This window comes from Lynx rufus, unplaced genomic scaffold (assembly GCF_022079265.1).
Source record: "Lynx rufus isolate CCGP_SWC_20201006 ecotype Redwood Valley unplaced genomic scaffold, mLynRuf1.p SCAF_13, whole genome shotgun sequence".
Lineage (NCBI taxonomy): Eukaryota > Metazoa > Chordata > Mammalia > Carnivora > Felidae > Lynx > Lynx rufus.
The window spans coordinates 7,908,020-7,980,108 of NW_025814827.1; the positions used below are offsets into that span (position 1 = coordinate 7,908,020).

General features: G+C 37.2%; 1 protein-coding gene across 1 annotated transcript; it reads right to left on the bottom strand.

The window, feature by feature from the left end:
• Nucleotides 1–25,134: 25,134 nt before the first annotated feature.
• SPESP1 (sperm equatorial segment protein 1) lies at nucleotides 25,135–36,932 on the bottom strand. The gene is made up of 2 exons (XM_047075672.1): nucleotides 36,749–36,932; nucleotides 25,135–26,298 (listed from the first exon to the last, which is right to left on the bottom strand). The coding sequence occupies exons 1-2, from the start codon at nucleotides 36,930–36,932 to the stop codon at nucleotides 25,280–25,282; spliced, it is 1,203 nt and encodes a 400-aa protein (XP_046931628.1). The 3' UTR covers nucleotides 25,135–25,279.
• Nucleotides 36,933–72,089: the final 35,157 nt, after the last annotated feature.

Here is a 72,089-nt window from a genome sequence, read left to right on the forward strand (position 1 = left end):
GATTTAAGAATTAGAGAAATCAGTGACTCATTAAAAAGGAACAACATCAGAATCGTGGGGGTCCCAGAAGAGGAAGAGAGAGAAATAGGGGTAGAAGGGTTATGTGAGCAAATCATAGCAGAAAACTTTCCTAACCTGGGGAAAGACACAGACATCAAAATCCAGGAAGCACAGAGGACCCCCATTAGGTTCAACAAAAACCAGCCCTCATCAAGGCACATCATAGTCAAATTCACAAAATACTCAGGCAAGGAGGGAATCATGAAAGCAGCAAGGGAAAAAAAGTCCCTAATCTACAAGGGAAAACAGATCAGGTTTGCAGCAGACTTATCCACAGAAACTTGGCAGGCCAGAAAGGAGTGGCAGGATATAGTCAATGTGCTGAATCAGAAAAACATGCAGCCAAGAATTCTTTATCCAGCAAGGCTGTCATTAAAACAGGAGAGATAAAAAGTTTCCCAGACAAACAAAAAGTAAAGGAGTTTGTGACCACTAAACCAGCCCTGCAAGAAATTTTAAGGGGGACTCTCTGAGGGGAGAAAAGATGAAAATAAATAAATAAATAGGTAAATAAATACCAAAAGCAACAAAGATTAAAAAGGACCAGAGAACACCACCAGAAACTCCAACTCTACAAGCATCATAATGGCAATAAATTCATATCTTCCAGTACTCACTCTAAATATCAATGGACTCAATGCTCCAATCAAAAGACACAGGGTAACAGAATGGATAAGAAAACAAGACCCATCTATATGCTGTTTACAAGAGACCCACTTTAGACCTAAATACACCTGCAGATTGAAAGTAAGGGGATGGAGAACCATCTACCATGCTAATGGTCAACAAAAGAAAGCCGGAGTAGCCATACTTATATCAGACAATCTAGGCTTTAAAATAAAGACTGTATCAAGAGATGCAGAAGGGCATTATCATAATCAAGGGGTCTATAGACCAAGAAGACCTAACAATTGTAAACATTTATGAGCCAAATGTGAAAGCACCCAAATATATAAATCAGTTAATCACAAACATCAAGAAACTCATCGATAGTAATACCATAATAGTAGGAGACTTCAACACCCCACTCACAGCAATGGACAGATCATCTAATCAAAAAATCAACAAGGAAACAATGGCTTGAATGACACACTGGACCAGATGGACTTAACAAATATATTCAGAACATTTCATCCTAAAGCAGCAGAATATACATTCTTCTCCAGTGCACATGGAACATTCTCCAGAATAGACCATATACTGGGACACAAATCAGCCCACAAAAAGATCGAGATCATTCTGTGCATCTTTTCAGACCACAACGCTATGAAACTTGAAGTCAACCACAAGAAAAAAATTGGAAAGGTAACAAATACTTGGAGACTGAAGAACATCCTACCAAAGAATGAATGGGCTAACTAAGAAGTTAAAGGGGAAATTAAAAAGTATATGGAAGCCAATGAAAATGATAACACCACAACCCAAAACCTCTGGGATGCAGCAAAGGCAGTCATAAGAGGAAAGTATATAGCAATCCCGGCCTTCCTAAAGAAGGAAGAAAGATCTCAGATACACGACCTAACCTTACATCTTAAAGAGCTGGAAAAAGAACAGCAAATAAAACCCAAGATCAGCAGAAGACCGGAAATAATAAAGATGAGAGCAGAAATTAATGCCATCAAAACCAAAACAAACAAACAAACAAACCCACAGTAGAACAGATCAATGAAACCAGAAGCTGGTTCTTTGAAAGAATTAGCAAAATTGATAAACCACGAGCTAGTTTGATCAAAAAGAAAAAGTAAAGGACACAAATAAATAAAATCAAGAATGAAAGAGGAGAGATCACAACCAATACAGAAGAAATAAAAACAATAATAAGAGAATATTATGAGCAATTATATGCCAATAAAATGGGCAACCTGGAAGAAATGGACAAATTCCTAGAAACATATACACTACCAAAACTGAGACAGGAAGGAATAGAAAATTTGAACAGACACATAACCAGTAAGGAAATCAAATTAGTAATCAAAAATCTCCCAAAAAACAAGAGCCCAGGGCCAGATGGCTTTCCAGGGGAATTCTACCAAACATTTAAGGAAGAATTAACACCTATTCTCTTGAAACTGTTCCAAAAAATAGAAATGGAAGGAAAGCTTCCAAACTCTTTCTATGAATTCAGCATTACCCTGATTCCAAAACCAGAGACCCCACTAAAAAGGAGAACTATAGACCAATTTCCCTGATGAACATGGATGCAAAAATCCTCAACAAAATATTAGCCAACCGGATCCAACAATACATTAAAAAAATTACTCACCATGACTAAGTGGGATTTACACCTAGGATGCAGGGCTGGTTCAATATCCACAAAACAATTAACGTGATTCATCACATTAATAAAAGAAAGGACAAGAACCATATGATCCTCTCAATAGATGCAGAGAAAGCATTTGACAAAATACAGCATCCTTTCTTGATAAAAACCCTCAAGAAAGTAGGGATAGAAGGATCATACCTCAAGATGATAAAAGCCATATACGAGCAACCCAATGCTAATATCATCCTCAATGGGGAAAAACCGAGAGCTTTCCCCCTAAGGTCAGGAACAAGACAGGGATGTCCACTCTCACCATGTTATTCAACATAGTATTGGAAGTCTTAGCCTCTGCAATCAGAAAACACAAAGAAATAAAAGGCATCCAAATCGGCCAGGAGGAGGTCAAACTTTCACTCTTTGCAGATGACATGATACTCTATATGGAAAATCCAAAAGATTCCATGAAAAAACTTCTAGAACTGATTCATGAATTCAGCAAAGTGGCAGGATATAAAATCAATGCACAGAAATCGGTTGCATTCCTATACACCAATGAAGCAACAGAAAGAGAAGTCAAGGAATCGATCTCATTTACAATTGCACCAAAACCCATAAAATACCTAGGAATAAATCTAACCAAAGAGGTGAAAAATCTACACACTGAAAACTATAGAAAGGTGATGAAATTGAAGAAGACACAAAAAAATTGAAAAAGATTCCATGTTCCTGGATAGGAAGAACAAATATTGTTAAAATGTCAATATTACCCAAAGCAATCTACATATTCAATGCAATCCTTATCAAAGTAACACCAGCATTCTTCACAGAGCTAGAACAAATAATCCTAAAATTTGTATGGAACCAGAAAAGACCCCGAATAGCCAAATCAATCTTGAAAAAGAAAACCAAAGCAGGAGGCATCACAATTCCGGACTTCAAACTCTACTACAAGGCTGTGATCATCAAGACAGTATGGTAATGGCACAAGAACAGACATTCAGATCAATGGAAAAGAATAGAGAACCCAGAAGTGGACCCACAAACATATGGCCAACTAAGCTTTGACAAAGCAGGAGAGAATATCCAATGGAATAAAGACAGTCTCTTCAGCGAGTGATGCTGGGAAAACTGGACAGCGACATGCAGAAGAATGAACCTGGACCACTTTCTTACACCATACACAAAAATAAACTCAAAATGGATGAAAGACCTCAATGTAAGACAGGAAGCCATTAAAATCCTCGAGGAGAAAGCAGGCAAAAACCGCAGCAATTTCTTACTCAACATGTCTCCGGAAGCAAGGGAAACAAAAGCAAAAATGAACTACTGGGACCTCATCAAAATGAAAAGCTTCTGCACAGCAAAGGAAACAATCAGCAAAACTAAAAGGCAACCAATAGAATGGGAGAAGATATTTGCAAATGACATATCAGATAAAGGGTTAGTATCCAAAATCTACAAAGAACTTATCAAACTCAACACCCAGAAAACAAATAATCCAGTGAAGAAATGGGCAAAAGACATGAGTAGACACATCTCCAAAGAAGACATCCAGATGGCCAATCAACACATCAAAAAATGCTCAACTTCACTCATCATCAGGGAAATACCACAGTGAGATACCACCTCACACCTGTCAGAATGGCTGACATTAACAACTCAGGCAACAACAGATGTTGGAGAGGATGCAGAGAAAGAGGATCTCTTTTGCACTGTTGGTGGGAATGCAAGCTGGTGCAGCCACTCTGGAAAACAGTATGGAGGTTCCTCAAAAAACTGATAATAGAACTACCCTAAGACCCAGCAATTGCACTACTAGGTATTTATCCAAGGAATACAGGTGTGCTGTTTCAAAGGGATGCATGCACCCCCATTTTATAGCAGCACTATCCACAATAGCCAAAGTATGGTAAGAGCCCAAATGTCCATCAATGGATGAATGGATAAAGAAGATGTGGTATATATATACAATGGAGTATTACTCAGCAATCAAAAAGAATGAAATCTTGCCATTTGCAACTAGGTGGATGGAACTGGAGGGTATTATGCTAAGTGAAATTAGTCAGACAAAGACAAAAATCATATGACCTCACTCCTATGAGGACTTTAAGAGACAAAACACATGAACATAACGGAAGGGAAACAAAAATAATATAAAAACAGGGAGGGGGACAAAAGAGACTCATAAATATGGAGAACAAACTGAGGGTTACTGGAGGGGTTGTGGGAGGGGGGATGGGCTAAATGGGTAAGGGGCACTAAGGAATCTACTCCTGAAATCATTGTTGCACTATATGCTAACTAATTTGGATGTAAATTATAAAAAAAAATAAAATTAAAAAAATCAAAAAAGTAAAAAAAAGTAAACTCACAAACAATAAAAAAAGAAAAAGAAATCAATCAGTGTAATATATCACATTAATAGAATAAAGGAAAAAAAAACAATGGAATCACCTCGACACAGCAAAAGCATTTGACAAAAATTCAACACCATTTTATGATAAAAAAAGAAAACACTGAGAAAACTAGAAATAGAAGGGAACTTTCTCAACATGATAAAGGGCATTTATAAAAAACCCACAATTAGCATCACACTCAGTGGTGAAAGACTGAAAGCTTTCTCTCTAACATCAGGAACTATATAAAGATGCTCACTTTCACTGTTGCTACTCGATATTGTATTGGATGTTCTAGCCAGAGCAATTAGGCAAGAAAATAAAAATAAATGCATTCACAAGGAAAGGAAGAAGTAAACCTTCCATCTCTGTTTGCGAACACGTGTTTCTATATATAGAAATCCCAAATAATTCACAAGAAAAGCTACTAGAACTAATACACAAATTCAGGAAAGTTGGAAAGTACAAGATCAACACAGACACAAAAAATCAGTTGTGCTTCTATAGACCAGCAAAGCTGAAAATAATTCAATTTACAATAGTATCAAAAGGATAAAATACCTCGGAATAAATTTAACCAAGGAGGTGAAAGGTTCATACACAGAAAAATATAAAATATTGCTGACAGGCATTAAAGAAGAGCTAAATTTTTAAAAAGTTCCTATGTTCATGATATATTGCTATTTTAATATAGCGACACTATCCAAAGAGACCTACAGATTAAATGCAATACCTATCATCAAACAGCAGTTTCTGTTTTTCTGTTTGTGTTTTTGTTTTTGCAGGAATGGAAAAGCCAATTCTTAAATTCATATGGAATTACAAGGAGCCTTGAATAGGCACAACAATCGTGAAAAAGAAAAACAAATTTGGGGGATTCATACTTTCCAATTTCAAAACTTACTATAAAGTACAGTAACCAAACCAGTGTGGTAATAGCATAGAAATAAACATATAGACCAATGGAATAGAATTGAGAGTCCAAAAATAAACTCATTTATCTATTGTCAGTTGTTTTTGAACACTGAATTTGTGCAAGCCAATTCATTGGGGAAAAAATAGCCTCTTCAAAAATGGTGCTGGGACAACTGGATATTCACATGCAAAAGAATAAAATTGGACTCCTATTCCATACTATATACAAAAATTAACTCAAAATGGATCAATGACATAAATATAAGAGTTAATACTATAAAACACTTCATAAAATATACATGATCATACGTATCTTGAAAAGCAAGGACTAAAGAAAGAATTTTCAAATGAACAAAGAAAAAGAGGTAACACTATAAACTCTTAAAAGAAAACATAGAGTAAATCTTGATGGCTTTGGATTAGGCAAAGGATTTTTATTTTTATTTTTTATTTTTTTATGAATATATTTTTATTGTCAAACTGGCTTACATACAACACCCAGTGCTCATCCCAACAAGTTAGGCAATGGATTTTTTAAAAGGACACCAAAAGCACAAGCAACAAAAGAAAAAAAAATAGACATATTGGAGTACATCAAAATTAAAACCTTTTGTGCATTGAAGGCCACTATCAAGAAAGCAAAAAGAAGGGCACCTGGGTGGCTCAGTCGGTTAAGCATCTGACTCTGGCTCAGGTCATGATCTCACAGCTTGTGAGTTCGAGCCCCACATCAGGCTCTGTGCTGTCAGCTCAGAGCCTGGAGCCTGCTTCAGATTCTGTGTCTCCCTCTCTCTCTACCCCTCCCCAACTCATACTCTGTCTCTCTCTGTCTCTCAAAAATGAATAAATGTTAGAAATTTTTTAAAAAAAGAAAGCAAAAAGATAACTCATAGAAGAAAATACTTGCAAACCATACATCTGCTAAGGAATGGTATAGCATTCAGAATATATAAAGAACTCTTACAACTCAAAGCAAAACAAATAAACAAACAAACAAAAAACAGCTCAATCAAAAAATAGGCAAAGGACTTGAACGGTCCTATCTCCAAAGAAGATATATAAATGGCCAATATGCCCATAAAGAGATGCTCAACAGGGGTGCCTGGGTGGCTCAGTCAGTTCAGCATCTGCTTCTTGATTTTAGTTCAGGTCATGATTCCAGGGTTGTGAGATCAAGCCCCACATCAAGCTTTGCATTGAGCATGGAGACTGCTTGGGATTCTCTCTCTCTGCCCCTCCCCTGCTTGTGTGCTATCTCTCTCACTCGAAATAAGTAAACAAACTTAAAAAAAAATAAGTTTCTTTTAATACTTTGCTTAGAGAAAGTCATTTGAATAACATTTCTGTCTTTATATTAAAATATCTGATTAATAAAATTTAAATTATTTTGTCATACTGATGTGTATTTTGGAACATTTACTTTTATAAGCAGTTTTAACAGTGAAGTTCGTAACAATAAATGCCTACTTTAAGAAATAAGAATGATTCCATATAAATAATGTAACTTTATGCCTCAAGGAATGAGAAAAAGAACAAACAAATTCCAAAGATAGTAGGAAAGAAGTAACAGATATTAAAGTGGAAATCAATGAAACAAAGACTAGAAAGACAATAGAAAAGATCAACAAAGCTAACATCAGATTATTTGAAAAGCTATACCTCAACATAATAAAGGTCATATATGACAAGCCCACAAGTAACATCATACTAAATAGTGAAAAGTTTTGTCCCTAAGATCAAGAACGATACAGGGCTGCCCACTCTCACCACTTTTATTCAGTATAGTGTTAGAAGTCCTAGCCAGAGCAATCAGGCAAGAAAAACTAAACTGAACTAAACTAAACTAAACTAAGCTAAATGGCATCCAAATCAGAGAAGAAGTAAAAGTATGTCTGTTTGCAGATGATATGATCTTCTATAGAGAAAACCCTAAAGATTCTACCCTAAAAAACTGTTAGAACTAATAAATGAATTCAGTAAAGTTGCAGGATACAAAATTAATATACAAAAACCTGTTGTATTTCTATACATTAATAACCATTAGAAAGAGAAATTAAAACAATCCCATTTACCATAGCAACAAAAAGAATACAATACTAAGGATAAATGTAAACCAAGGAGGTGAGACATCTGTAATCTGAAAACTACAAAAAACTGATGGAAGAAATTAAAGAAGACACAAATAAATAAAAAATAATTCCATGCTGATAGATTAGAAAAACTAATATTGTTAAAATACCCATACCCCCAGAGCAATATACAGATTTAATGCAGTCCCTATCAAAATTCCAATGGCTTTTTTTTTCACAGAAAGAGAAGAAATAGGAAAAACAATTCTAAAATTCATATGGAACCACAAAAGACTGTCAATGACCAAAGCAATCTTGACCAAGAGGAGCAAAACTGAAGGCATCACACTTTCTGATTTCAGACTACATTGCAAAGCTATAGTCATCAAAAAACAGTATTGTACTGGCACAAAAACATACACATAGGTCAGTGGAAAAGAAGAGGGAACCCAGGAATAATCCATTCATATACAGTCAATTAATTTTCAATACAGATGCCAAAAAATGGTGTTGGGAAAACTGAGCATTCACATGCAAAAGATTGGAATTTGAGCCTTATTTTTCACCATACATAAAAATCAACTCAAAATGATTAAAGATCTGAATGTAAGACCTGAAACTGTAAAACTCCTGGGAGAAAACAAAGAAGTAAGTTCCTTAACATCTTGGCAATGATTTTTGATTTGACAAAAAAAAGTAAAGGCAACAAAAGCAAAAATAAACAATTGGGACTACTCTCTTCCCCTCCCCTGCTCATGCTCATGCTCTGTCTCTGTCTCAAAAATAGATAATAAACATTAAAAAATTTTTTTAAGTAAGGAGGTTCCTCAAGAAATTAAAAATAGAACTACCATATGATTCAACAATCCCACTCCTGGTTATATATCCAAAGGAAATGAAATCATGATCTTGAAGGGTTTTCTGTACTTCCACGTTCATTGCATTGTTCACTATAGCCAAAATATGAAACAACCTAAGTGTCTGTTAGTGGATAAATAAAGTGTGTGTGTGTTGGAATATTATTCAGCCTTAAAAAAGGAGACTGGGGCACCTGGGTGGCTCAGTCAGTGAGCATCTGACTCTTGATTTTGGCTCAGGTCATGATCCTAGGATTGTGGGATCAAGCCCTGTATTGGGCTCCACGCTGAGCCTGAAGCCTGCTTAAGATTCTCTCTTTCTCTCTCTCTCTCTCTCTCTCTTACTCCCTCCCTCCCTTTGCCCCCTCCCCGCTCATGCCCCACCCCCAAAAAAGAAGGAAAGCCTGGCATTTATGACAACATGAATGAATCTTGAGGGCATTATGCTAATTGAATAAACTCGACAGGGAATCACATAAATACCACCTGGTATTTTTCCATGTGTTAGCTAAAAGGAAAAGACAAAATCATAGAAAAAGAGAGTACAATGGTGATTGCCAGAAGATAGGGGACGGAGGAAATGGGGAGAGGTTGTCAAAAAGGTACAAACTTTCCATTGTAAGATGAATAAGGTCTGAGGATCTAATGTATAGCATGCTGACTCTATTTGGTAGTACTGTATTGTATAATTGAAATTTGTTAAGAAAGTAGATCTTAAGTGTTCTCACCAAAACACAGTAATTATGTGAGGTGATGGATGTGTTAATTAACTTGTGGGAATCCTTTCACAATGTATAATATATCAAATTATCACATTGTATACTTCAAATATATTACCATTTTATTTTTCAGTTATACCTTAATAAAGCCTTATAATAAATACCTTATAAATAAATACCTTATTTCTTAAATAAGAAATATGACAAAAAAATAAGCATAAAATAATTTATAGAAAACAAACTTCCATTTTGTAAAAGAAATGCTAGCAAATTCTTATAGGAAATATTAGCAAAGTCACTAGTGTATTTTTTTCTACAGAATACCCTTCATTGTTTTTATATCATATTTGAATCAGAAATGATCATTTTTCTTCATAGTGTCTATTACAAAGCAAAATGCAAAGTACAGCCCAATAGTTGTCTACTAAATGCTGTTCTTTAAAAAACAATACATTAAGGAGGACACCTGTTGGGATGAGCACTGGGTGTTGTATGGAAACCAATTTGACAATAAATTTCATATTAAAAAAAATAAAAAAATAAAAAACAATAAATATATGTTGTGTTAATTTAATGAAACATATATGCTAATTTGTGACCTTATTCTTTGAGAATTAAGACATAATGTAGATTTTTGTCTATCAAACCTCTCACTACGTATTAAAGCTTTCCTAATTGCACATGAAGGCAAACAGGATTGAGCAGTCTGGCAGGAACAAATACTCGACTAAATTCACAAAGATGTGGTAGGCAGTGAGGATCAGATACAACTATCTACACGGAATATGTAGTCTATCAGGCAGAACACATGGATGAGAATATAGAACATTGATGTGCTCTCAGTGGTTAACACAGTGTGACTGGGTGCCCTAGAAAGGAGCAGGTGTTTATGATATAGTGGTTTTCAAACTTTAGCATGCATCAGAATCATTTGGAGGGCTCATTACAACATAGATTTCTAAACTTCATTCCCAGAACCACAGAATTAGAAACTCTGGGTGTGTGGCCCAATAATGTGCATTTCCAACAAGTTCCTAGGCAATGTTCATGCTGCTGGTTTGAGGAGCACAGTGTGACAACCAGTGATGTAGAGGAAAAGAACACTCATGAAGGCAGGAAGCATCAGGTAAGCCTATTAGTGCCAACCCAGTGGGCTGGGATCTGGCAAAATTCTAGCCCCTGAACAGGAATTAGTCTAGAGCAGTACGAAAGGAATGATAGATTACTAAAGTTGGGATTCAGGTACAAGGTTCTGGTTATTAAACCTGGGGTGTGAGGTGGCGATGAAGTCTCAGGAATAAAGAAGAAATAGGGATCTTAGAACTGGTTCACAAGATCAAGGCCAGTGTAATAGTCAAGGTGAGTTGATGTTAAATCCAAAAGTGTTGAGTTATATTATTCCTGCTTAAAGTCAAAGCTGGTCCTAGGTTCAAGTCTCAATCTGCAGGAAACACCAAAAGAGATTTTAGTAGAGGGACTCCTGGCTGGTTCAGTCAGTAGAGCATGCGATTCTTGATCTCAGGTCATGAGTTCAAGCCCCATGTTGGATTGAGATTAATTTAAAAAAAAAAACTTAAAATGGATTTTAGTAGGAATTAATAACAGTTTGAAATCAAGTAGAAGTTGGTTTCAATTTAAAATAATATATTCCACCAAAACAAGAACATACAAAACAGATAAAGCAGTTTCTGACAATGCTTTAATCCAATTTAAATGTTTTCTCAAAGTAGAGTTTCAAGCACTTTGTCAGACTATAGGGGAGATGTTTGAATTTTCTCAAATCACATTGTACTACATTGGTCCTATATAATCATATTCTTTAAAGCTATAAGTAACACAAAACTACTATTCATTAACACCTCCTATGTACTAGACCCTTCACCTATACTATCCTTTTTAAACCTTCTAACTCACTCAATCTCAGCAGATATCCTCAATTTATGCATCATTTAAAAAAGGAAGGAAGAGAAAATAAAGAGAAGAAGGAGGAGAAGGAGGGGAAGAAAGGGAAGGAGAAGAAGAGGAATAAGGAGAAGGAGGAGAAGAAGGAGAAGGAGGAGGACAGGAGGGGTGGGGAGGAGGAGGGGGAGGAAGGGAGGGAAAAGGAGGAGGGGGAGGACAAAGGGGGGAGGACGAGGAGAACAAAAAGAAGGAGAATAAGAACAAGAAGAAGAAAAAGAAACAGCAGCAGCTATAATTTGGAATTCCCTCAATTTTTGCTACCAAATCTATAAGCCTGTCTTATCTGAATCCATTCTTTCTCCACCCCACCCCACCACTGCAATAAAGGAAATGCTCATCTTTCCATCTAAAGTAAAAATGCTGTTGGTATTTTAATAGGGATTACATTGAATGTGTAGATTGCTTTGGGTAGTATGGACATTTTAACAATATTTGTTCTTCCAATCCATGAGCATGGAATGTTCTTCCATTTCTTTGTGTCTTCTTCAGTTTCTTTCATAGGTCTTTTATAGTTTTCAGAATACAGATCTTTCACCTCTCTGGTTAGGTTTATTCCTAAGGTATCTTATCATTTTGGTGCAATTGCAAATGGGATTGATTCCTTAATTTCTTTTTCTGCTGCTTCATTATTGGTGTATAGAAATGCAACATATTTCTGAATGTTGATTTTGTATCCTGCGACTTTACTGAATTCGTTTATCAGTTCTAGCAGTTTTTTGGCGGAGTCTTTTGGGTTTTCTCTATATAGCATCATGTCTTTTGCTAATAGTGGAAGTTTGGCTTCTTCCTGGCTGATCTGGATGCCTTTTCTTTCTTTTTGTTGTCTGATTGCTGTGGCTAGGACTTCCCCCACTATGTTAAATAACAGTGGTGATAGTGCACATCCCTGTCTTGTCCCTGACTGTAGAGGAAAGGGGATATGTGCCCCCTGATGTTTATAGCAGTATTCTCTACAATAGCCAAACTATGGAAACAGCCCAAGTGTCCACTGACTGATGAATGGATAAAGAAGATGTGGTGTGTGCATGTGTGCGTGTGTGCGTGTACTATATATATTATTCAGCCATAAAAAGGAATGAAATCTTGCCATTTGCAATGACATGGATGGAGCTAAGGTGTATTATGGATGGAGCTAAGTGAAAGAAGTCTGTCAGAGAAAGACAAATACCACATGATTTCACTTCACTTGTATGTGGAATTTAAGAAACAAAACAAATGAGCAAAGGGAAAAGAGAGAGGAGGGAGAGAGAGAGAGAGAGAGAGAGAGAGAGAGAGAGAGAGAGAGAGGCAAACCAAGAAACAGACCCTTAACTACAGAGAAAAAACTGATGGTTACCAGAGGGGAGGTGTTTGGGGGATGGGTGAAATAGGTGATGGGGATTAAGGGGAGCACTTGTTGTGACGAGCACCAGGTGTTGTACAGAAGTTCTGAATCAGTATATTGTACACCTGAAACTAATATTACACTGTATGTTAATTAACTAGAATTTAAATAAAAACTTAAAAAAAATAAAAGTAAAAATAAAGTAAAAGTCCTCTACCAATGTTCTGGATCTTATTTGCTCCACTGACTATTCCACTGTCCCACCTGGTCTTCAACTTCTTTTCTATTGGCTCCTCTTATCAGCTTCTAGACATGGTCTAGTCTAGTCTATTTGAAAATAACAAAGAAACTAATATCTTCCTTGGGCTTTACTTTCCCCTCCAGCTATCATCTTTTTCTCTTATTCTAGTCAGTTACATATTTCAAGAGTTGTCTGTATTTTCTGTTTCCATGTTCTTATCTCAACTTATTCTTCCAATGTCTCTACCAAAACAATTTTTTAACTACTTCAGTGGATGATTTCCAATCTTTATCTTGTTTGACTTCTCACTTACAACAGAGTTAACTCTTCCCTCTTTCTTTAAACACTTTTCCTTCGCCTTATATTTGACTACACTTTTCCTGTATGCCCCCTACTTTTCTGACTATTCTTACCCAGTTGTTTTAGGAGCTCCTTTTCCTTTTTTGTCACTTTAAGGCAGAGTTCCTTAAGCCTTAGTTCTAGGCTTTCTTTGTTTCTCTATATACTCCATGAGGAATCTCTCTATTTCAACGGCTTAGATTCTCATTTATACACAGAGTTACCAAATCCCTATTTACTGTTACCTCTTAAGCTCTAGACCAATGTTTAAATGGGACAGTCTCATAGGCACCTTAAACTTAATATATTCAAATATAACATTTCCAAAATCATCTTCCCCACAATAATGCTCACTCTTTTAAATATACTGGAATGTATTAATATTTATTGAGCATATAATTACCGACCAAACATTGTGCTAGGTGCTGGAATTACAGCAATGAACAAAACTCTCATGGCCCCTCTTCTCTCAGGCTTAGTCTAATGAGGGGAGACAAACATTAAACAAAAACTATATACAAATAACTATAAAATTATAATTGTGACAAATGCTAGTAAAGAACAAGATACACTAACACCCACCTGGTGGTGCAAGTCAGAAACATAGAAGTTATTCCTGCCTCCCTTATTTATCTTGGATATCAAACAATCACCAAGTTCTGTTGATTCTTAGTTCCCGAATATCTCTCAGATTCAACTACTTACTTCCATTTCCTTTGTTACCATCCAAGTGCGGGACATAATTGTCTTTATGATTCCTCTAGCAGTCTCCTAACTGGCCTCTACTTCCAGTCTTGCTTCCCCTTATCCTTTATCTACACTGCAGCCAACTGGAATGACTTGTTAAAAATGCCTAAAATATTTCAAATATGTTCACTGTCTTTAGGATAAAGTACCAACTCTTAAACACAACTAAAAACCCTGGACATTATATATAAAATAAACATAAGAAGACTTATGTGGAAAAAAAGAAAAAAAAGGTGGAAAAAAGAAGGTACACTAGCAAGACACCTCTGAATCCAAAAAATAACACGGTGGTGTATTCTCCAGACTTTTTTCCCTCATATATCTCAGACCTAGAGCTAAAGAAGCTGACAACCCAGAAACACGAGCAGACACTGAAATAACAAACCCAACAAAAGCCATTCTCTCTAGCCAAAGGATTAGAAAGGGGCAACCTAGCAACACACAAAACTTTTAGACAGTAATCACCCTATTCCAGCCAAATATTACAGAAAAACTGTGACTGCCAACCCAATCCCCATTCCCACCAGCAAAAGCTAAATATGGACCCTTTCCTCACCAGGGTGTATCAGAGAAGGCTGGGTAGGAAACCAGGACTTTCATCCCCAATAGGTGTCCTTAATCTCCCACTTCATGTTAGCGAAGAGTATGTGGATAGGCTGAATTTCCACCGTTATCCAGCAGTAAATGAGTCATCCCTCCTTCTCACCACTAGAATGGTGTCAGAGGAGGCCTAGCAGAGAGTTAGGACTTTCACCACTACCAAGCAGATACAACAATCAATAGATGTCAACACCAAGATAACAGTAATATTAGCATTGTATGACAAAGATGTTAAAGCAACCACCATAAAAATGCTGCAATGAACATTACAAACACACTTGATATAAATGAAAAAGGGTATAAAATCTCCCCCGAAGATATAGAGAATTATAAGATATAGAAAGAATTAGAAGATATAAAGAAGTGCCAAGTAGAAATTTTAGAACTGAAAAATAAAATAACTGAAACAAAAAGCTCAGTGGATGGGCTCAACAAAGAACAGAGGGAACAGAGGAAATAAATAACTAAATTTGAAGACAGAATAATAGAAATAACTCAATCTGAACAATAAAGAAAAAACAGACTAAAAAAAATAAATTATCAGCGCTCCAGAGATACATGGTACTATAATAAAAGATCTAGTAGTCCCATCACTGGAGTCCCAGAAGGAAAGAAGATGTTGGGGTTGAAAAAGTACTCAAAGAAATCATAGATAAAACTTTTCCAAATTTGGCAAAAAGCATAAACCTATAAATTGAAGAAGCTGAACAAATTCCAAATAGGATAAATCCAAAGTAATCTACACCAAGACACATTATAGTTAAATATCTGAAAATTGGGGCACCTGGGTGGCTCAGTCGGTTGAGCATCCAACTCTTAATTTCATGATCCCAGGGTTGTGGGATCAAGCCCCACATCTCGCTCTGCACTGAGCAGGTAGCCTGCTTAAGATTCTCTCTCTCTCTCTCTCTCTCTCTCCCCCCTCTGCTCCTCTCCCCTGCTCATTCTCAGAAATTAATTAATTAATTGATATCTGAAAATTAATGTGAAAAGAAAAACCAGAAAAATCCTCGAAAGCAGTGAGAAAGAAATGACATTTTACCCATAAGAAAAACAATGCAAATGACAATGGGTTTCTCACCAAAACCCATGGAGGCAGGAAGGGATTAGTACAACCCTTTTAAAGTGATGAAAAGAAAGAACTATAAACCCAACAGGCTATAATCCAGAAAAAATATCCTTCAGGCATGATAGGAAAATGAAGATATTTGAGACAAGGAAAATATGAAGGTTCATTGGAGGATTCTAGAAAATGTTGAAAGAAGCATTAAAACCAATTTACATAATCGTTTCCAGAAAATTGAAGAGAGAAGAACACTTCCTAATTCCTTAAATGAAGCTAATATTACTCTGATACCAAAACTGAAAAGGAAGTACAAAATAGGAAAACTACAGACCAATATTGCTCATTAATATAGGTGCAAAAATCCTTAATAAACACTAGCCTATGGAATTAAGCAATATATATGAAAGAATTAAACACTAAGACTATTTTAGTTTCCTAGGACAGTCATAACAAAGTACCATAAACTAGATGGCTTTAAACAACAGAAATTTACTCTCTCATGGTTTTGGAGGCTAGCATTCCAGAATCAAGGTGTCAGCAAGGACATTCTCCCTCTGAGACTCTGGGCAGAATCTTGCCTTTCCTCTTCCTTGCTTTTGGTGATGGCCATTGATCCTTGTCCTTCCAATCTATGTCTCTGTCATCACACTGTGTTCTCTGTCTCAGTCTTCATATGGCTTTTTAATCTTCTTATGAGGACACCAGTCATACTGAATAAGAGAACTTGCATTTGGAAATTGTTTCTTAGACATAACATGAAAGCACAAGTAGCAAAAGGAAATGTAAATTGGACTATGTTAAAATTAAAAACTTTTGTGCTTGCTTTCTCCTCTATGATTTTGATGGCTTCCTGTCTTATGTTTAGGTCTTTCATCCATTTTGAGTTTATTTTTGTGTTTGGTGTCAGAAAGTGGTTTAGGTTAATTTTTCTGCATGTCGTTGAGCCCAAACATCCATTGACAAATGAATGGATAAAGATGAGGTATATATATACAATGGAGTATTGCTTGGCAATCAAAAAGAATGAAATCTTTCTATTTGCAACAATGTGGGTGGAACTAGATGGTATTATGCTGAGCAAAATAAGTCAGTCAGAGAAAGACAAATATCATATGACTTCACTCATATGTGGGATTTAAGATACAAAACAGATGAACATAAGGGAAGGGAAGCAAAAAGGATATAAAAACAGGGAGAGGGACAAAACATAGGAGACTCTTAAATACAGAGAACAAACTGGGGGTTGCTGGAGGGGCTGTGGGGGGCGTGGGGTAAATAGGTGATGGACATTAAGGAAGACACCTGTTGGGATTAGCACTGGGAGTTATACATAGGGGATGAATCACTGGAATCTACTCCTGAAAACATTATTGCCCTGTGTGCTAACATGGATGTAAATTAAAAACAAACAAACAAACAAACAAACAAACTTTTGTGCTGAAAACAGTACCGTTAAGAAAGTAAAAAGACAACTGACAAAATGAGAAAATATTTTCAAATTATATATCTAATAAGGGGTCAGTATCCAGAATATATATAAAGAATTACAACTCGATAATAAAAAAGACAATAAAAAAAATGGCAAAAGGAAGCATGGAAGCTTTTTTTGCATCTCGCATCCATGAAATACAGCCAGACCAACATTAAACCATCCTGCACACCTAGAAAACTGATTTGAGGATTAACACAACAATCTGCATAACCTGAACCACAGAACTCAGCAGGTACGCAGCGTGGAGAGGTGAACTGGGGTTGAGAAAAGCCATGGAGGGCAGGGAGCTATTTTTGCTTGGGGAGAGAGGAAGTAGATGGGGGGGGGGGAGAGTACAGGAAAAGCACATCCCCCCCAAAACAGCTGAGAGAAAGTGGGAAAATGGAAACAGCCACAGGGACTGAACTAAAAAGGGAGAAAGGAGAAAGAAGAGGGTTTAATATCCATTAAGACTCTATAAACGGGGAGCGCAGAGTCTGAAACTCTGTAGCTTGATACCTGGCAGTGCTCTGGTGGGAAGGGCGAATCCCCAGGAGCAGAGTGAGGTCTGGGCGGGGCGGGGGGGGGGCGGTGAGGGGGTCCTTGGGCCACATGGGGAAAAGCAGTTCCACTGTTGGAAGGACATTTGGTAGAGGCTGTGTGGCCATCCCACAGGCAAAGGTCTCAGCAGACCCCAGAGAACAACCACATTCACTGGTGCTGGAATAAGGTTGTTAAGGGTGAAGCCTGGTGCCAGATGTGTGTTGTGATTTTCCATAATCCCTGAAATGCTGCTGCTACACGATCATGTGAACTTTTGCTGGGGTGGGCTGTCACCCAGCTGTAGTCTCTGGGTATCGGCAGCAGCAAGGTCCCGTGAACATTCCTGGGTGTGGCCAGCACCTGGCCTTTGATCGGTGAGACCCTCCTCGAGAATGTCTGAGTGGGTCTGACCTTGGCCACAGCAACTTCTTACTCAACACATCTCTGGAGGCAAGGGAAACAAAAGCAAAAATAAACAATTGGGACCTCATCAAAATAAAAATCTTCTGCACAGTGAAGGAAACAATCAGCAAAACTAAAAGGCAACCAATGGAATGGGAGAAGATATTTGCAAATGATATATCAGATAAAGGTTTAGTATCCAAAATCTATAGAGAACTTATCAAACTCAACACCCAAAAAACAATCCAGTGAAGAAATGTGCAAAAGACATGAACAGACGCTTCTCCAAAGAAGACATCCAGATGGCCAATCAACACATCAAAAAATGCTCAACATCACTTATCATCAGGGAAATACAAATCAAAACCACAATGAGATACCACCTCACACCTGTCAGAATAGCTAACATTAACAACTCAGGCAACAACAGATGTTGGCGAGGATGCGGAGAAACAGGATCTCTTTTGCACTGTTGGTGGGAATGCAAGCTGGTGCAGCCACTCTGGAAAACAGTATGGAGGTTCCTCAAAAAACTAAAAATAGAACTACCCTACGACCCAGCAATTGCACTACTAGGTATTTATCCAAGGGATACAGGTATACTGTTTCGAAGGGGCACATGCACTCCAATGTTTATAGCAGCACTATCAACAATAGCCAAAGTATGGAAAGAGCCCAAATGTCCAATGGATGAATGGATAAAGAAGATGTGGTGTGTGTATACACGCACACACACACACACACACACACACACACACACACACACACAAATGGAGTATTACTCAGCAATCAAAAAGAATGAAATCTTGCCATTCGCACCTATGTAGATGGAACTAGAGGGTATTATGCTAAGAGAAATTAGTCACTCAGAGAAAGACAAATACCATGACTTTGCTCATATGAGGACTTTAAGATACAAAACAGATGAACATACGAGAAGCAAAAATAATAAACAGGGAGGGGGACAAAACATAAGAGACTCTTCAATATGGAGAACAAACAGAGGGTTACTGAAGGGGTTGTGGGAGGCGGAATGGGCTAAATGGGTGAGGGGCATTAAGGAATCTACTCCTGAAATCATTGTTGCACTAGATGCTAACTTGGATGTAAATTAAAAAAATAAATTAAAACTTAAAAAATAGCAAAGGATCCAGATAGACTTTTCTCCAAAGACGATGTACAAATAGACAACAGACACATGAAAAGGTATGTAACTGCATTGGCCATCAGAGAAGGATGGCTATAATAAAAAAAAGACATTGGTAAGTGTTGGGGAGGACGCGGAGAAACTGAAATCCTCATACATTGTGGGGGGGAATGTAAAAAGTGGTTTAGCCCCTTTCAAAAACTGTTTGGCAGTCTCCCAAAGTTACACATAAAGTTACCATATGACCCAGCAATTCTGCTCCTAGGTATACACTCAAGAGAATTTAAAACTTACGTGCACACAAAAGCATGTTCATCTGTAGCAGCACTATTCCTAATAGCCAAAAAGTGGAAACAACCTGAAGTCTATCAACTGAGACATGCATAAACAAAATGCAATATGTTTATAGAATATTCCATTATGTAAGTAATGAAGTGCTGATATAAGCTAGAATATGGGTAAACTTTGAAAACATTGTTAAGTGAAAGCAGCCAGTTACAAACACATATTGTATGATTACTTCATATGAAGTGTCTGGAATGGGCAAATCCATAGAGATAGAACACAGTTGCCAGGGACTGGGGGAGAGAGGAATGGAGAGATGACTGCTAATGGGTATGGGGGTTTCTCATGGGGGTGTTGAAATATTCTGGAATTAGACAGTTGTGATGGTTGTAAAATTTTATAAATATACTAAATCTATTGAATTGTATATCTTAAAATAAATAGATGTTAAGTAATGGTGAGGACACCAAATGCTGGTGAGGTTTCAGAGAAACTCATACATTGCTGGTGGTATTATGAAATGGCACAGCCACTCTGGAAAATGGTGGGCAGTTTCTTATAAAACTGAATATGTAACTACCACACATCACAGAAATTTCATTCCTGGGCATTTATCCCAGAGAAATGAAAACTTATCTCCACCCAAAGACCCTGTAAATGAATGTTTACACGAGTTTTGTGATAGCCCAAACCTGGAAATAACCCAGAGGCTGTTAAACAGGTAAATGGTTAAACAAAGTGTGCGGCATGACTCAAGTAAAAGGGAAGGGATTGATAAGGTGCAACAACCCTGATAAATCTCCAGAATATTAAGCCAAGTGAAAAAAGTCAATCTCAAAAGTATACAATATACTGTATGATTCTACTTATGTAATATTCTTGAAATGATAAAATTATGGAAATGGGGCAGATAATAGTGGTTACCAGTGGTTAGGGGGGTGTGAAAGCAGGAGGGGAGTTGGTGTAGCTATAAAAGGGTAACATAAGAGATCCTCATGGAATGGTTAATGTATCTTATACCAACATATTTATCTTGGTTGTGATATTTTACCATCGTGTTAAAAGATATTACCATTGGATGGAATGAGTAAAGAGCTCATTAACTAGATCTCTTCATATTATTTCTTACAACTGCATGTTTATAGTTATCAAAAAATAAAAATTTTAATTAAAAAATAATAGGTCACAACAATGAGAGCACTACACACCTATTACAATGATGAAAACCCAAAACACTGACAACGCCAAATGCTGGTGAGGATGTGGAGCATCAGGAACTCTCATTCATTGCTGGTGGGAATGATAAATGGTACAGCCTCTTTGGAAGACAGTTTCATGGTTTCTACAAACCTAAAAATGCTCTTGTCATACAACCCCACAACACAATTGTGCTCCTTGGTATTAGCTCAAAGGAATTGAAAACTTATGTCCATACAAATACCTGCTTATGGTTATTTATAGCAGCTTTATTCATAATTGCCAAAACTTGGAAGCAGCCAAAATGTCCTTTACTGGTAAGTGGATAAATAGACTATGGTACATCCAGATGATGGAATATTATTCAGAGAGCTATTAAGCCATGAAAAGACACAGAAAAATCTTGAATGTGTATTGTTAAGTGACAGAAGCCAATGTGAAAAGGCTATATACTGTATGAGTCCAACTACGTGATGTTCTAGAAAAGGCAAAACTATGGAAACAGTAAAAAGATCCGTGGTTGCCAGGGGTTGATGGGAGGGAGGGATGAATAGGCAGCGCAGAGAGGATTTTTAGGGCAGTGAAACTACTCTTTATGACACTATAATGGTGGAAAAATATCACTATACATTTGGCCAAACTTACAGAATATACCACCAAGGGTGAACCCTAATTTAAAATACAGACTTTGAGTTATAATGATACAACAATGTAGATTTAGCAATTGTAACAAATATACCACTTTAGTGGGGGATGTTGATAATGGGAGAGGCTATACATGTGTGAGTATATATGGGAAATCCCTGCACTTTCTGCTTAATTTGCCTAAAACTGCTCTAAAAAATAAAGTTCATTTTTAAAAAGTAAAACTATTAAAACACTAGAATAAAAAAGAGGAATTTTGTAAAATCTCAGAGAGGGAAAGGTGACACAAAACACAAAACATAAAGGCACCCAAAGGAAAAAAAAATTATAAATTTGAATGTATAAATATTTTCAATTTATACATGGAAATATCAAAATACAAATAGTAAACTAGTCAAAACAGCTGTAAAAATATGACACAAAATTCCAATTCCCTTGTTACACAAAAAGATTGTATGTATCACTAAGGAAAAGCAAACCAGTAGAGAAATAAACATGAGCAAGCCATTTTCAGAAATAAACATTTTTAAAAACTGCCCAACCTCACTCATAATTAAAGAAATATACATTAAAGCAACAACTAGGTATCACTTTTCATCTATCAGATTGGCCAAAATATAAAAGTTTGCTAACTTTGCATGTTCAAAGATATGAAAAAAAAACTGGCATAATTGAAATTTATGTCTACTTAAAAACCTGCACACAGATGTTTATAGCAGTTTTATTCATAGTTGCTAAAACTTGACAGTAACCAAGATGTCTTTCAATAGGTGAATGTATAAACTGTGGCACATCCATACAATGGAATATTAGCACTAAAAGAAAGCTGTTAAGCCACACAAAGACATGGAGGGATTTTAAATGCATATTGTTAAGTGAAGCCAATCTTAAAAGGCTATATTCTATAAGATTCTAACTACATGACATTCCAGAAAAGACAAACATAGAGAGAGTAAAAGTATCAGTTTTACCAGAGTTTGGAGGGATGGGGGAGGAAGAAAAAGGGATGAATAGGTGAAGCACAGGGAATTTTTAGGGCAAACTACTGTGTATGATACTGTAATGGTGGATACATGTTACTATACATTTGTCAAAACCCATAGAATGTACAACACAAAGAGTGAACCTTAATGTAAACTATGGACCTTCAGTTAATAATAATGTATCAATATTTGTTCATCACTTGTAAAAAATGTACCACACTATATAAGATGTAAATAATACAGGAAACTATGGTAGACTAGAGGGAGGTATGTAGGAACTCTGTATTTTCCCATCAATTTCTCTGTAAGACTACAATTGTTCCAAAAGAATAAAGATCTAATTAAAAAAATTTTTAATGTCTATTTATTTTTGAGAGACAGAAAGAGAGAGAGAGAGAGAAAGACAGAGTGCAAGTGGGGGAGGGGACAGAGAGAGAGGGAAACACGGAATCGGAAGCAGGCTCCAGGCTCTGAGCTGTCAGCACAGAGCCGGACATGGGGCTCAAACCCACGAACCCGTGAGACCATGACCTGAGCCAAAGTGGGACGCTTTCAAACGACTGAGCCACCCAGGAGCCCCAATAAAGTTCTAATTTTAAAAAACAGGTCACCATTAGAGGATTCTATGAACTAAATTATTTTGAAAACTGTTAAACAAAGAAAGATTTTATGTCTTTCCAATATATCCCAGACCCCTAGGTAATCAAATAATAGAGAGGAAGTTTCTCATTACAGACATATTCCAGCTAATAAGGAAGGAATGATACGTCCATTTTGCAACACTTGATCAATAATCTATCTAGATAATGATTATCAAAGGCTGCTCTATAAATACAAAAGCAAACACAACCAGATGGAAGAATACTACACTATCTTGACAGAAAAAAGAGACAAACCTGAGTCTGATAAAGTCTGACAGACTCAACTATCAATTTACAGAAAATACGGAAGACAGGAAAACATACTAAATGGCATCATGGGGATACAATCAGCAAAATCCACAGGTGTAAAACTATAGGTCAAATGACCAATTGCTTTGACAAATAAGTTTCAAGGGGGAAAGATTAAAAGACTTACGAGTCATATCAACCAATCTCAGTGTGAACTTTATTTGATCTTGATTCATACAAATTCTAAATTTAAAAATTATTAGTTGAAAATTTGAACATTGACTGGGTATTTGATGATGCTAAAGAATCATTAAATTTGTATGTGTGATGAAATTGTGGTAGTTTTTTTTTTTTTAAACATAAAGAGCTTCACACTGTCATATTTACAAATGAAATGAAAAGTATCTGGGATTTAATTCAACATAAAGTAGGAAAGAGGAGAAAGGGTGGGGGTTTGGGTGAAACAGGACTGGTCGTTAGCAGATCCATTGTCGAAACCGGATGACAGTCACATAGGTTTATTACGTTAATCTGCTGACTTTTCACATGTTTGAAATCTTCTAAAGTAAAATTATTTTTTAAAATAAGCAACACACACACACACACACACACACACGCACAAAATAAATAACAAACAAAAAAATCCAGTGAAGAGTGTTGTTGTGAAACAAAATCCATGTGGTCTTTTGGGTAGGAATTCTTTTTGATCCCTGCTGCTCTCTCAGTCTCCATATCCATGCAATCACCAAATACTGTTGATTCCTACCTCTAAACTAACACTTCTTTTGAACTAGTCCAAGCTAAATTTGGCCTTTGCATAGTGCACCTCAACTTCTGTCTACCTTCAAAACTACAGTCAGAGTGTTTTTTTTTTTTAACACAAATTTGATCATACCTCACCCTTTGCTTAAAGTCCACAAATGCTCCTCACTGATCATAGGATAAGAGCTGACATCGTCAGTACACGCTTTAAAGCCTCACAGGATCTACTCCAACCCTGTGTACCTGACCAGCTCCATCTTGAGATGTTCTGCCTACCTTTCTACACTCGTTACTTCTTGAACTTGCCATACTCATCCCCAACTCAGAGCATCACACCTGTTGTTGACTCTGCTTGGAATGCCTCCTTCTCCCTACACACACCTTAATCCTTCAGATCTCACCTTAAATGCTACTTTCTTGGGGGTAGCTTTCCCATTATTTTGGTCTAGGTGAGGTCAAATTTCTCACAGATTCTTACTGATTGGTCACAACTGAAATTTAAAAATTATTGAAGTCATTTATTTAACATCTGTCTTTCTCAAAGAGAGAAGGAACTAGGTCTTACTATATCCCCAAAGCCTAGCATTTTGTCCTGCACCTATGTGTAGGAGGTCAATAAGCCTCCAGTAAGCTAAAACTACTGGCTTGGTGAATGAATAAATGAATTTAAATATAATACCGATCAAATCATGAAAGAGAATTACTTGCCCCATGATCATGATACTACACAGTTAACCTTAATTTCATTAGTCATACTCCGAACAAAAGATCTGCAAAGCTTCAATATAAACGTATAGAAACAAACAAAAGGAGGAAGTGAGAATGACTACGTTATAAACCCAAATTACAGTCACTCACTGATATTCCAGAAGTACTTAATAACAAAGAAAAAGGGTTGTATCTTCATATACCATCCACCTTTCAAAGGAGGCAGACATATATACAAATAAAGTTCTGATTCAAGTTCCAACTTTGCTATTCAGACTGAAAACTCTCAGATTCTCTGAAAGAGTAATAAAGACCATATGTACTAAAATCTTACATTTATATTCAATTATTTAAAACAGGCTACATACAGATTGCACACAGTCTCTTGACTCTCAATAAAACAAGTGAATTTAATCTATTCAAGTAAAATCAAAGCTTAAACATTTTAAAGATTAGATCTTCATAATTTTTTAAGTTAATTAATGAGGAAAAAAAACTACGAACTCCTGAACCAAAATTTTATTTTAAATTATTAGGCTTTAGTGCATATGAGAATATTTTAGAACATATGACATGTAGAGATGTTGGCACATTGAACAGTAGAAAATATTTTTATACAACTTGTGAATCACTAATGTGCTTATTTCTTCTGTGAAGTGAATGCATAGGTCGTTTCAATCAATTTTTGTCATGGAATATCAAGTAGGTGCAACATTTTTATATTATTGTTTAATAACTTCCTAATAAGGTTTTGAGTTTCTAGTTGACTTACACATAATATTTTTTTCAATGTATTGAAGACTGTAGTAGCCTTTTCTCTCATCTCTGGTGGAACATATTTAATATCCAAATATTCAGATAATTTAGACCTAGAATTGTACAGCATGTTAATTACAGTTTCAATGTCATCAATTCCACTACTGCTTCGGCCAAGTGGTAAGAACTGGGATCTATACATTTTTTGTAATTTATGTTCTGCTGCTTCTGCTAAAGCAAGGCTTCGTTTTAGGTGCTCTCTAGAGGCTCGAATGTCCTCTCTGTATTCTGGCTTGAGGCTTTCAACAAGAGGTGCCTGTCGCACCTGTGAACTAATATCTGAAATTTTTTTCAAAATGTCTTCATTATTCAAAATCTGTGGGTGTCTTCCAAATGTTATTGTTTCAAGTGTTCCCACTGTATATTCGCCTGAGAGCTGAGGAACATCTTCTGGTTCTGTGACAGTATCCATGTCAGTGCTCCTACTTAAAGGGGTGACATCTGGACTTGTGGATGATTTAGTAACATTTGGCAATGGCTTTGGCGCCTCAGTGGATCTTACTTCTGAATCTGGCTCTGGCTCTGGCTCTTTAATAATATAAGGTTCATCGGCATGTAAAACAACCGAAACATTATTTGGTTTAATTGACCAGAATGCTGTACTTTCAGTAGATTTTTCCTTCCTTCCTGGCATTGTGAAGCCTCCAGTGGGAGATGCTGTGGTTTCTTCACTGACAGGATTCGTTAAAACGTCATTTTTAGTTGAAGTGTCTCCATGTGTAATTATCTCCTTAAATCTTGACAACTTTGGTCCTATAGAATGAGCATTATTTGGAGACTTTGATTTTTCCTCACGACCTGTCTCCCTAGTAGGAACACTTAGTATTAGGTTCTGTAAAACTTCTACATAATGATTTAAGTTTTGTTCTTCATCAGGCGTCACAGTTATACCTTAAGGGGAAAAAAATCAAATGGTAACACTTAGTATTACATATGGACATATTGACAGAATCTACTGACCTAAATTTACTTCATATATTATCACTTAAAAGTTGAGATAAAGAACCAAGAAATAAAGCACTTTTGACTCAGTCAACTCTCACTTATATAAACAAAATTATTTTTTCAGATTGTTAAAACAGATGAACAAGGTTAGTGTAAAAGTTGCGTATTAACACAATTCTCTATATTTTTTCGCTCCTACCTCCCATATAACTTATGATTCTGTAGGCAGTTTATTAAAACAAAATTCCTGATTATAATCTCTAGAAGTGGTGTGTTGGAATTGCCTCATACTGGCTCACTAGAGCCAATTATTAAATTTTTAGGAATTTTGTAAGCCAAATGTTAAACATAGACACTCTTAAAAATTATTTTAATTTGCAATTAGATAAATTGTATCAGAAATAAAGGTAATAAATATTCAAAATTCATCACTTCTTATTTTTATGTCATTTTACTATTATCTATGGTCTTGAGGTTATTTACATCTTGCATAGCTGTATGGCAGAAATGCTTGTAATAGTGTACTACTCTATATCTCTTTCTATGTCCCTGTTCAGTAATGTCAAATACATAGCTTGAAACCAACGATGGTGGGAGTATTTACATCATATAAATGGGCAAATGCTATAAATCTGGGTTTACTAGTCTCTCCAAAAAATCATTTGTTGAACATTTACCAGTATCCAACTGCCCTCAACCCAGCAAAGCTCTAACTACAGCCTGTGGGTCATATCCACCTAACTGTTTTTGTAAATAAAGTTTTCTTGTAATCCAGCCAGCTTCGTCCATTTGTTTATGTATTATCTATGGCTGCTTTGGGTTGCAACAATAGAATTGAGTAGTTGCAATAGAGACCATATGGTATACAAATACTGAAAATACTTACTATCTGGCCCTTCACAGAAAACGTTTGCCAATTCCTGCTCTAAACCATCAACATTTCACTCTCAACACAAAATGGCAGTTTTTGTTTTTTTTTTTTTAATTCAAGTTAGTTAATATACGGTGTAGTATTAGTTTCAGGAGTAGAACCCAGTGATTCATCACTTACATATAACACCCAGTGCTCATCCCAACAAGTGCCCTCCTTAATGCCCATCACCCATTTAGCCCATCCCCCCCACCCACCTCTCCTCCAGCAACCCTCAGTTTGCTCTCTGTATTTAAGAGTCTTATGGTTTGCCTCCCTCTCTGTTTTTATCTTATTTTTCCTTCCCTTCCCCTATGATCATCTGTTTTGTTTCTTAAATTCCACACATGAGTGAAATTACGGTATTTGTCTTTCTCTGACTGACTTATTTCACTTAGTATAATACACTCTAGTTCAAAAATGGCAGTTCTATTTATACTGGTATTTTGCAGCATCTGAGTGGTTGATGAAGCTTCTCATTTCCAACATGGAAAACAAAAAAGATAATTGAATAAGATATTCTGAAATTCTGCTCAACTCCCCTTTTCTTAAAACAGCTTTTAATTTTAAGTGCTGGGATTTTATACATGTCATTTTGAAATCATTTTGTCACTATCATGGATATAAATGGCTTAATTGAAGAAAGTAAGTCACTTTTTACCAAACTCTCATGCATAACTCATACCTAAACCCTCCCTCTTCAGGCAAAATGAAATAACAAACTTTCTGTTCAGAAGGCACTTCTATTCAGCACTTTGGCAAACACAAAACAGTAAAAAAAAAAAAAAAAAAAAAAAAAAAAAGCTTTACATTTACATGTTTTTCCTCTCTTCCTTAACTCTTCTGTTGCAACTTAGAGAGACCAGATGGATATTTAACCAAAATTGATAGCTTATTTCTCAATTTTAAAAATTTCTTAATAAGAACATTTTAGTGAGGCAGAGACAGTGGAAAGATACCAGACTTGTCTGGAGATCTGAGTCTAAAAGTAGATTCTGTGTTTTATGTTATGCTTAGAAAAGCCTTGCATACTTCAAGATCCATATGATGATGATGGGTGAGGAAAAAAGAGGAGGTAGATTTTGATAATGACCTTGTAATATTTATATATATATTTTAAGTAGGTCCACACCCAGTGTGGAGCCCAACGCAGGGCTTGAACTCACAACCCTGAGATCAAGACCTGAGCTGAGATCAGGAGTCTGTCCCTTAGCCAACTGAGCCATCCAGGCGCCCCAAACCTTGTAATAATTTTCTTAAAATCACTGACACAGTATCATACATTTTTGTCTGTGAATTGTGGATTTTTAAAAAGGAACTAGAAGGTTAACATACCTAACTCTTGTGAGCTATTGCCTATTTTGTGTCAGTCTCAGCCTACCTATAGTAAGACTACCAGCTAGAAATGCCTGGTGGAACTCACCTGGGCTTGGCCATTGTGGGGTGGGGGCAGCTGTTTCCACAGAAGAGTCCCCTTTCCAAACCAATGTAACCACTGGACTGACCCTTGTGGTTCTTACTATAATTGCAAAACACCCTTCAGCAACAACCATCAGGAAATTTGGGGGGAAAAAAGGTTTATTACTTACAAGATCTTGAAATTGCATAGCACACCTGGGGCCACACTGGGGGAGGAGGACGGGGTGGACGGGGTGGAGAAAGAGAAAGAAAGAGAGGGAGGGAGAGAGCACCCTAGAAAGCACCAGAGAGAGGGTGGTAGGGGTGGAGAGTGCAAATGGGCCAGGGGTTCTTTTTTTATTGGGGTCAAATGTGGGGACCCTAGGGTTCACTCTTTATTGAATTTAAAACATAGGACCATGAATTTGAAGCACAGGAAAGGAAAAAACAAGTAGCCCAAAAGGTCAGTTATCAAAATCAATTAAGATCTCTAAAATAAATGAACCAGGGTGGCCTGCTGGCAATGTGTTTATTCAAGATAGCAGTCTTTGAAATGGATGGCTCTTTGAAATAGATGCCTCTACAATCAAAGCTTAAGTCTGGCCTTTGCATTACAAAAAAGAAAAATACTACAACTGTCAGGGTTTACACTACATTGATTCTGAGGAGAGGAAATGGGACCAGAGTTGGTCATTAAAGAGGACTAGCCTTCTCCGTATATAGTATCTTACTCTCTAAAAACACACAAGCACACACACCCAATCACTTAATATAGTAAACCAGTAAAACTCACATTTTAAAAGGGAAAATAACTTACTTATGTATTCTTATGGGTATGTAAATCATTGTCCTGAATCTATAGTTTTCCTGGAGGAAAATATTAAAGTAATAGGTAGCCTACTGCAGTGAAAAATTTTTTTTTATTTTTGTCCTGTGGGTACCACTTTCTAACATCATGACCTTAGATAATTACTTAATTTCTCTGAACATTTACTTAACTATAAAATTAAGATACTGTATTGGGGCGCCTGGGTGGCGCAGTCGGTTAAGCGTCCGACTTCAGCCAGGTCACGATCTCGCACTCCGTGAGTTCGAGCCCCGCGTCAGGCTCTGGGCTGATGGCTCAGAGCCTGTTTCTGATTCTGTGTCTCCCTCTCTCTCTGCCCCTCCCCGGTTCATGCTCTGTCTCTCTCTGTCCCAAAAATAAATAAACGTTGAAAAAAAAAAAGATACTGTATCTACCTGGAACCAAACAGGTACTTGAAAACACTTTAAAAGTTCTATAAAGATAACTCCTGACATTTCTCAGCTTAAAATATAAATTTAAATCCCTAAAAAAAAAAACATTAAAAATATGTCTTGGATCCTATCTATAAAAAACCTTAGACCCTTTCCCACTAAAGACAGAAACAAGATCAGGATACTAACATTTCCGTTACCACTTAACATTGTGTTGGAGGTTATTAGTAATTAGACAACAAAAATAATTGGAAGCATGAGAATTGGGAAGAAAAAGGTTAAACTATCTTTATGTGTAACCGATATAATAATACTTCCAGACAACACAAAAGAATTCATTGAAAAGCTCCTACAAGGACTAAGAGAATTTAGTAAAGTAGCAAGTTACAAAATCAATCTATGAAAATCGATACACAAATATAAACCAGTTAAAAGATGAGAAAGAAGATGCTATTTTGATAACAAATAATGAAAGAAAATATCTAATCATAAATTTAAAAAAACATGGCCCAAAATTATAGGAGTAATTCTATTAGGCTGAATATAGGCATGCAGAGGTCAGGTCCTCATCTCTGGAACCTGTAAATGTTACCTTATAAGAAAAAAAGGTCCTTGCAGATATGATTAAGTTAAGGATCTTGACAGGGGATTATCCTAGATTATCTGGGTGAACTCTACATCCAATCACAAATGTGTTTATAAGAGAGAGACAGAGATCTGATACCCAGAAGAAGAAGAGCGTAATATAGAGGAGGAAGCAGAGAATAGAGTGAAATGGCCATAAAACACAGAATGCTGGCAGCTACCAGAAGCTACAAGAGCCAATTAAAATCTTATCTCTTGGGGCACCTGAGTGGCTCAGTCAGTTAAGCATCTGACTTCGGCTCAGGTCATGATCTCACGGTTCGTGGGTTCAAGCCCCGCATCGGGCTCTCTGCTGTCAGCTTGGGGCCTGGAGCCTGCTTTGGATTCTGCGTCTCCCTCTCTCTCTGCCCCTCCCCTGCTAACACTCACTCTCTCTCTCTCTCTCTCTCTCTCTCTCTCTCCCAAAAAGATAAATAAACATTTAAAAAAATCTCTTAGAGCTTGCAGAGGGAACACAGCTCTGCCTTACACCTTGATTTTGGCTCAGTGAAACTGATTTTAGACTTACGGCCTCTAAAACTGTGAGAGAATAAATTTCTGTTATTTTGAGACACCAAGTTCATGGTAATTTGTTATATAGCAGCCACAGAAAACTGATATAGGAATATAATAAAATCTTCTGAAAGACATAATGTAAGCTTTAGCAAATGGAAAGATATACCATGTTCTTAGAAAAAAAGATTCAACATCATAAAGATGCTCAGATGTCATGTTCTCTCTGTTAAGGTATACATTTAATATGCTTCTAACAAAATATCACTATTTCCTGGAGTTAGAAAAATGGATTATAAAGTTCATCTGGAAGGAAAACTGAGTGAGAATAGCCCAAAAAATGGGGGCTAGACCCAATAGACATGAAATTATATTATAAAGCCTCTGTTATAAATCTAGTATAGCACTGCACATGAATATACAGATAAATGGAACAGAACAGAAACGATAGAAAAAGACCCAACTGTATATGGAAAAATAGCTCAAAGTGAGGGAAGCTTTCAATTTATAAACTTATTCTAGCTAATAAATGAAGAAGCCACTTAGAATATGACATTTTGCAATGATTATTAATATCAGTGATTGTTTATACCCCCCAAAGATACAAAATCAGATATTATCTATTTCCTGATGAAAGAATGCAATACCACCGATGAAGCAGTCTTGCAAAAACAGTAAAAACCTGAATCTAACGATTTTTCTAGGTCTAACTAGCAATATACTGAAAATCCATGGGACAAGAAACAAAGGAAGATATAAACTATGCCATAGGGATATAATCAGCAAAATCTAGACTGTGGGAAACTATAGGACATATGATCCAATTTCCTAACAATTACATTGCAAGGAGAAAAACAGAGATGAAAGAAGAATATACATTAAAATGGAATTAAAAGACATATCAATGAATTACATGTATGAATCTTATTTGAATCCCAATTCATCCAAACAAAATTGAAGAGAGAAAATCAGGAAAGTTTGAACATTGGCCAGATATCTGATAATACTCAGGAATTATTATCTTTTTAGGTGTGAAACTAACATTGTTATTGTGTTTAAGTACTTATAGTTTAGTCTTCATATTGAAATATTTACTAATGAAATTATATGATGTTTGGAATTTGCTTCTAAAAAATTCAAATCTGAGAAGTTAGAGAGAGGGACCAGGAAGATGAGAGGGAAAGGAATATCAATGAAACAAGATTAATTATGGGTTAGTAGTTGAGGCTGGTTATAGATATATGGAGATTTATTATACCATTATTTCTACTTGTGTATATATTTAAATTTCTCCATAAAGAATTTTTTTTATATATGCTTTGGAAAATTTTCAATTCTGGGCCACTATTCACATACAAATCTAAAATCTGCAGCCAACAAAGGCCTAAGTGCTTTTAAAAAGACATTGCCATTAGACGGTAGGCTGCTAAACCCTCCATTTTTAATCATTTAGCTTGTCCCTTCTCAAAGTAGTAAACAGGACACCCAAGTTACTATTAGGTGAAGTAGACTGTCAAAGGACTGGAAAAGGACATCCTTACTGCTAGTGGATTCCTAAAAAAAACTGAAGTACTCATTATCCCTTTACACTATTACTTAGGCAACATTAAAAAGCCTGTTCATGGCTGCTGAACAATACAGCACCCTACTTTCTATCTTGCTTTTCTTCCCTTCTTCATGTACCTTTTGTCTCCATATTGTTCTGTTGTTAAATCCATCCACTCCCACACACTTCCCACCTCCTACTTTTGTCCCCCTAAAAAATCTACATACTTCATAGTGACTTCATAGTTGTACTAATCAGGACTGCTCTTGCAAATCAATTTGATCTTTGTACAGATATTTGCAAGCAAGGTAGTAAAAGATAGTCAAGCCTCCAATATCCCTGCAAATGGTTCTGGCCACTATGAAAACTTGCTTTTCCTCTTTCTTCAGAAGTTACGAGAAAGATGAACAAAATTCAAATTCTTACAGAGACCAGACTACTCTGCTAGAAGTTGAGTTTTTGTACTTTGGATACTTGTAGTTTACCCTGGCACGCTTTATAATATTCCCCTCTCTCTTTACCAGTTAATGTTCCAGCCAAACAGAGCAATGTCTCCAGGTAATGTTCCAGCTAAACAGAGCAATGTCTCCAAATGAGGACAAGTAAGAACCTCTTCCACCTTGAGAAATCATAATGCTGCTTTCCAGTGCCTCTAGTAAGCAGGATGGCTCCCTGCAAAGCAGGTTTACAGTTTAACATGAATCATAGATATGGATGTCACAGCTGTGCTTGAGACTATCTGCACTTCTCGTCTTGAAATAGTACAGGGAGAATGAGTCACATGACAGGAATTATAGGAAACTAAACAAAATGGTAAAACAACTGCGGGGAACAAAAGTGGCACCAAATCTGAAGGGCAAAATTGCAAGACAGTGATTGAAAAGACCATAATAGCTCTGACTGACTGAGGGATTACTACGTGCCTGGCACTACACTGAGGGCTATGAATGTGAGGAATGTTTTTATAAAGAGGAAAAGGAGGATACTGAGAAAGGACAAGTAATTTGCCTAAGATTATATTCAATTTGTAGGTGGGAAGAATGGCATTCAAACAGGCTGCCTTCTTTCAAAGCAGGTACACATAATAACTACACAATGTTGTCATAAAAACATGACATAAGGATGCTGGCAAAGTAGAAGTATGATAATAAAATTATCCTGGAGGAATACAACTTTCTTTTAAAATACATGTAAATATGAAAATACAATCAATACATAAGTAAAATATACAGAATTTTGCTCTACTGTCAACTGGACAAAAATACACCCCATTCGTATATTAAGATGTACTTGGAAACATTTGAACTGATCCCAAAATGTTTTACTTTTTTTTAATTTTTATTTTGTTCTATTTTTATTTAAATTCCAGCTAGTTAACAGGGTGCCTGGATGGCTCAGTTGGTTGGGAGTCAGACTCTTGATTTCAACTCAGGTCACGATCTCATGGTCATGGGAGCAAGCTCAGCATCAGGCCCCTGAGCTGGGCATGGAGCCTGCTTGGGACTCACTCTCTCTCTCTCTCTCTCTCTCTCTCTCTCTCTCTCTCTCCTACCTCTGCCCTCTGCCCCTCCCCTCCTTGAATATGTCCTCTCCCTCTTTCAATAAATTAATTAATTAATTAATTCCAGTTAGTTACATACAGTATAATATTAGTTTCAGGTGTACAATATAGTGATTCAACACTTCCATAGAATCAATACCTGGTGCTCATCATAACGAGTGTACTCTTTAATCCCCATCACCTATTTCACCCATCCCCTCTCCCCCACTCACCTCCCCTCTGGTAACCATCATTTTGTTTCTGTATGGTTAAGACTCTGTTTCTTGGTTTCCCATTCTCTCTTTTTTCCATTTGCTTGTTTGTTTTGTTTCCTAAATTCCACATATGAGCAAAATCATACAGTATCTGTCTTTCTCTGACTTATTTCTCTTAGCATGATACTGTTTAGCTCCATCCACATCATTGCAAATGGCAAGATTTCATTCCTTTTTATGGCTGAACAATATTCCATTGTGTGTATATATATACATATATATGTATATACGTTCTTCTTTATACATCTTCTTCTTTATACATCTTCTTTATACATTCATCAATTGATGGACAGTTGGACTATTTCCATAGTTTGGCTATTGTAGATAATGCTGCTATAAGCATTGAGGTGCATGTATCCCTTTGAATTCATATTTTTGTATTCTTTGGGTAAATACCTAATAGTGCAATTGCTGGATTATATTTTTAACTTTTTGAAGAACCTCCACAGTTTTCCACAGCGGCTGCATCAGTTTGCATTCCCACAATCGTGCAAGAGGGTTTTCCTTTCTCCACATCCTCACCAACACCTGTTGTTTCTTGTGTTGATTTTATCCATTCTGACAGGTGTGAGGTGATATCTCACTGTAGTTTTGCATTTCCCTGGTGATAAGTGATGATGAGCATCTTTTCACGTGTCTGTTGCCCATCTGTATGTCTTCTTTGGAAAAATGTCTAAAACTGATCCAAATTAGATATGTTTTGGTACTACAAAGTATACATAGGAACTGACAGTCAATGATGCAAAAAGGATCCGTTCACTTCACACAGAAGCAAAAATAAGTTACTTTTGAGTTTATTTTGAGGAAAATAATAAAATCATGATTTAAAATAAGCAATGAAATATAAAACTTCAATCAAAAAATAATATATTCAAAACATATATTCCTTCTCCTAGAATGGCCACTTAAAGAAGGAAGAAGAGAGTATAACGAATAAAAAGCCCATTAGCATGAAAAGTTGCTATAGTTCACTGTTCATAAAAGAAATGCACGTTAAAAACAATCTTTATCTTGCCAGTCAGGGAGATAAAATTTTTTAAAAACAATAAAACCTAGGATTGGCATGTGTATGTATAGTTACTTCCTTAGTAACAAAAGCAACTTCAATACCTCCTTTATGAATCCCAGATCCTTCATCAGTCTCTCTCTAGCACACTGATCTTTTCTTTATAGAATTTAAGATCATCTTAACTATCTAAATTTAATGTCTGTTAACTACTACATATCGAAAACTCTTTGAAAGCTGTGACCATGTCTACTTTGTTCTCTATATCCTGTTATACCCAGAGCCTACAGCCATAGCAGACAGTCAAAAAGCATTTGTCAAATGAATGGTTGAATAAATGAACCAAATGCTAGTTAAGTATATAAATTAATTGTACCTCCAGTGATTTATCTTAAAGAAATAATAACAGGTTAAAACAGTTCTATAGAAGAATGCTATAGAGGAAAACTAAACATCATGTTATGTTTAAAATAAATCTGCTGGTCTAAAGACTGTCTTTTGGTTTGTTTTTGTTTGTTTGGTTTTGGTTTTTAGCTAACAATCCAATTATTATTAGGGAGAAAATCTGGACATTAAAAAAAGTCCTCTTATTTTAGGCAAAGGAGGCACTTTTTTATAACAATAAAAGATACAGCTTTAATTATATTTTTCTAAATTTCTAAGTCTGAAGTTTATCAACAGTATCATAAATATTGTAGTTAAATAGCTACAATTTTCAGAAAGTCCCTGCACTTCCTTAAACTGGCCCTTACTAAATGCCCTAGTATAAATTTAGATCACATAAATTTAACTAAATTTGTTTAAGTTCTATTAATCCCCTTTTAATTCATTTTATCAATCTCTAAGGTAACACTGAATTAACATAATTTTAAGTAAATTACAATCTTAGGGATTAAAAATCCCTAAGGGTTACTAGGAATAAAATTCCTTCATAACTTATCTTTTACATATTTTGAAGTATACAATTCAGTGGTGTTTAGTCACAGTTGTGCAACCATAACCATTAAAACATTTTCATCATCCCCCAAATAAGCCCATTCCCCATTTCCCTCAGCCCTAGGCAACCACAAGTTTACTTTCTTTCTCTATGGATTTGCCTATTCTTGGTGTTTAATATAAGTGAAATTATATAATATGCATTCTTTTATGACTGGCTTCTTTCACTTAGCATAATGTTTTCTAGACTCATCCATTTGGGAACACACATCAGTATTTCATTCCTTTTTATGGCCAAATAATATTCCATTGTATGCATATACCACAATTTATGAATTCATCAGTTGCTGCTCATTTGGCTTCTTTCTACTTTTTAGTGACAATGGGTAATGCTGCTATGTTCACATACAAGCTTTTGTGTGGATGTACGTTTTCATTTCTCTTGTACATATGTCTAGGAATGGAATTACTAGGTCATATAGTGATACTATGTTTAAGCTTCGAAGAACTGCCAAAGCAGCTGCATTCCCACCAACAATATATAAGGGGTTCAATTTCTCCAGATCATCCTCTGTTCTTTTGATTACAGCCATCCTTGTGAGTGTTAAGTCATATCCCATTGAGTTTTGACTTATATTTTTCTAATGGCTAATGATACTGGACATCTTTTCACATGCCTGTTGGCCACCTATATATCTTCTTTGGATAAATCTGTATTCTGATGATATTTTACCCATTTTTTAATTGGGTTGTCTTTTTATTGAGTTGTAAGAATTCTTTATATATTCTGGAGACAAGTCCTTTAGCATATATATGAGTTGAAAATATTTTCTCCTACTCTGTTAGTTGTATTTTCATTTTCTTAAGGTTATCGTTTGCAGCACAAAAGTTTTTAATTTTGATGTAGTTCAATTTATCTATTTTGTTGTTGCTACTTGTGCTTTTGATATCACATCTTAAAAAACCATTGCCAAATCCAAGGGCACAAAGACCTACACCTACATTTTCATCTAAGAGTTCTATAGTTTTAGTTTTTACATTTAGATCTATGATCTAGCTTGAATTAACTTTTGTATATAGCCTGAGGCAAGAGTCCAACTTCATTCCTTTGGCTGTTATCCCAGCACCATTTGCTGAAAAGGCTATTCTTTTCCCCACTGAATTGTCTTGGTATCCTTGTTGAAAAGCAACTGACCATTATTAATGTAAAAGGTCCTTTCTGGACTCTGAATTAAATTTGTTACCTATATGTCTATCCTTATGCCAGTACTACACTGTCTTGATTACTGCAGTTGTAATAGTAAATTTTGAAATCAGGAAGTGTGAATCCTTGAGCTTTGTTCTTTTTCGGGATTGTTATGGCTACTCTGGGTCCCTTCCAATTCCATACGAATTTTAGTATCAGCTTGTTCATTTCTGCAAAAAAAGCAAGCCAGATTGTGAAATGGATTGTGTCAAATCTGTAGATCAATTTGGGGAGTATTGCCATCTAATAGATTTTTTTTTTATTTTTTAATGTTTATTTATTTTTGAGAGAGAGAAAGAGAGAGACAGAGCATGAACAGGGGAAGGGCAGAGAGAGATGGAAACACAAAATCTGAAACAGCTCCAGGCTCTGAGTTGTCAGCACAGAGCCTGATGTGGGGCTCGAACTCAGGAACAGTGAGATTATGACCTGAGCCAAAGTCGGATGCTTAACAACTGAGCCACCCAGGCACCCCTCCATCTGATAGATTTTTTAACAGAATTCAAGATTATACATATTTATATAAATAGGATCGTAATATATTATTATATTTATCAACATTTAAATTTTTATTGAAATGCCTTTTATACATTGTTAAGTCCTTATTTAATGAAGACACAAAGCCAAGAATCTAAAAAATTGGGTATTTTTCATCTGAAGTGTAAGCAACACAATTTACTGTTCATTTCATCTTCTATGACTAAATGGTACAAATGAAATTTTCAGAGCAAGATTATTAGGCCTAGTGTGTCAGTTTGTGGCTTCTAACATTGTCTTTGGGGATGTTTTCATCCACTCCATTCTTTTTAAGAACCATGAAGGGCAAGGAGAGAAGTTAAAGTAGCCACCAGCAACAACTACTAAACCCATCAAAAAGCAAATAAATGTAAAGAAAAAGCATAATTCTCTATTTTTTATTACTTTTTAAATATTGATTTATTTTTGAAAGAGAGAGTGTGCATGTGAGCTAGGAAGGGGTAAAGAGAGAGGGAGATAGAGAATTCCATGGAGGCTCCACGCTGTCAGCACAGAGACCAATGTGGGGCTTGAACTCACAAACTGTGAGATCAAGACCTGAGCTGAAATCCACAGTTGAATGCCTAACTGACTGAGCCACCCAGGTGCCCCATACTTCTATGTATTTTAAGCACATTTAAAAGGTCACTTGACTTTGGCATCAAGTTTTCTTTATCCTGTTGTGGTATAGCTATTAGGATCAGTTGAGAGAGCACCTTCATGTGCATGGACCATCTTAATACATTTCATTAACTTCCGAAACAATATGGTAGTATATCTTCTAATATGTGAATCCTATTGGTGGGTAGCCTATGGAGGTGGGTAGTAGCAAAAGAATCATGAGTCTGTCCACAAATATTTTATAGGAAGAAAGTAAGATCTTGTAAAGCATTGATTTGTATTAGTTTTGTGTAAGGAAACACTTTTGCCTGTCTTGGGCACATAAATAAAATTGAATGTAAACAGTATTTTTAAATATCTGAATAAACTTCACCTGAGTAAAATATTAGGTATTAAAAAGTAGTTCTCACACTTTTGAGTTTCATTATGACTGTTAGATTTTTTTTAACAGTTTTAAACTATCATTTTGTTTTTTTATGCTCAAATAGTCACAACTTAGTCAGTTGGAGCCACTGTAAGCTGTCTCTTGTATCCTTTTGAGGGAACCTCTGAATTTTTAAAGTATCCTTGTTTGTTCTCTGGTAGTTACTGCTGCCTGCCTCCCTCCCATCTTCTACCCGACTCTCATCCTTACCCCTCAAGTCTAGACTTTATTTTCCTAAAGATGAAAATCAGCTATCCTTTCAAGGAATCCTGATTTCTTTTCACGGAAAACAATATTAGAGATAAAAATCTGAGGGCTAGAGGTACATATCAAGACTAACATTAAGAAGTGATATTGTTATCAAGCCATTTTAGTCAACAGAACTAAAAAATATATATGAACAGACATTCATTTTTACTGATCTTTGCCAGCTGAGTTTTACCATTAAGGCACACCAACCTGAATTTTAAACCCCCTATCTAAATTATAATTGCATTCCTTTTCATAATATAATAAGCCATACAACTATTACTTTTAGCTGGAAATATTGATTAAAACTGACATAATTATTGGTTCTGTCAATAACAATTTATTAATATTAAAACTTACCATAAAAATACTAATGAATAACAAGGTTAAACATTACTATTGCTTTTTTTTTTTTAATTTTTTTTTTCAACGTTTATTTATTTTGGGGACAGAGAGAGACAGAGCATGAACGGGGGAGGGGCAGAGAGAGAGGGAGACACAGGATCGGAAGCAGGCTCCAGGCTCTGAGCCATCAGCCCAGAGCCCGACGCGGGGCTCGAACTCACGGACCGCGAGATCATGACCTGGCTGAAGTCGGACGCTTAACCGACTGCGCCACCCAGGCGCCCCACAATTGCTTTTGTATAATCGGACTACATTCCACTCCAACTAATGAATGGTCAAATTATCTTGTTTGGGGTTTTGTATAATTTTAAAAACCGTTTTGTTGTTAAATACACCACTGTCTGATATATTCTCTGTTCTAATTGCTTAATTTTAATGTTTTAACTGACAAGTTTTTCTTAGTGCAGCATTACAGTACTAGAGTTTTAAAAAAGCTTGTTCTTTTTTTAGCACACTTTATGAGATGGATGAAAAATATAAACAGTTTGAGCTGTCATATTCAAGAATCTTATTTGGTTAACCTAATGATTCATGTAGTTACATGAATAATCTTTCTCTCTACATAAGTTCTTTCTGGAGAAACCCAGTTTTGTAAGTGTAAGTAATTTAGAAAATTCCAGTCACTTAAATTCCTATGCAAGATTTTAAATAATTGCAAGCATTAAAATAAAATACTTGTAAACTAGTCTAGGCTGGTAATATTTTATCACTTAGTTCAGGCCTGTGATTTGTGTACCTCATTGTATGTATATTGTGTATTTAAACTGTCATTCATATAACTCTGTTTTGCATTATAGTTACTGGACATTAACACAAAGATAAAACAAAAATATCATTTTTAAAGAACTAGTTTATAAAATTTAATTTTATCAATAGATGCTATTTTCACTGTAATGTAACTAATTGAACACATTCTATAAACCAAGCTATATTTCCTAGTTTCATCATGCCATAAATTTTATTACTTTAAACTGAGACAAAATTAACATAAAATTTCTTAAATTTAAGATTATGGATATGACACTATAATTCATAAGATTTTTTTCTTCTACCAAAGAGTTAGGAATGGCTTGGTTCCCTTGTCTCACCTGAGAAACTATGGTTTTTGTGGCCAGAGATATTACAAATTTTTAGAAATTAAAAAATGTGATTTTTTACCTCTAGTCAGTCATTTTAAACCACAAATCATGGTTTTAACATGTAAATTAAGTGGCTTCTTTTCTTTTTTTAAAGAAACTGAATAACAAACCCAAGAAAACCTAGTGCCCTATTATCTATGCAAATATATTGTAAATTAATTGAGTTTTTAAAATATTTGGAAGTCTCAAGTTCTTACAAATGCACTATCAAGCATCAATTAAAATATCTAATTGTATACATAAAACTTCCAATTGTTAAGAGGTGTAAAAAAACAATTTCTCTACAATGTCTATTTAAGAGAACGAATATATATGATTATGTTCATAAAAATCCAAAAGGCTACACCTTTATTTGTTTCTGGAGAGATTTCCTAATTGGTAAAGCTAAAATGGTATTATGCATTAACTGTTTTAACTAACAATTTTTTTTCCACAAAAAACTTACACTCAAAAATGAAAAAAAAAGAAAAAAAAGACTATGCTTCTAAGAAGTGACAGTATGCCAAAAATTACAATAAAATGTAATGATAATAATAAAATGCTAATATTAAAAATCTTATACAGTAATATACCCAGTTCCTTAAGACTAAAGTTTTAAGAGAGGAAAACCATGGAAACAGCTTGATTTCAGGACGGGTTAAGATGGCAGAGAAGTAAGGGGACTGGGATATTCCTTGTCCCTCAAACACAGCTGTATTGAGGTCAGATCACTCGGAGCACCTAGGAAATGGATGTGGAGTGACATCAAGATCTCCACAGTTGGAGGGAGACAGCTTAGCAGGATGGAGCCTCTGGAGCTAAAACTTGGAGGTACAAAAGTGAGCGACTTTCTCCAAACGGAGCTGGAAGCCATTGCCATGCTCCTGGGGAAGAGGGAGCCAGCCCTGGAATGCATAGTGGAGTGTAGTCATCTCAGGGGCACACTGGGAGAGAACAGTCCTCTTCCCAGAGTACTGTAAGAAGAGGGTTTACTGCCTCCCCAAGGACAAAACACCCTGCAGGTGCCAGCCAAAGGCCTTTTATCAGCAGGGCAGAGTGGTGCTACTCCAGAACAGGGTCTGCACAGTGCAGGGTCATTTAAGACATCAGATTTTGAATCTCAGTTGAGCTCCTAGAGGCACAGAAGAACTGTGGCCCAGGGCAAGCTGACTGCCCTCCATACTCTGTGAGGGCTGCCTTAACAGCATGATTTGCAACACCTGGTCAGAGGAGGACAGATTGGGTGTCGCCATTTTCCTCCTCAACACCAACATGAAGGGACTGCAGGGAGCAGGACAGTGGGCTCCCAATGGAGGTGGTACCAATTTACACCAAACCCTGCCCCTTGGTGCCTGGCAACTGCTTATCTACTGGAGCAAGACTGACCCAACACAAAGTCAGCCTCTCCTCCAGACCAGCACAGCCAACAGACAATTGTTTTTGTTTTTTAATTTTAGTTTATCTTATTATTCTAGATTCTCTCTTTTTTTTTTTTTTCTTTTGGAATCAAGCCCATAGTTCCTGGTTTGTTTGTTTGTTTTTTTGGTCAATTCTTATTTTGTATACATTATAAATATAAATATAATTTTTTTAATCAGGCATTTTTATTCTATTCTTTTTCCACCTTTTCTCTATCTTCTTCTTCTTTATTTTCCTTTCTCTTTCTCTGGATTTAGCCTTACAGTTTTTTGATTCTGTTTGGTCTTCTTTTTTACCCTTTTTCTTTTTTTATGGGATCAGGCTTCCCCCCACCCCCACTCCACTTTTTTTCCTTTTCTTTTTCCAGGGTTACATCAACAAACAAATCAAAGCACACCGGGTTGAAGGTTCCAAACATTCCACCACTATAAGCAAGTAAAGAGCTCTGCAGAGGTGGGATAGAGGAGCCGAAACTCAACAACAGAATGCATGAAACATACACAAAAAAACACTTCCTGAAGTACCCAGGACCTGGACAGGGTATGAGCACTTTTTAATATAGTAATACTCTCAGGTGCAGGTCACATAACAAGCTTTTAAAAAACACAAAAGACAGAAAATTAGCCAAAATGACAAAATGGAGGAATTCTCCCCAAAAGAAAATTCAAGAAGAAATCACAGCCAGAGAACTGCTCAAAACATATAAACAATATATCTGAAAAAGAATTTAGAGTAACAGTCATAAGACTAACAGCTGGGCTTGAAAAAGCATAGAAGGCACCAGAGAATCCTTGCTATAGACATCAAAGACCTAAGAACTAGTCCTGATGAATTAAGAAATGTTGTAACTGAGATGCAAAATAAACTAGACACAGTGACAGCAAGGGTGGAAGAAGAAGGGGAAAGAATAGGTGAAATAGAAGATAAAATCATGGAAAATGATGAAGCTGAAAACAAGAGGGAAAGGAAATTACTAGATCATGAGAGGAGAATTGGAGAACTAAGTGAATCCATGAAACAAAACAATATCCGTATCATAGGAGTTCCAGAAGAAGAGCTAGAGGAAGGGGAAGAGGGTTTATTTGAACAAATTATAGCTGAGAACTTTCCTAATATGTGGATGGAAATAGGCATTCAAGTCCAAGAGGTACAGAGAACTCCCTTCAAAATAAAAATGAAACAAAAACAAAAACAAAAACCCCAAAACATATCATAGTGAAACTGGCAAAATACAAAGATAAAGAAAATTCTGAAAGCAGCTAGGGACAAACAGTCCTTAACGTACAAGGGTAGACACATAAGGGTAGTAGGAGACCTGTCCACTGAAACTTGGCAGGCCACAAGGAAATGGTAGGAAATAATCAATGTGCTGAATAGGAAAAACATGCATCCAAGAATCCTTTATCCAGCAAGGCTGTCATTCAGAATAGAAGGAGAGATAAAGGCTTTCCCAAACAAAAACTAAGGGAGTTCATGACCGCTAAGCCAGCCACGCAAGAGATCCAAAGGGGGACTCTGTGAGTGGAAAGCAGCAAAGACTACAAAGGACCAGAGACATCACCACAAACACAAAACTTACAGGTAACACAATGGCACTAAATCCATATCTTTCAATAATCATTCTGAATGTAAATGGACTAAATGCCCCAATCAAAAGACACAGGGTATCAGAATGGATAAAAAAAACAAGATCTGTCAATATGCTGCCTACAAGGGATTAATTTTAGACCTGAGAACAACTGCAGATTGAAAGTGAGGGGATGGGGAACCATCTCATGCTAATGGATGTCAAAGAAAGCCAGAGCAGCCATACTTACATCAGACAAACTAGATTTCAAAACAAAGACTGTAACAAGAGATGAAGAAGGGCATTATATCATAATTAAGGAGTCTATCCATCAAGAGCTAACAATTATAAGTATTTATGCCCCCAACTTAAAACACCCAAATATATAAATCAATTGATCACAAACATAAGCAAACTTAGTGATAATAATACTATAATTGTAGGTGACTTTAACACTCCACTTACGTCAATGGACAGATCACCTAGGCAGAAAATCAATAAGGAAAACAACGGCTCTGAATGACACATTGGACCAGATGGACTTAACAGATATATTCAGAACTTTTCATCCTAAAGCAGCAGAATACACATTCTCAAGTGCACATGGAACATTCTCCAAAAAAAATCACATACTGGGTCACAAAACAGCCCTCAACAAGTACAAAAAGATTGAGATCATAACTATGCATATTTTCAGATCACAACACTAGGAAACTTGAAATCAGCAACAAGAAAAAAAAATTGAAAGCCCCCAAATACTTGAAGGTTAAGAACATCTTCTTAAAGAATGAATGGGTTAATCAGGAAATTAAAGAAGAAATTTAAAAATACATGGAAGCAAATGAAAATTAAAACATGACAGTCCAAACCCTTTAGGATGCAACAAAGGCATCCTAAGAGGAAATACATTGTAATTCAGGCCTATCTCAAGAAGCAAGAAAGGTCCCAAATACACAACCCAACTGTACACCTAAAGGAGCTAGAAAAGCAGCAGCAAATAAAGCCCAAAGCCAGCAGAAGAAGGAAAATAATAAAGATTAGAGCAGAGATACACAAATAGATTTAAAAAAAAAAAAACAGATCAATGAATCTAAGAGCTCATTTTCTGAAAGAATAAACAAAACTGATAACCCCCTAACCAGACTTCTCAAAAAGAAAAGAGAAACCAAATAGATAAAACCATGAATGAGAGAGGAGAGATCACAACCAACACCACAGAAATACAAACAATTATTAGAGAATACTATGACAAATTATATGCCAACTGGACAATCTGGAAGAGATGGACAAATTCCTAGATACTCACACATTACCAAACCTCAAACGGAAAGAAATAGAAAATTTGAATGGACACATAACTAGCAAAGAAATTGAATCAGTTATCAAAAATCTCCTAATAAATAAGAGTCCTGGGCCAGATGGCTTCCCAGGGGAATCCTATCAGACATTTAAAGCAGAGTTAATACCTATTCTGCTCAAACTATTCCAAAACATTGAAATGCAAGGAAAGCTTCCAGACTCATTCTATGAAGCCAGCATTACCTTGATTCCAAAACCAGGCAAAGACCTCTCTAAAAAGAAGAATTACTGGCTAATATCCCTGATGAACATGGATGTAAAAACTTCTCAACAAGATACTAGCAAATCTAATCCAACAGTACTTTAAAAGAGTTATTCACCATGATCAAGTGGGATTCATTACCGGGCTGCAGGGCTGGTTCAATATTCACAAATCAATCATGATACATCACATTAATAGAAGAAAGGATAAGAACCATATGATCCTGTCAACAGATACAGAAAACGCGTTTGACAAAATACAGCATCCTTTCTTAAAAAAAAAAAAACCCTCAAGAAAGTTGGAATAGAAGGAAAATACTTTAACATCATAAAAGCCATTTATGAAAGACTCACCGCTAATATCATCCTCAATGGGGAAAAACTGAGAGCTTTACCCCTGAGATCAGGAACACGACAGGGATGTCCACTCTCACCACTGTTGTTTAATATAGTATTAGAAGTCCTAGCCTCAGCAATCAGACAACAAAATGAAATAAAAGGCACCCAAATTGGCAAATAAATCAAACTTTCACCTTTTGCAGAAGACATGATACTCTACATGGAAAACCCAAAAGACTCGACAAAAAAACTGCTAGAGCTAATAGGCAAATTCAGCAAAGTCACAGGATATAAAATCAATGTACAGAAATCAGTTGCATTTTTATACACCAATAATAAAGCAACAGAAAGAGATATCAAGGAATTGATCCCATTTACGATTGCACCAAAAACCTAGCATAAAACACCTAGGAATAAACCTAACCAAAGAGGTAAAAGATCTGTATGCTGAAACTTATAGAAAGCTTATGAAAGAAATTGAAGAAGACACAAAGAAATTGAGAAACATTCCAAGCTCATGGATTGGAAGAACATTGTTAATAATGTCAATATTACCCAAAGCAATCTACCTAATGCAATCCCTATCAAAATAGCACCAGCATTCTTTACAGAGCTCAAGAAAACAATCCTAACATTTGTATGCAACCACAAAAGACCCTGAATAGCCAAAGTAATGTTGAAAAAGAAAACCAAAGCTGGAGGCATCACAATCCCACACTTTAACCTATATTACAAAGGTGTAATCACCAAGACAGTATGGTATTGGCACAAAAAACAGGCACATAGCTCAACAGTATAGAACAGAGAACTCAGAAATGGACCCACAAATATATGGCCAACTAATCTTTGACAAAGCAGGAAAAAGTATCCAATGGAAAGACAGTCTCTTTAGCAAATGGTGCTGCGAAAACTGGACAGCAACATGCAAAAGAATGAAACTGAACCACTTTCTTACACCATACATAAAAATAAATTCAAAATGGATGAGAGACCTAAATGTGAGACAGGAAACCATCAAAATCCTACAGGAGAAAACAGGCAGCAATCTCCTTGACCTCAGTCACAGCAACTTCTTACTTGACATGTCCCCAGAGGCAAGGGAAATAAAAGCAAAACTGAACTATTGGGACCTCAACAAGACAAAAAGCTTCTGCACGGTGAAGGAAAGAATCAACAAAACTGAAGGCAACCAACAGAATGGGAGAAGGTATTTGCAAATGACGTATCAGATAAAGAGTTAGTATCTAAAATCTATAAAGAACTTACCAAACTCAACACCCAAAAAACATAATCCAGTGAAGAAATGGGCGGAGGATATGATAGACACTTTTCCAAAGAAGACATCCAGATGGCAAACAGACACATGAAAAGACGCTCAACATCACTCATCATCAGGGAGATACAAATCAAAACCACAATGAGACACTACCTCAGAATGCCTAAAATTAACAACACAGGAAACACATGTTGGTGAGGATGTGGAGAAATGGGAATGCTCTTGCTCTGTTGGTAGGAATGCAAACTGGTACAGCCACTCTGGAAAACAGTATAGAGGTTCCTCAAAAAATTAAAACTAGAACTACCCTATGACCCAGCAATTGCACTACTAGATATTTAGCCAAAGGATACAAAAATGCTGATTTGAAGGGGCACATACACCCCAACATTTATAGTAGCCCTATCAACAATAGCCAAATTATGGAACGAGCCCAAATGTCCATCAACTGATGAATGCAGTAAGAAAATGTGGTATATGTATATATACAATGGAATACTACTTGGTTATGAAAAAGAATGAAATCTTGCCATTTGCAACAACATGGATGGAACTGGAAGGTATTATGCTAAGTGAAATAAGTCACTCAGAGAAAGACAGGTATCATATGATTTCACTTATATGTGGAATCTGAGAAAGTTAACAGATGAACATAGGGGAAGGGAAGGAAAAATAAGATAAAAATAGAGAGGGAGGCAAACCATAAGAGACTCTTAAATACAGAGAATGAACTGAGGGTTGATAGGGGAATGGGGGTGGATTAAATGGGGAATGGGCATTAAGGAGGGCACTTTTCGGGATGAGCACTGCATGTCATATGTAAGAGATGAATCACAGGGTTCTGCTCCTGAAGCCAAGACTATACTGTATGTTAACTAATTTGAGAACAATAAAATAAAATAAAATAAAATAAAATAATAATAAAATTTTTTTTAAAAAAAGGAAAAACATGTCACTCTGAATCTTGGGCAAAGAGTCAATAGTTTCTAAGCTGAATTAAAAAGGAAAACTAGGGGCGCCTGGGTGGCTCAGTCGGTTGGGCATCCGACTTTGGCTCAGGTCGTGATCTCATGGTTCATGGGTTCGAGCCCTGCATCTGGCTCTGTGCTGACAGCTCAGAGCCTGGAGCCTCCTTAGAATTCTGTGTCTCCCTCTCTCTCTGCCCCTCCCCCACTCAAGCTCTGTCTCTGTGTCTCTCAAAAGTAAATAAACATTAAAAAATTTAAAAAAAAAAAAAGGAAAACTAGGGGCGCCTAGGTGGCTCAGTCAGATAAGTGTCTGACTTCGGCTCAGGTCACGATCTCACAGTTCATGGGTTCGAGCCCTACATTGGGCTCTGTGCTGACAGCTCAGAGCCTGAAGCCTGCTTCAGATGTGTGTCTCCCTCTCTCTCTGCCCCTCCCCTGCTCATGCTCTCTCTCTCTCAAAAATAAATAAATATTAAAAAAAATTGTTTTAAGGAAAACTAAACCACTCCCACCTCCTTTGGTTAAAAAAAAAAAAGGAGGGGGAATATAATTTTTAAAAAATATACATGTAATTCACGGGCACCTGGGTGGCTTAGTCGGTTGGGAATCTGATTCTTGATTTCAGCTCAGGTCATGATCTCACCTTGTGGGTTCAAGCCTCATGTCAGGCTCTGTGCTGACAGTGTGGCGCCTGCTTGGGATTCTCTCCTTCTCCCTCTCTCTCTGCCCCTCCTGTGTTCTCTCTCTCTCTCTCTCTTTCTCAAAATAAATAAAAATATATATGTAATTCAAATTTGAGAACTTTTATACTTTAAAGGATAAAAAAAATACAGGGCTCTAATAAAAATAGGTAATTTTAATATTTCTTTGGGGAGTTTCTTACTTAATGCTACAATTTAAAATTCTGGAAGAATACTGGTAAAATGTAGGTCTTTTAAAAAACTTTACTTTTTAAAAAAGTATTTTGTTTATGTGCTTCATTTGTGTGGTGATTGTATTGCTATCACAGAATACAAAACTCAAAAGTAAATAAGGCATATCCAAACCTATGCACAATTTGGATTTCTGCATTTAAGCTAATGTACCTAAACTTTTTGAGAAATGTACTGAAAAACATAAATATAATGTGAATATGCAATTTCACTTACAATGTGCTACAAACAAAATATCTGGTGTCTTAAAAATTAGTTATAATATTATAAAATCATAATGACCAACAGAATTTTTCCATTAAAATGTTTTATGTATAGATTTTAAGTGTTATAATTCACTGATAATGTTTAACATGAATTGTATTTTATTTTGACATTAACTTGATTATATTTCCTGACATTCTTAATTATGGATGTATAAGCTAACATTTAAATTAATAGTATATATTTCTCTAAAGACTTAGAAGAAAAACATTGAGGTTTGGCATCAAACTGCCTGTAAGTTAAAAGGAATGTTGCTAATAAAGTAATGTGCATTGGTTAACTGCCTATAAAAATAAAAACTTAAAGGAGAATTTTAGACAAACTCTCAAAATATTGAATTTATTTACATTCTATCTCAATTATTTAGGTAGAGTATTATGAATCACTAGTCAGATAAAATTCGATCTAAATTTAGATGTCTGATGGTCTATTAAGACTCCTCCCTCCTTTCTAATATCTAGTACTTTCTTTATACACAAACTAGGAAATAATATAAAGAAAAGCATTGCAAACATACTTCCAACATATTTTGACCAAAATTAAAAATAAAATCAGGTTATCACATAATTCCCATGTATGCTCTACTTAGGTATTCTTGCTTATTTGTAAAACACATGGTCTCTTCCACTAAGTCCCAAATAAAATGTTTTAAAACAACGTATCTGGACTTCCACTTCCAAAAAGATAGCATGCACTTTTCCTCTATTCTTCCCACTAAGTAGAGTTAAAAACCCTGGATACCATATACAAAACAAGTAATCTGAAAGGCAGAGAGAAGACAGACTAACTAGGAACTTCAAGACCTAAGGAATGACACAGCAGTGAGTTCCCTGGGTTTTCTTTTTGCCACACACACCTCAGACTAGAGACTGGAGAAGCTGGCAACTGAGAAACACCAATGGATGCAGACAAAAAATTTTCCGAGAAAAGACTGCTCTCTATAGCCAAAGGACAAGTAAAACGGTCGCCTAGCAAGACAGAAAGCTTTTAGGCAATAACCATCCTATTCCAGCCAAACACCATAGAAAACCTTATAGCCCTATGGCCAGTAGCAAAGGCTGAGTGGAGAACCCAGACTTTTACCCTCATCAGGCAGGCTTCAGTAAGGTGCTCCAACCTCTCTGCCTTTATCTCATATAAGTGCTGCTACCAGGTATGAATTAATACCTTCTCTTCCGGTAGAGAAGGCTGAGGAGCAGCTGGGACTTTCATCTTCACCATGTGGTAACAAGGCAACATTCATTTAAATCTATAAATCAGTTAAATCTCTAATTCAGTCAATCTATAACAGAAGATATAAATAAGATCTAGAGTCTTACAACATAATACCAAAAATATCCAGGTTTTAATCAAAAGACACTGGTCACAACAAGAACCAAGAAAATCTCCATTTGAATGAGCAAAGGCAGCAAAAGAAGCCAGCACGAAGATGACACAGATGTTAGAATCATCTGACAGGGATTTAAAAGCAGCTATCATAAAAATGCTTCAACAAGCCATCATGCACATGCTTGACACAAATGAATAATAGAAAGTCTCAGCAAAGAACAAGAAAATCTCAGCAAAGAAACAGAATATATAAAGAAGAACCAAACTGAAAGTTTTGAACTGAAAAACACAGAGACTAAAATGAAAAAAACCTTCATGGATAGGCTCACAACAGAATGGAGGGGACAGAGGAAAGAATCAGTGAACTGGAAGACAGAACAATGGGAAATACCTAATGTGAAAAATAGAAAATGGACTGGAAAAAAAAAATGAACAGAGCCTCAGAGACTTGTGAGACTGTAACAAAAAGGCCTAACATTCATGTCATCTAAGTCTTGGAACATTCAAGTCATCCAAGAAGAAAGAGGTTGAGTCTGAAAAAGTAATCAAAGACATGCTAATAATAACTGGAAAAACTCCAAGTTTGGCAAAAGACATGAACTTATAGATTCAAAAAGCTAAGTGAACTTCAAACAAAATAAACCAAAAGAAATCCATGTTAAGACATATGGTCAAACTTCTGAAAACTAAAGACAAAGAAAAAAAAAAGAAATAACACCTTATCTATAGTGGAAAAACAATTTGAATGACAACTGGAATTCTTATGAGAAACCATGGAGATCAGCAGTATTTGTCAAGAGTGGAAAAAAAAAAAAAAACCCAAAACTGTCAACCTGGAATTCTCTATCAAGGGAAAATATCCCTCAGGAATGAAAGAATTATCAATACCTCTCAGATGAAGGACAATTGAAAGAAGTTGCTGTCCAAAGACCTACCCTAAAAGAATGGCTAAATGAGGTTTGTTCAATAGAAAGAAACTGATAAAAGAAGGAATCTTGGAACACTGAGAAGGGAGAAAGAACAAAAGGAAGAGCAAAAGCATGAGTAAAAGCCTGAGTAAATGCAACAGTTTCTTTCTCGAGTTTTCCAAATTACATTTGACAGCTGAAGCAAAATTTGCAATACTCTGATATGGTTCTCAGTGTATGTAGAGGAAATATTTAACGCAATTAGGCAATTATACTGCAAATGGGAGAGGTAAAGGACATAAAGGGAGGTAAGGTTTTGTTTAAAAAAATTTTTTTTAACATTCATTTACTTTTGAGAGACAGAGCACAAATGGGGGAGGGGCAAAGAGAGAATGAGACACAGAATCCGAAGCAGTCTCCAGGTTCTGAGTTGTCAGCACAGAGCCCAACGTGAGCTCGAACTCACAAACTGTGAGATCAGACCTGAGCTGAAGTCGCATGCTTAACTGAGCCACCCAGGTGCCCCAGGGAGGTAAGGTTTTGACATTTCATTTAAACTGGTAAAATGTTGATACCAATAGACTGTGATAAGTTATATATGCATAATGTAATACATAGGTTATACAAAGAAATACACTCAAAAACACCTTAAGTCAGATGGAATTCTAAAAAAAAAATCTGTATCTCTCAATATAAGATGGGTGCTATCTGACCATGTAATATACAACTTATGTTTTAAAAAACAAAGGCTTTTTTTTAATTTTAGGGAGAGAGAGAGAGAGAGCATACGAATGGGGGAGAGGAGCAGAAGGGGAGAGGAGTAGTGTTGGAGAGGAAAAGTGGTGGGGGGATAGAGAAAGGAAGAGAGAATCTTGAACAGGTGGCATGCTCAGGACAGAGCCCGCTGCAGGGCTCTATCCTACGACCCGGGGATCATGACCTGAATCAAACTCAAGAGTTGGAAGCTCAACTGACTGAGCCACCGAGGTGCCCCTAAAAAACGAAGGCTTTAAAGCCCAAAAACACTGTTAATTTTTAAATGTGTGCTTTGGTATAAGAATACATACCTGGTAAGGTAGTAGTAAAATGTTCCTTATAACTGGGGGAAACTCAGTAAACTTTTTAACTTTCATACAAAGACAAAGAAGTTAAAGTTCAATGGAATACCTCTGGTCCTTGTGCTTTAAGGACTCATATGTTTTTACTTTGCCCATGGCCTGTAACCTCGATAGGGAAACTGGTGATCACACTCAAAATTTAACTAAGAATCATGGATGCCCATTTTTTTAAAGGTTCAAATATAACTAGGATTTTTATTACCACAAGAATGAAAAACGAATGGTTTTATTGATAAGGAACTCATGTATATAAAGCTTACTATAGACCCAAGCACGGAATCATGTATAGGTGGACCAGACTCTGGGTGAATGTCCTTAACTTTGGAGAACAATTTCTTTCTATTTTCCATCCATGTCATTCAGTGGGCTCACAAATAGACTTCCCTTATTCTACAGAAGTGCTGCAAATAAGAATTAATATCTGAAATATTTCATCACATAAGAACTGCCAGCTAACACACCAACACCTTCAAATTAAAATGAACTTAAATCACAAAGATGAAGTACTTCCAGCTCAAATCAAAGTTCTAATAATTGTGCTTCATTAGTGGGGTACACTCAAAGAATGGTCACAAAGAGAAACATTCTATCTTGTTATTCATCCAGCAGTTTTCCTATAATTTGTTAATTCACATTAAAATTTTTGCTGACAGGTAAAATGAACAATTATGTTCCCATGAATTAAGTGTTCCAGTTAAAGAAATATCACTTTAGGGTTGGGGGTGGAGGAAATAGAGAGAGAGTCTGGTAAAAGGGTACAAACTTGCAGTTATAAAATGAGTAAGGCCTGAGGATCTAATGTATAACATATATACACTTGATCTTAGCCAAAAGGCCGAGAAGCGATAATGTATAACATATATAACATGGGGACTATGGTTGATATATACACAAAAAGGTAATTATGTGAGGTGATGCACTAATTAACTCAATAGTGGGAATCCTTTCACAGTATAGACATATATCAAATCATCACATGGTATACTTTAAATATATTAGTTTTCTCGGTTACACCTCAATAAGGCTGGGGGAGAAAAAAGAACTGTAACTTTGGGCTTTGCACTTCTTGGTATTTATGTTCTTGGTTACGGTCTTCCCATAATGAATATGGGCTTGCCCAATGTGACTATCTTGGCCTATAGAGACATTAGTGAGTCTAACACAGCTTAAGCTTGATAAGAACTTACATGCTGGGGTCCTGTAAAACTCCCTTTTAGAAGCAAGCTGCCGTGGTAGAAAGACATTTGGGCTAGACTACTGAAAGATAAGAAATCATGTAGAGAAAGACCTTGGAAGAGAAGAAGCCATGTTGGATGTTCTCATCCCACTTGAGCTTCCAGATGAATACAGCTGAATGACTGACCTCAACTCCACCTTATGAGGCAGAACTGTCCTGCTGAGCCCAGTCAACCCATAGAATCATGAGAAATAATGTATTTTGGGGGGTGTTACTTTATTCTGCAACACATAACCAAAAAAGTGTCATATATTTATGTACACACACACATTTTTAAGTAATCCCTACACCCAACATGGGGCTTGAACTCACAACCCTGACATCAAGAGTTACATATTCTTGGGGCACCTGGGTGGCTCAGTCAGTTGAGTGTCTGACTCGGCTCAGGTCATGATCTCGCAGTCTGTGAGTTTGAGCCCCACATTGGGCTCTGTGTTGACAGCTCAGAGCCTGGAGCCTGCTTCAGATTCTGTCTCTCTCTCTCTCTGCCCCTCCCCCACTCATGCTCTTTCTCTGTTAAAATAAATAAATGTTAAAAAAAATTTTTTTTTGAAGAGTCACATATTCTACCAACTGAGCCAGCCAGGCACCCCAAATTACATTTTTTAAAAGGGATACAAATTTAATTCAGGTAAAAGGTTAAAAATCAGAAAGTTATCCCAGGAGTAATGTTAAATTTTAATTGGAACCAAAACAAACTGATGACTTTGAAATATATCTCTTCTAGTTCTGTTCAATAAAATGATGTAAATAACAATATCACCCCATCATGTAAGTCCGATATGTATCCCAGGTACTTTGGTCTCTAATACTATGTCCTATGTCTCCTCAGAAGGATGGTCGATCCCACTGAAAGAAGGGAAGATAAAAAGTGGTCTTGGGACAACCAGCTAATAAGAGAAAACAAGAAGTCTTTAAAAACACATGAGATCCTACCAAAACAACACAAAAAACAGCTCAAAAGAACAGAAAGACAGGAATTTTTTCTGATAAAACATCGAAGGACAGCCTAATGCAACTACTGTTATGCCTCCCCTCTGGACATTCCATATTAGATAACATGCTCCTCATAAACATTAATGAGGTATGTCACAACATTGCATGTACAGGTTTGAGAGACCCTCCCAGAGCCATAGCCTTGGGCCTTGAAACAGTGTAAAGTGAACTTGCAGCACCAGAACCAAGTGAATTTGATCTTTTGATTGTACTTGAAATAAATAAAAGGAATCTGCTTTTCTTTTGAATTTATTTGCCAATACATTTCAACAATTATTATTGCTGTTTGCTGCTTTACTACTTCCTTTGCCTTCTGTGGTCTATTAGGACAAAGGCCTTCCTAGGGACAAAGATAGATGCCAAAAAACTTATATATTTAGCCTTCTTTAAACACCAATCTAGAGAAGCAAGTTAAGAGATTTTCTGATCCTAGCTTGAAACAATCCTATATCATTAACTCTACTTTTGCTGATCGATCCAAAGAGATAACCAGGGGAAAAAAAACAATTTAATTATAAGATATAAAAAAGACCCTGCATGGCTCAATTGGTTAGGAGTCTGACTCTTGATTTTGGCTCAGGTCATGTGATCAAGGCTTGCGTGGGGCTCCCTGCTGATAGCTGGGAGACTGCTTGGGATTCTTTCTTCTTTTCTCTCTCCCCCTCCCCTGCTCACATGTGTGAGCACACATGACCACTCTCTCTCTCAAAATAAATAAACTTAAAAAAAAAAAAAAGAAAAAGCGCCCAAAAGCTAGTATTTCACATTCTTGTGTTTATAGCTTCAGGCTTATGAATATTTGGTGACTTAAAATTATAAAAGGCAAATCGTATAATTTATTTTTATTTTTTTTTTTTTTAATTTTTTTTTTCAAAGCTTATTTATTTTTGGGACAGAGAGAGACAGAGCATGAACGGGGGAGGGGCAGAGAGAGAGGGAGACACAGAAACGGAAACAGGCTCCAGGCTCTGAGCCGTCAGCCCAGAGCCCGACGCGGGGCTCGAACTCACGGACCGCGAGATCGTGACCTGGCTGAAGTCGGACGCTTAACCGACTCCGCCACCCAGGCGCCCCAAATCGTATGATTTATTTTAATAATATTTAAATATATAACTATAGATACTTTCGAAGTTATAATTTTCTTTTAAAGCAACTCTCATTAAGAAGTAAAGCAAGTTATACACCACCAACACATTAAAGGGGTATGATTTTTAAATTTGGTAATATTTAAAACTAAAACTATGGAAAAATCAGATACAAGAAAATTAATTGAGTGTACATAAATTTAAGTATATGGTACAAAGGTGATGCATGCACCATCAGGAGGTGTATGCATGTGGAAGAATCCAAGCCTCACTCATGTCAAACTGAACTTGGATTAAATTGGTACTAGCTAAACTTGGGTTGGGCACATTAGAAAGGTATGGACAGTTAAAAGAAGTACTGAGGTTTTCAAAAAAATGTAATTACTTAATAAAATACCTATGATACTTGTGTAAGATGACCTCAAAACTGTCTTAGTATTCTTGAAAAAAAAAGGCAAAACTGTACTTTTCATTATAAAAACCTATGTGCCTTTTCTTTGGCCTGACAGCATTTTTTATATGACTCTCACCCACAAATGTTGGAATAGTGGCCATATAAAATAAAAAATACAAATTGGATTTAAACCAAACACAAGGATAAGCCTGGTTTCTTTTGGTGTACTTACTCCAAAAAATAAACAGAATTAAAATTACCAAGAGAAAGAGAATGAGAGAGACAGAGAAAGTAGCCATGTAAATGTTGCTCTACATATCCCTTAATCCAATCCTGTGGAAAAGAAGTCAATTACATTTTCCAAGATATCCTCTGTGATCTGTATATATTTTCCTTATGTCTTGTGTCATCTGTATCTTCAACACAATACCACTCCTTTTTCTTTTCATTTCCTGCGAGCTTTATGAAAGCTTAGGGAAGAGGGCACACATACAAAAAAGAACAAGCCATGAAATGATGCAGTTAAGCAGGAGACTGCACTGAGTTAAGGATCCAGCAATCGCAGAGTGTGGTGTGTGACAATATTAATGTCACTTCAATTAAAGTCTCCATACATGTCAGTCAGTTGCGACTTACTGATCTATGGCTACCAAAATGCAATAACTAATGTTAGTAATAATGACCATCAGACATCACGAAAAGATATCATCATCTTCAGTATATTGTTCCTTTATGGCAAAGAAGAACATTTTTACAAAAGATCTTTGTTTAAAATAGCTAACAATCATAAATGCTAGTACTTAAAGGGATGACTTTGGTATATGGCACTTTATCCAGAACTTTTCTCACCAGTATTCATGATTTAGGCTGTGTTGTATTTTCACTTCTTAAATCTAATTTTTTACTAAGACCTTTTAACAATTCTGAAATAGAGTTCTTCATAACTGGCATGCTCCTTAGTACTTTTTTCACACCTACCTGTTAAACTTTATTTATTTACTTGGGTAGGTCAACCCCAACGTTAATAAAAGTTACAATGAACTACAGTTAAACTAGATGGATGAGCCTCACAGTTATATCTGGAATATCAGACATGCACTTAAATATTTCAAGGTGTCCTCATCAACATAGTAGTCTTAGCACGTCTGGTCTTGATCTTACTAGTTTTCAGCTATTGGGGAGGGGCAGGAACAAGTCATAAGTTAGAATTCTGCTCAACGGAGGTTTTGAATCCTGTGCACTGGAGGATCCACTGTTGGGGGGCATAGGGGGACACAGAGTGTCCTAGACAGCCACCACAATCCACCTGCTCTCCGTGTTTCACCACAGGGGTCAAACTTTTTCTGTAAAGGGCCCGAAGTAAACATTTTAGGCTTTGCACGCCATCCCGTCTCTGTGGCAACTACTTAACTCTGCTGTTAATGCGGTAAAGCAGCCATGGACAATTAATAAAGGAATGCGCATGGCTGTGTTCCAATAAAACTTTATTTATCAACAATGCCACTGGAATTTCATAGTCTTCCACAAGTCAGGAGCGAGTATATCTCATATTCACCTTTAAAAACGTAAAAGCCATTCTTGGCCAGCCAACCTTACAAAAACAGGCCCCCTTGGCCCCACGGGCAGCAGTTTGCAGACCCCTGCTTTCTCTCACACGCAGCGACTCTGGCCAAGGGGAACGAGGTTAATGTCAAGGAACGTGTCCGCCAAGGGTGAGGAGGTCACACCCGCCAGCCCAGTGTGCCCAGCCCGGCGCATCCCGGGTGACGCCTGGGACCCGCTGCATCGCTACCGGCGGCGCGCAGGTCGCGGCGGAGGAAGGCGCGAGTAGGAGAGGGAAACACCTCCACAACGGAGGCCAGGACCCCGGGCAGTGAGGTGTGGGAAGAGTACAGGACCGGGTCTCCGGCGGACCCCGGAGCAGGGAGCTTCCCCCAGGACTGTCCCCTGGGTCGCTGCCGCCGCAGGTCGGTCACTCACTCGGAAAGGCAGGCACGGATGAAAGCCATAGCAACAGCACAACTAGGACTAAGGACTTCATGGGCACCGTCCGCAGCACTCCGCCATGCGACGGGAGCGTCCTGGGCCACCAGGCCGGGTACCTCAGGGCCGAAAAGAGAGGGTGTCAGCCGCGACAGTCCCTCCTCAGGGCCGTGGGCGCCCTGCAACGGCTGTCCCCAGCGCGCAGGCGCAGCGAGGGCTTGGGAGAGGGGAACGCGAGTGGCCGAGGCCCGCCCCTTCCTGGACCAGCGCGCAGGAGACTGGGCCACAACGTTCTGCCCCGCCCCGGTGCGCATGCTCGCTTTGGCTTCCAAGCTCCGTGGCGGGCGCCGGCTCCGAATGTCTTGACGCCCGGGCGACTTCTGGAGCTACGAGGCCTGGGATGTGGCAGAGCTCGGCCGGCCGGTGGAAGCTGGGCGTGTGGCGGTGCCTGGAGGGAGCTATGTGATGGAAGACATGGACAAGTAGCCTGGCAGTCGCAGCCGCGTGGAAGTGCTGTAGTGGGGGAAGCACTAGGCACTGTGGGCACAGAGGAGCCCCCCCTCCCCAACCCAAAAGGGCAGGGAGGAGGTCTCCCCCCCCGCCCCCCCGTGAAGAAAGCTGGGCGCTCCCACTCCCAGAGAACCGGAAATCGTTCCGTCTAATTGCAGCGATTGGGAGGGAGCAGATGTTGGAAGTGAGAGAGGAGAGCTAGGTAGTCATTAAAGCCACTTTAAGGGGCTTGGGTTTGTTTTGTTCAAAAGACGCCCCCCCCCGTTTTTTTTTTTTTTTTTGAAAAGACAAACTATGGAAACAAGCTATGGCGAATAGACGGGGGGGTTGTCTGGGGTTAGGATTGGGGAGAGCGTGACTATAAAAGACTATGTATGAGAGAAGAGGAGTGATGGAGAGTTGTGGTGGCTCATTCTATACGTGTGTTAAAATTCTTAGAACTCTTGGGGCGCCTGGGTGGCTCAGTCGGTTAAGAGTTCGACTCTTGGTTTTGGCTCAGGTCATGATCTCACGTGTGTGAGTTCGAGCCCCGCATAGGGCTCGGTGCTGACAGTGCAGACCCTGCTTGGGATTCTCTCTCTCTCCCTCTCTCTGTGCCCCTCCCCCACTCACTCTCTCTGTCTCTCTCTCAAGAATAAACAAAACTTAAAATTCTTAGAACTGTACACCACCAAGAATAAGTTGACCATAAGTTTACCATATGGTAATTTAAAAAATCCATAGGCACCCATATCTCTGCTTCAGGAAGCAAAGGGCCTGGGTTTTATTCTGAGGCAATGGGGAAATACTGCAAGGTTCAGAGCTGGGAAAGGTATAATTAGATTTGCATTTCAGAAAGCTCTCCTTGCAATGTCAGGAATGGGTTGGCAGGAAGGAAGCAAGACTAAGAGTCAGGGAGCCAAGTGAGAAGGCTGTTCCAGAAATCCTGGCATGGATTGATAGAGACCTGGACTCATACTGGCAGAGGACATGGGGCCTGTGGACAGAGTTGAGAGACATTTAATTAGAATCGACAAAACTGGGAGAGGACTGAGGGAGGAGATCATGCTCATGTTTCTGCCTGGAGCACCTGGCATGTGGTGTGAGATGGGGAATACAGGAGTTTGGGAGGGGCGGTGGAGAAAGAGAAGTTTAGTTTCAACATTGTTCTGTTGAGATGGGCTTGGAACTACTACTGGCAGGGCTTGTCCAGTGAGCAGATGGATGCAGGGCCCCAGAGTGAGCTGAGGTGAAGAGGGAGGTGTAGGAGGCGTCAGAATCTAGAAGAGGAGAAGTGTGAGATTGCCTGAGCAGAGCTTTCAGAGTTGAAGGCCACTGGGCCTAAGTCAGATCCTAGGAAACATGGCAGGCTAGAAAGAGGAGGAGGGACCTGCAAAGAAGACTGAAAGTGGGGAGAGGAAAACCAGGAGAGAATGAAAGCTTCATTGGAGGGGGAGAGTCTAAGGCTATCACATGCTTCTGAGAACTTCCATTTAGCAACAGGATCCTTGGCAGAAGCAGTTTCAGTGGAGTGGTTTATGCAGAATCCAGACCACGTGAGTTGAGGAATGACCAAGAGCCAAGGAAATAGGGACAGCTAGTACAGACAACTTTTTCACGGTTGGTGTGGGAGTCTTGGATGTGCTCTACCAGTGTCTTAGCAGCCTTCTAGAATCAAATGATTACAACTACTTGGAAAGCAATTTGGAATATGTAACAACCCTTAACATAATATAAATACTATTTTATAAGTTATATAACATAAATTCAGAGGGGGATATGTCCTAAGATAGCCGTAATGGATCATTATCTATAATATAATAAAAAAATATAAGAGAATGGTACATTTTGTTTATAAAAGAACATTCTAAAATACTGTTAGAATACTGGGCAACTATTAAAATGGGGTTCATAAATTATATCTAATTTGGGGGAAATGTTCCCATTGGAGTGGATTATATTTGAGTTACTAATTGAGGTCCCACCCTCCCTGGGCTTCCTTGCCCCACTACCTTTCATTCCACCTTAATGCATGAGCCTCAGTGAAAGACAGCTAGAATCTTGAACAGACAAGTCAAAAGAGGGGCTGGATTTTGTTTTTCAATTCATGATGTGGTTGAAAGTTAAACCACCTTTATAGGAGTGGGTGCTTAGGTGAAAAGTTTTGTTTCTGTTCATCTGTTTTGTTTGTATTTTTATTGGATATGCTTGACTTTGAATATCAAAAGCCAAGGAAACTGAGGACAGGAGAGCATAAACTATAAATTGGGGGTATCACCCCAACACAGACTGTGGTTTGCAGACAGAACCCCCCTGATAGGTTTTGGTGGTTGCAGAGATTTGTTCTCCCAAATTTGAGTGAAAGGCTGTAAGTGAGAGGTTCAAATACGATGTCAGTTTGTTAGACCCAGGGTTGGGTTGTTTTTTGCTTTTTTGTGTGTTTATATAAATCCGGTAACACCTTAGCGGCTCTCATGGATCATCCAAATGGACGTGTTGAAGGGCACCTGGATGGCTTAGTTGGAAGAGCATTCAACTCTTGGTCTTGGGGTTGTGGGTTCAAGCCACATGTTGGCTATAGAGATTACTTAAGTAAATAAGCTTTAAAAAACAAAAAAACCCAAATAGACCTGGTGAAGTAGCCAAAGGATATCCTTACTGTGGAATTTTAGTTACCAAGAATGACTTTTAACTCTGTGTACTTTATGATCTATGTACTAACATAGGAAAATATCCAAAATAGGGTATTGAGTATCTTTTAAAGTGCAGAAAAATACGTATCAATTTATGTGAAATCATAGCACAGTTAAATATTTACATGAATACTCCAGAAATCTTTCTGGAAGAAAACACAGCAAGCTGATAACAGTGCTTGCTTCTAGGAAAAGGAATGAGATTGGGTGGAAAGAAGAGATTTTGAAGGGAGAATTTTTCTCTTTACTCTAATTTTTTCCTTATCCCTTGAATTTTTCCAAACAAGAGTGTATTATATATTATTAATTTCTCATGTAATTAAAAATGAAAACTTTTTACAAAATCTAGAAGCTTAGAAGAGAAACAGTAGCAAAAGTAATGGATATCTTATGCCTCGTACTTTCTCCTACTGATTCACTGAAATTTTTTTTTAATTTTTTTTTAACGTTTATTTATTTTTGGGACAGAGAGAGACAGAGCATGAACGGGGGAGGGGCAGAGAGAGAGGGAGACACAGAATCGGAAACAGGCTCCAGGCTCTGAGCCATCAGCCCAGAGCCCGACACGGGGCTCAAACTCACAGACCGCGAGATCGTGACCTGATCTGAAGTTGGACGCTTAACCGACTGCGCCACCCAGGCGCCCCGTGATTCACTGAAATATTTTTAAGGTGACTAATTCACTAACAACAAAACAAAAATAGTATTTTGCCTGTATCTCTGTTTTACCTCTGGACTCTGTCTGTGGACTGTTCTGAAACTTAATCACACAGTATTAAGTTAAAATCATTTACTATTATATGATTTTTTTTTCTCAGGGATGTATTGTATCTCCACTTTATCATGATTCTTATGCTTCTCTATCACACACAGCACCTTGTTGGTGCCCATAAAGATATACTAACATAACGGCTCATGCTCTTCCAACCTAAAGGAAGAGACACCAACCTTCCCTCCCTCTGAACTTCCCAGACCTATCAAAATCCACTTGTGTTTCAAGGCTCAAATGCCACGTTTGCTAGGAATCCACCCCTTCCTCAATTAGAATATATTGTATTTTCCCTATCCCATAATTCCACAGTGTTCTATTACAGCCATTTTTCATTGAATTACTGCATTTCATTTTTACAAGTCGACCCTCTTGACTAAAGTCTTTGAGGTCAAAGAAGCAGATCTAAATTATCCCTGCATTGCACCCTCCCCAGCCCAGCCAACGTCCTGCATTCACAGATTGCTCGATAAATGCATGTTTGAGTTCAAAGGAAATCAAAAGGTTGGGACTTTTATGTAGGCTTTTACAGAATCCCAAAAGAAACTAAGAATAGTTATTCAGCTGCAGAGACAACTTCAGGGAGTTCCTCAAGGAGGAACAAGGAGTTCCTCAGCTCTGAAGTGTCTGTGACGCCATTATTTAAGCCCAGTTGAAACAAATGGCACTGGTCTCATCATCTGCTCTTTTCTCCATATACCCCTCCAAGTAATTCTGAACAATAAATTCCTAATTGTGGAATTTCTGTCAAATGGATTGTACCAACTTCCATACCCATCAATAGTATAATGACTTACTAATCCTGGGTGTCATCATCTTTGAAGACCAACCATATTAAGTATGGTATCTTGTTCTTTTAATCTGTTTCACTTTGTTTTTCAGTGAGGCAAAGAATTCTGCCTACTCTCCCTCCATGCCCCCACCTAGAACTTGCCCTATACTTCTTCTAGGGTGTATCTGAAGCCTGCATTTACCTGCTCTGTATTCTTTCACCTGTTGACCCAATGGATTTTTTTTTAATGTTTATTTATTTTTGGGAGAGAGAGAGCATGAGCTGGGAAGGGGCAGAGAGAGGAGACAGAGAATCTGAAGCAGGCTCCAGGCTCCAAACTGTAAGCACAGAGCTGACGCAGGGCTCCAACTCACGAACTGAGAGATCATGACCCGAGCCAAAGTCAGACAGTTAACCGACTGAGCTACCCAGATGCCCCGACCCAGTGGATTCGAATTCATAGGCTATGGTTAGCTAGAGTTATGTTTGTCTCCCTGGAGAATGAAGCATATTTGGGAAGTCCTGCCCCCATCACCGTAAGTCATTTCCCCAATCTTTGCCACTGCCCCCACTATTCTGGAACCAAAGCACAGGGCAGCCTGATCATAGCCCTTGCCTTATGTAATGCCAATGCAGTTTTCAGATCTGAGACCTCAAATGTCACTTCCTAACAGCACTTGGCACTATTCTGGAAGAATAGCTGAAGTTCAATATTTACTAAATGAATCCACCCATCTCCCTACCCAACCATCTACTCCACAGTTCTAAAAATCCTAACACTAAAAATCCTAACAGGAGCACCAGCGACTTTGTCAGAGAAGGACTTCAGCCACCTGGGGGCGGCAGAGCCTCGCCAATGGCTGGCATGGTACTTGCAATTACTTCTGAGCATCACTCCGGCTGGGAGTCTGGGAAGTGGGTTCTGATTTTGTTTTGCTGGAGCATGTTTTGCTCTCGTGTGTTTTGTCTTATTCTCATGCCTTGCACTCTGAACACACCAAATAGCATTTGATAATAGTACAAATGATTACATAATAATAGCCTTTGTCCTCCAACAGAGATTTTCTTCAGCGCAGGCTGTCTAGAGGAATGTTGCACATCGAGTCTTCCACTAACTGCTGAAGCTACTCCATTTGTACTTACATTAAAGACAGACCTTGCCTGAAATCAGTTTGTAAAATGAGACCTGGAAGCACACAGAGGAGGTAGGCTTACTGTTAGGATTGCCCTCTTTCACTAGGCTCTGCACCACTTGAGGTAGGCAGATGCATTTTTTATTCCCAATACAGGATTCTGAATTGGATCCATGGGATGTATTTATTTTGTTTTAATGTATGAGTGGCAAAGAAATTTTGGAATGTGGATGAGAAGAGCTGGGAAGGGGTTGGAAGTACGTGAACCTAGGAATGTTTTTAGTTCTTTCCAGGGAAACTCTCCCTCTTTCCTTTTAGCTCTACAAAGTCAGTGTGCAAAATCCCATGAAAGTCTTAGAATGTAGTTGGTGACTTACAGAGATGTCAGAACAATGATTTATTGCCCCATGGATCCATCTACTTAGGAGGGTCCTGGAATTCTAAAAGAGTTCTCAATACAAATTAAATTTTAATTCACTTAACTTTTGAAAAATGTTACATGTCCCGACTAAATAGAAAGATTCTGAAGGACGGGGACTGTATCTTTTTGTGTTTGTGTCCCAGGGACTTTTCACAGAATGTACTCTGTAAGTATTCATTGAATAACTTGAAATTTTCTTGCCAAAACCACCAAATAAAATAGAAAGTGACCTTGGGTAAGAAGGACCTTAATCTCTCTGGATCTCATTTTCCTTTTCCTTCAAATAATAACCCTTTGTATTTGAATACTTGCTTTAGTCTAAACCTTACAGACTCTATATTTCCTTTTATACTCAAGTATAACAGAAGGATAGATTAAATATGTATTAGCATCCCAGCTCCATATATGAGAAAATTGAGACTCAGGCTAAAAGATTTGGTTACCTCGCCACATCCTCATGCACTAAAACTACAAAACACAGGTCTTTGCCTCTAAGTACAGCATACTTTTCACTGTACTTCTCTGGGTGTACCTGGAGACGGGGCATCTGGGTGGCTCAGTCAGTTGAGCACCTGACTTCAGCTCAAGTCATGAGCTCATAGTTTGTGGTTCAAGCCCCACATTGGGCTCACTGAGTCAGCAACAGAGCCCACTTCAGATCCTCTGACTCCCCCTCTCTCTGCCCCTCCCCCACCCATGCTCTCTCTTTCCTCTCTCAAATATAAATAAACATTTAAAAATTTTTAAAAAGATAATTGTATTAGTCAGTCTCCTCAAACTGCTTTTCTGGCCCCAGCAATGGTTCTCAGTCCTCACAGCAGAGTTAGTACAGAGCTTTTTATTTATTTAAAAAATTTTTATTTAGTTTATTTATTTACTTTGGTGGGAAGGCGCAGAGAGAAAGGGAAAGACAGAATCCCAAACAAGCTCCATACTGTCACCGCAGAGCCCAACGTGGGGCTCAAACTCATGAACCATGAGATCAGGACCTGAGCCAAGATCAAGAGTTGGACACTCAACTGACTGAGCTGTCTAGGTGCCCCAGTACAGAGCTTCTTTTAAAAAACCAGTAATCAGGACTTTGTGGTATTGGCAGCAGAGGGATAGACACATAGATCAATGGAACAGAATAGAAAATCCAGAAAGAGACTCAGACATATGTGCCCAACTGATTTTTTACAAAATGCAAAAGTGGGGGTACCTGAGTGGCTCAGTTGGTTGAATGTCTGACTCTTGATTTCAGCTTAGAGTGAAATCAGATTTCAGCTCAGGTCATGATCCCAGGCTTGTGTGACTGAGGCCCACAACAGGCTCCATGCTGAGCAGGGACCCTGCTTAAGATTTTCTCTCTCTCCCTCTCTCTCTCTCTCTCCCTCTCCTTCTGCCCCTCTCCCCTGCTTGCCCACACACACTCTCTCTCTCTCTAAAAATAGATAGATAGATAGATAGATAGATAGATAGATAAAAGCAAAACCAATTCCGTGGAAAAAGGATAAACTTTTCGAGAAATGGAGCTGGAGCAATTGGACATCCATAGGTTAAAAAATATAACTGAACCTAAACTTCACACCTTTCACAAAAATTAATACAAAAAGGGTCACTGTAAAATTTTAGGGAAAAAATAGAAAAACTCTTTAGGATTTAGAGCTGGGCAAAAATTTCTTACATTTGACACTAAAAGCATGATCTATACAACAAAAAATTGAAAAATTGGACTTCATCAAAATGACACTTTTCCCAAGAAAGACCCTTGTTAAAAGAATGAAAAGACAAGTTATAGCTTAGAGAAAATATCTGTGAACAACTAATCTGACAAGCACTATTATCTAGAATATACAAGGAATTCTCAAAACTCAGCAGGTAAGAAAAAATTCAATTGGAAATGGGCAAGACACACATCATTGAAGAGATTCTACATGTGGCAAATAATACACATGAAAAGATATTTAATTATCATTAGCCATTAGGGAATTGCAAATTAAAATCACCACAAGATACGACTTCACACATTAATTAGAGTGACTAAAATAAAAATAGTGACAACACCAAATGCTGCCAAGAATGCAGGGAAAGGGGCTGGCTGGCTTAGTCAGTAGAGCGTGTTATTCTTGATCTTGGGGTCATGAATTCAAGCCCCATGTTCAGTATAGAGATTATTTAGATTAAAAAAAATGCAGAGAAACAGGATTATTCATAATTGCTGTTGGGATGTAAAATGGCATAACCATTATGGATGACAGTTTGGCATTTTCTTGTAAAACTAAACAAAACAACTATATGACTCAGCAGTTTCAATCTTGGGCACTTATCCAAGAGAACTGAAAATTTAGGTTTATACAAAAACCTTGACATGATTCTTCATAGCAACTTTCTTCATAATAACCAAAAGTATTGGAAACAACTTAGCTGTTATTCAGATGAATTGACTCTTCTACATATTATGTCCTTGTTTGTCTCATTAGAGTTTTTGAATTAAGGTCTATTTTTTCCTGATTTTAGTATAGTCATACAGTTCTGTTTGGGTTACTATTTGCATGGGGATCTCTTTCTACAAACTTTCACTCTTAACCTATGCATGTTTTTAGATCTAAAGTGACTCTCTTGTAGGTAAAGAGTTTCTCAGACAAACAAACTAAAGGAGTTTGTGACCACTACACCAGCCTTGCCAGAATTATTAAAGCAGTCTCTTTGAGTGGGAAGGAAAGACCAAAAGTGACAAAAACTAGAAAGAATAGAGAAAATCTCCAGAAACAACAACAAAACAAATAAGAAAATGGCATTAAATACATATCTATCAGTAATTACTGGATGTAAATGGACTAAACACTCCAATCAAAAGACATAGGGTATCAGAATGGATTAAAAAAAGAGAGAGAGAGAGAACGAGGGAGAGAGAGAGAGAGAGAGAGATACACATCTATATGCTGCCTATAAGAGATTCATTTTAGACCTAAGACACCTGCAGATTGAAAGTGAGGAGATAGAGAAACATTTATCATGCAAATGGTGTCAAAAGAAAACCAGTTACAATACTTATATCAGACAAACTAGATCTTAAACCAATGACTCTAACAAGAGATGAAGAAGGGCACCATAAAGTAATAAAGGGGACTAGATCCAACAAGATCTAACAATTGAAAATATTTATGCCCCCAACTTGAAACACTCAAATATATAAAACAATTAATAACAAACATAAAGGAACTAGAAACTACTATTATAATACAATAATAGTAAGAGGTTTTAACAACCCACTTACATCAATGGACAGATCACCCAAAAACAGAAAATCAATGAGGAAACAGTGACTTTGAATGACACCCTGGAGCAGATGGACTTAACAGATATAGTAAAAACATTTCATCCTAAAGCAGCAGAATACACATTCTTTTCAATTATATATGGGACATTCTCCAGAATAGATCATATACCAGGTCACAAACCAGACCTCAACAACTACAAAAAGATTGAGATCATGCCATGAATATTTTCTGACCACAATGCTATGAAGCCTGTAGTCAACCACAAGAAAAAATTTGGAAAGAACACAAATACATGGAGGTGAAAGGACATGCCACTAAAGAATGACAGGGTCAGCCAGGAAATTGATGATGATGATGATGATGATGATGAAGGAGGAGGGGGAGGAGGAGGAAGAGGAGGAGGAGGAGGAACCAAATACATGGAAACAAAAGAAAACGAGGACACGACACAGTACAAAACTTTTGGGATGCAGCAAAAGCAGTCATAAGAGGGAAGTATATAGAAATACCTACCTCAAGAAGCAAGAAAAATCTCAAATAAATCTAACTTTACACCTGAAAGAGCTGGAAAAAGAACAATAGACAAAGCCTAAAGTCAGCAGCAGAAGAGAAATAATAAAGATTAAAGCAGAAAAAAATAATACAGAAACAAACAAAAAAACCAGCAAAATAGATCAATGAAACCAGGAGCTAGTTCTTCAAAAAAGTTAACAAAATTGATAACCCCTTAGCCAGACTTATTAAAAAGAGAAAGGACCCCAATAACTAAAATCACAAATGAGAGAGGAGAAATAACAAACACCACAGAAATATAAACAATTATAAGAGAATATTATCAGAAATTATATGCTACCAAATTGAACAATCTGGAAGAAATGGGTAAGTTCCTAAAAACATATAAACTTCCAAAACTGAAACAGGAAGAAATTGAAAACATGAACAGACTGATAACCAGCAAAGAATTTGTTTCAGTAATCAAAAATCTCCCAACAAACAAAAGTCCAGGGCCAGATGGCTTCCCAGGAGAATTCTACCAAACATTTAAAGAAAAGTTAATACCTATTCTTCTCAAACTATTCCAAAAATAGAAATGGAAGGAGAACTTCCAAACTCATTCTATGAGGCCAACATTACCCTGATTCCAAAACTGGACAAAGACCCTGCTATAAAAGAGAACTACAGGTAAATATCCCTGATGAACACAGATGCAAAGTTCTCAACAAAATACTAGCAAATCAAATCCAACAGTACATAAAAGAATCATTTGCCACGAGCAGGTGGGATTTATTCCTGGGCTGCAAGAGTGGTTCAATATTTGCAAATCAATCAACATGATACACCACATTAATAAAAGAAAGGATATGGGGCGCCTGGGTGGCTCAGTCGGTTAGGTATCCGACTTTGGCTCAGGTCATGATCTCACGGTTGGTGGGTTTGGGCCCTGCATTGGGCTCTGTGCTAACAGCTCAGAGCTTGGAGCCTGCTTCGGATTCTGTATCTCCCTCTCTCTCAGCCCCTCCCCTGCTCACTCTCTCTCTCTCAAAGGTGAATAAACATTAAAAAAAAATCTTTTAAAAATAAAAGAAAGGATAAGAACCATATGATCCTCTCAACAGATACAGAAAAAGCATTTGACAAAGTACAACATCCATTCATGATTAAAAAAAAAAAAACCCTCAACAAAGTAGGGATAGAGGGGACATACCTCAACATAATAAAGGTCATATATGAAAAGCCACAGCTAAGATTATCCTCAATGGGGAAAAACTGAGTGCTTTTCCTCTACTATCAGGAATAAGACAGAGATTTCCACTGTCACTACTATTATTTAACATAGTACTGGATGTCCTAGTCTTAGCAATTAGACATGCAAAAAAAGGAGTCAAACTTTCACTATTTGCAGATGACATTATACAATATCTAAAACCCAAAAGACTCCACCAAAAAATTGCTAGTACTGATACATAAATCAAGTAAAGTCACAGGATAAAAAAGCAATGTACAGAAATCTGTTGCATTTCTATACACCAATAATGAAGCAGCAGAAAGAAAAATCAGGAATTGATACCATTTACAATTGCACCAAAAACCATAAGATACCTAGGAATAAACCTAACCAAAGAGGTGAATGGTCTGTGCTCTGAAAACTATAAAACATTCATGAAAGAAATCGATGACACAAAGAAATGTAAAAACATTCTATGCTCATGGATTGGAAGAATAAATATTGTTAAAATGTCTATATTACCTACAGCAATCTACACATTTAATGCAATCCCTATCAAAATACCAACAGCCTTTTTCACAGAGCTAGAACAAACAATACTAAAATTTGTATGAAACCACAAAAGATCCCAAATAGCCAAAGAAATCTTGGAAAAGGAAAGGCAAAGCTGAAGGCATCACAATTCCAGATTTCAAGTTATATTACAAAGCTGTAGTAATCAAGACAGTATGGTACTGGCACTAAAATAGACACATAGATCAATGGAATAGAATAGAAAGCCCAGAAATGACCACACAACTATATAGTCAACTAATCTTCAACAAAGCAGGAAAGATTATCCAATGCGAAAAAGACAATCTGACAAGTGGTGTTTGGGAAACTGGACAGCAACATGCAAAAGAATGACTGGACCACATTCTTACACTGTACACAAAAATAAATTCAAAATGGATTAAATACCTAAATGTGAGACAGGAAACCATCAAAATCCTAGAGGAGAACACAGGCAAAACCTCTTTGATATTGGCCATAGCAACTTCTTATTAGAATATGTCTCCTGAGACAAGGGAAACAAAAGCAAAAATGAACTATAGGGATTACATCAAGATAAAAAGCTTCTACAAAGTGAAGAAAACAATCAACAAAACTAAAAAGCAACCTTTGGAATGGGAGAAGATATTTGCAAGTGATATATCTGATAAAGGGTTAGTATCCAAAATATAAAAAGAATTTATAAAACTCAACACCAAAAACAAATAATCAGTTAAAAAATTGGCACAAAACATGAATCAACATTTTTCCAAAGAATATATACACATGGCTAATAGACATGTGAAAAGGTGTTCAACATCACTGACCATCAGGGAAATACAAATCAAAACTACAATGATATCACCTTACACCTGTCAGAATGGCTAAAATTAACAACACAGGAAACAACAGGTGTTGGCAAGGATGTGGAGAAAGGGGAACCCTCTTACACTGTTGTGAGAATGTAAACTGGTGTGGCCACTCTGGAGAACAGTATGGAGGTTTCTCAAAAAGTTAAAAATAGAACTACCCTATGACCCAACAATTGCACTACTAGATATTTATCCAAAGGATACAAAAATTCTGATTCAAAGAGGCACATGCACCCCAATGTTTGTAGCAGCATTATCAACAATAGCCAAATTGAAGGCATGCGTGTGTGTGTGTGTGTGTGTGTGTGTGTGTGTAATGGAATATTACTCAGCCATATAAAGGAATGAAATCTTGCCATTTGCAATGACATGGATGGAGCTAGAGAGTATTATGCTAAGCAAAATAAGTCAGCAGAGAAAGACAAATACCATATGAATCCACTCATATGTGGAATTTAAGAAACATTACAGATGAACGTAGGGGAAAAAAAGAAAAAAAAAAGGGACAAACCAGAAAACAGACTCTTAGAGAACAAGCAGGGTTACTGGAGGGGTGGTGGGTGGGGGTATGGGTTAAGTGGGTGATGAGTATTAAGGAGGGAATATGTTGTGATGAGCACTGAGCGTTGTATGTAAGTGATGAATCACTAAATTTTATACCTGAAACTAAAATAATAATAATAATAATAATAATAATAATAATAAAATAAATGAGTCTATTTTAATCAATAATATTGCATCATAGTTTTTTAAAAATCATTCTGCCAATCTCTGCCTTTTGTTGGAGAGTTTAATTCATTTATACTTAACGTGATTATTGATAAAAGACCTTTTCATTTACCTTTTTTTTTTCTGTATATCTTATACCTTTTTTGTTCCTCCACTTTCTCCATTACTGCTTCTTTGGTGCTCATTAATTTTTTTGTAGTGTAGCATTTTGACTCCTGTCTCATTTTCTTTTGTATATCATTTTTAGATATTTTCTTAGTGGTTACCATGAAGATTACCTAAACGGCAATCTAGTTTGAATTGATTCCAACTTAACTTTAACAGCATACAAAATTCTGCTCCTATACATCTCCATTTCTTCCTTAGGTTGTTTTGTTTTTTGTTTTTTCACAAATTAC

What these genes read in the sequence shown, in the direction of transcription:
- SPESP1 (XM_047075672.1), bottom strand. Translation starts at nt 36,932, where the DNA reads ATGGCTGTAATCAAAAGAACAGAGGATGATCTGGAGAAATTGAACCCC. An exon ending in GTACATCCACACAAAAGCTT is followed by an intron (nt 26,299 to 36,748) that starts GTATGTGAACAT and finishes TTTCCCCTTAAG; the next exon opens with GTATAACTGTGACGCCTGAT.